This window comes from Lutjanus erythropterus, chromosome 16 (assembly GCF_056507025.1).
Source record: "Lutjanus erythropterus isolate fLutEry1 chromosome 16, fLutEry1.hap2, whole genome shotgun sequence".
Taxonomy (NCBI): domain Eukaryota; kingdom Metazoa; phylum Chordata; class Actinopteri; order Lutjaniformes; family Lutjanidae; genus Lutjanus; species Lutjanus erythropterus.
The window spans coordinates 12024464-12094964 of NC_139332.1; the positions used below are offsets into that span (position 1 = coordinate 12024464).

Consider the following 70501-nt stretch of genomic DNA (forward strand, 5'->3'; position numbering starts at 1 on the left):
TTATGATACAGTAACTACACATCATAACATGCATCATTATAATGAGTCTCACACCAGGTTTATAATAACCTCCCACTTGGTGAGCTGCAGTGACTTATGAAAAACTCCCTGACGCCACTTCTCCTCCGTTCTTCGGCCTCATCTGACACCCTTCTGGACACAAAGTCTCACCCCAGAATGTGTCAAATAAAAAACTACAGAAGGAAGTGTTTGCTTCTGTTTATTCTACCTTTCCCTTCATTGTCTTTTAGCTCCCTTTCATCTGTTCTCAGCTAACAGAAGGGTGTCAACCACCGCAGCACCGCTTCCATGTTTCTGTGCGTCGCTTCCTCTATGACGGACTACAAAGCGCACAGGTGCATTCTGGTATATGGAGTCTACTCAGACTTTATTTGAATGTGTGCCTGGAGACTCTGGAATGCTAAAATATGTATGCATGCAGTGGCTTAAAATATATTGTGCCTATATGTATTTGTCTCACTATTACATGTTTTAGGCCATATTTAATTCATTCCATTTCCTTTTACAACTTGAATTACAAATTTACAATCATATCAGTCGTGTTAATACTAATTCTAATTTTATCACAAAGGGGAAGTTGAGGTGGTTTTTTCATGTGATTACAAGCTGCCCATATGAATAGTGTTTAGCAATGTGGGCAATGTTTGGCGATGTGAAAGTAGCCGTCAGAAGAGTCACTTCTCAGACGCTACCACGGAAACAGGAAGAGCCGCATTTATTGTCAGACATTAAACTCTTTCTCTACTTTCATTTAGGTTTACGTAGAAGTATCAAGCCTGTGTGTAGCCAATGTTTCTGATGATCAACAGTGTAATTCTCTGTTACATCGGAAGTGAAATAACTGACAAATCAACTAAAATAAACAGGAATGTAAGAATATATTTAGTATTACAGTATTGCAATAAAAAACATCTGTGACAATATCTAGGGTGATATTACATGGTTAATTATTTTATTTTATGATTTTGATTTTACTTTATAACATGGCTGCTACTGACTGCTTCATTGGTTTTGTTTTACAATCATGCAGATTTAATTCATGCCATTTTTTGCACATCCTTAGCTAATGGCTGGAAACTTATTTGATTTCATTTAAGAAGGAAAGCAGAAGCACTTTAAGTTAAGAGGAACAACAAACTTTATATGACCAAAACTGCTGTACAAATCAGATTAATGAATAAAGAACATTTTTTGTTTTTTAATATCATGATGAATATCATATCGGGAACTTTTTGTTGTGGTATAATTAATAGCTTGACTTTTTGGTATTTCAAAAAAGGAATATGACATTAAAGTTGAAATAGACAACTTTTTTGCTTGAACTAATCAATATAAAGTAAATGTTGATTACACAGTGTAATGGCTTTAGAATAATGGCACCATCTGTGTTTAGCCAGGTTCCCCATAAGCCTCACTGTCAATATGCAGTTCTGTCTGCCACTGGTCATGATACTTCCTGTCCCCATTATAGACTACATGAATGAATCATTCAGCAGTAGCTTGTGATATTCAGGCGACATGTGTCTTCTTGTGCTCATTTGACCCAACAACCTGTTCAAATATTAATAATGGTCCCAGTGGGGAGAGTTTATCAACTGGACTCTTTTCACTGTCCCCAAATACACTGACAGTGGTTCTCAAACTGTGGGGCATAGAGCTACTGCGGGGGGTTGCCAGGGATTACCAGGGGGGAAATATGGAGTGAAACTAAGTTGAATGAATGTGCTATTATGCCTTTAATTCATAGGACAGAAAAGAGTGGGTGAGGAGTTGAACCCATGGCTGCTGCAGAGGACTCAGCCTCAATACACGGGGCAGACGCTCTGCCAACTGAGCCTGGAGCTACCTGGCCAAGCAAATGAATATGATTTATGTGGGGAAAATACACAAAAAAGAACATTACTAAACTGTTCAGCTTGGATCATTTTTTGTGGGTTGCTTCCCCTATCATTGTTGATTACTGATTTAAAAAAAAATGTGGCATGACATTGTTTCTGCTTCTGAATTGGGCCATGTCACAAAAAGTTTGGCGACCGCTTTGCTAGACTCACCTGATTCTGCCCTAAATGTGGCTGTTGTGGTTGAGTATTGCACGGCAGGATTTGGTCCTCAGGGCCTGTATTTCAGAAGCAACTTGTAGATCCTGTCTTAACTGTTTGGTAACCATGGTAATTAAAGTTAGTACCTGATTTAGGGAAAAGGCCATTACAGACGACCAGTTCAGTGTTCAGTTGGTAGAGCATACGCCCCACATACTGAGGCTGTGGCCCTTTGCTGCACGTCAGGCCACCACTCTCTCTCCCCCTTTCTGCAGCTGTCCCATAAATTAAAGGCACAAAAGCCCCCCAAACTTTTTTTTTTACATCAGGAATAAGTTTATTATACAACCATCCTAACTTCCTGAAATCTTAAATAAACTCTTCTAACTTTAGAATTACTATTAAGCTGTCCTAAATTTCCACTGGTAGTAGTAGTAGTAGTAGCTAACTTACTAAGTAGTTCATGGTAGTGTTTGCTAACACTAGCTAACAGTAGTGTTCGCTAACTGTAGTGTTTGCTAACATTAGCTAACAGTAGTTTTTGCTAACATTAGCAAATGGAAGTGTTTTTTAACAGCAGTTCACAGCAATGTTTGCCAACAGTAGCTAAAGGTAGAGTTAGCTAACAGTACCTAACGATAATGTTCAGTAACAATAGCTAATTGTTGTGTAAGGTCACAGCAGCTAGCAGTAATGTTCGCTAATGGAAATGTTTGCTATCAGTAGTGTTAGCTAGCAGTAGCTAATGGTAGTGTTAGCTAGCAACTTAATTGTTGCTTTTTAAATTGTTTTTACAGAATAAATGCCAGATACTGTGTCAGCTATCTTAGACCACTCTCTTTCTTCTATCTACCATGTTAGCATTGCTGTAAATTTCCCAAAGAGAATATCTTTGGATTTATCAACAGATGTTGCCAAAACCTCTGTCTTGAAGTTTACTCAGGTTTTTGTTTTATGTTTCAGTATGTTTCAATGACTGAAAAAAAGTTATAAAGTTGTTGTTTGGTGAGATGAGAAAAGTTGTGTTGGTTGGTAGGTAACAGACATAAATATTGAAAAGTGATATTGGATTTAATATTTAGGATTTTCTAACCTGAGATAAAATAAGATGACATGAAATAGGATTCCTAATGTTAGTTAGAATTTGTTTCTGTAATTCCAAATTGGGAGTTAGACTCTTCCTATCTTAACTTAAGACTTGTGATAGGATGTTTCTGCAATATGGCTGCAGCTCTTTTACTCTGTTCCAGTCCCAAGGGTGGGCTGCCATAGGCACTGGTCTGGGTACAAGATCACCACACAATAGACATTCTGTCCCCCCAGCACACACACAAACGTACAGAGTGACAATTTAGCCACGGCTCATTTAACAGAGGCCTTTTCGTCCGGGCTGCGGCCCTGAAGTAAGGGTCCTAACCGGAGTTTTCACCACACCAAACTCTCGCTAAATGACAAGGACACACACAAACAGATACTAACTCATAAATGTCAGCTCATACAGTAAAATATAAACAGCCTCACACTTGCGCTGCCTATAACCACAAATAATGAGAATAATTTCCTTCCCCTCTGCAGCAGCACGGTAGCAAACGATGCTCGGCAGTCACCCACACAGTTTGCAAAAATACCCTGCTGCACATCCTCGCTCACCATGATTCACTTTCACACCATGTGGACAGAAAAGTCACTGTGCTGCTGAAACAATGTCAAACACAATACAACTCTGCACCACACACACACCCAACACAACACAACACACACAACAAAACACACACACAGCAGTGCCCCCTCCTCTTATTGCCAGCAGGCTAGTGGGAGATGTTAGTCAAAGGGGGGGAGGGGGTGTTGTGAGGACATGCCGAATGCGTGTGTGTGTGTGTGTGTGTGTGTGTGTGTGTGTGAGTCTGTGTGGTGGGGGTCTTTGTGAGTGAGCGAGGTAGGAGGAGAAGGGGAGAAGGAGGGGGGACAGAGCGTTCTATTTCTCATAGACCAACAGCTGCTGTCTTTAGTGCGGAGACAGAGTGAAGAGAGGAAGAGGGAGGGCTGTGTGGCGTGAGGCAGTGCGTGTGCTCAGTGTTTAGGTGAATCCACAGCCCTCTGGCTCACAAGGATAAAGGAGGCTCTCCGAGGAAGACTGAGACGGGCAAGACAAGGACTTTTTCCCTCTTTTTTTAGGCTGTCCTCTGTCGTTTTTTCTTCTTTGGTGCCTGCCTTCAGTCTCTTTCTGCCCTTCTTCTTTTGTTCCCTGCATCCATCTGTGTGTTGGTCCAGAGAGAAGGAAGGAAGAGCAGAGTCAGAGGCATCATCCTCCCCTCCTGCACGCCCAGCCGGTAAGCTGAGCCCAACACTCCCCCGTTTTCATTTTCCGCTCCATCCGTTTTAGCTCCGATCGCACAGTCCCACCCTGCACCTAAAGGAGAGGCTGCGAGCTGGAGGAAGAGGCTGAAGCTTGAGGATGGATGTGGGTTAGACTGTAGATGGAGGCTGGTGGATGACTGGTGCTTTGGTGGAGGGATGGTGCTAGTGCTTGTGGGTAGACTGGACATATAGCGTAGGTGAGGATTCTGGGAGCTAGGGGAGGGAGCGTTGAATTTAGCCCCCGACCACATTGAACCCCGTGGGGCTGGTCATAACTGGGGCTTGTCCTCTTTCACTGCAGTGCTTAACCAGAGCAGCACGGTCACTGCCACAGCCACAGTCACTGTCACACACACACACACACACACACACACTCCAGCAAAGATCTCTGTGCATTGTAGCAGGAAAATGTGGAGTAATATGCTTGTGTGTGTGTGTTTTTGTGTGTATTTTCAGTGAAAGATGACAGTTTAGTCACAGGACAGACATTATGTGACCTAGAACCATCACACTACATGCATCATATATCACCTCGATGTGAACAATGTGGCTAAATTGCATGTCAAGCTCCATAATCACACATGCATTATAACATCAGGAATTGCTGGCATCACTACAAAAGGCAGTTTTACACAGCGGTGTTTGAGGTGTGTGTGTGCGCCTGCTAAAAACAATAGCCCCAGATTGCACTGCTGATCAGAAGGGGTGGGTGCATGCGACTGGAGTGGAAAACAGGGGAGGAGGGAATGAAGGAAGGAGGAAAAATCTGAATGGAGGGATGAATGAATGAGGGCGAAGGCTTTTCAGGAGTGTTTCGTTCTTTTAAATGTGACGGAATTCGGGTGGAGGGGTTTGGTGTTAAAGGGTGAAGCGACCCACGGTGCTACTGTGTGACTCTGCAGGTCTTCTTTGTGTGTGCAGGAGGAAGAGCGGTGGTGCTATGGATGGAGGGATGGATGGAGAAATAGTAAGGTAGAAAGAGAAAGCATGATGAAGTGCTGTGTGTGTTTGAGTGTGTATAGGCGGGTGGAGAGGAGAGGTGTGTAATTGAAAGATCTGGGCCCCGTCTATCCCTCTGTAATCTACTGACTCTGGTTATAATCCATATGAGTAGATTAAATGATGATTTACTGCCATGTTGACTTTCATGACACACACACACACACACACACACACACACACACACACACACACACACACACACACACACACACACACAATAATTTAGTGTCCAAGGAGGTCATGTTGCACTGTCAGTGTATTATGTTACAATATAAATCACACACGATATACAGGTATGTCTTATCGTCTCTTTTTGTACAACAAAGCTGTAGGCCTACTTGATAATACAGACACATAATCATAATAACTATATTATCACATATCTATATAAAAAAAATTTAAAAACGCTAATCAACAAATCCGTCTTTAATTTTGTTTATTGTGCGTTTTGTCTCTTTTTTGGCAGATGAATAACACTAAGAATACAAGTATGTGGAGGTTGAGGGAGAGTCAGCGACCATAACTGTACAAAAACGTACAAAAAGTGCACTTATACTTAATGGATACTAAAGAGGCAACCAGACGAATTAATGAACTGAACCAACAGAAAGAAATGTAAAATATTTAAGAGCATTCAGTATATTTAAGAGGCCCTGCAGTATTTACATAAAATGATCATATCTGTAATAAAAAACATGATGTCAATATTTTATTTTTTAAATCACAGTTATCGTGAATACCGGTACATCATGACACTCCTAATACATACATATATATTACATTTATCAATACACAATTGGCAAATTTTCAACATGTGTAAATATGTGTATATAAATATGTAGAAATATGTGTATATAAACCTACTGTATATACATATACTAATGTATATACATATACATGTACATATACAGGTAAATTCTGTGTACACAACCGTCTAAGATTATATATAGTACTGAATAGCACACGTCTGTATGCATATATACATCTATAAATAGAGGAAATGTATGTTTGATGCATATTACTGTAATTACAAACGTGCTTACGGTGAATGATATATTGATTTTCAACATATGTATTTAAATATTTGTGAATAAACATACTGTAAATATATTTTATGATCTGATGGATACTGGATTTTTGGGACTGATACCAATACTGATATTATGGAGTAAAAAATCCAGATATCAATCTGCCGATATTCTTTATATAGAATATAATATACAGAATATAGAATATATACATAAACAAAGAGTTGTAATGGCAGGATATTATATAGTTTAACAGTATACGTTATTATTGAAATGATATCAGGGCACTGAAACAGTAAACTTTCAGCAGTATTTTTAGTGATACTAAATTAAAAAGCACAAATATATGTATATATAAAACCCAAGTTAAGAAAAGGATAAAAAAAATATATAAAATGTTGTCTGTAAAGCTAACATGTAGAAACATTATATATAGCATTATGTTCTGTTTTTTAAAAAAGAGTTTAATATGGGATATATTTGTCCATCAGACATATCAGACAACATATGTGCCAGTACTAATTTAGACTGATATAGCTGCAATAGGCAAATATCGGACTGATAATATTAGTTGCCTGATTGTGATACTTCAAATACATCCATGTGTATATACATACATATATCCATACATTGTGTATATATGCATATATACAGTACATATATACATTCATCAATACACATGGGAAAATATGCTGTATTGCCACCATATGTATTGAAATATGTGTATATATATACATATACTAATGCATATTCAGAAATATGTTGTATATATACTGGTACTTTGTATGTGCAAAACCATCTAAAATTACACATAGTACTGAATATCACATAGCTTGTCATAATGTATTACTGCCATTTGAAACATACTTACAGTGAGTGATATATAGATTGATATACAGACCATATAGATAGATATACAGATGTTCAAAATGTGTATTGAAATATATGAACATAAACATACTGTATATACATTAACTTATTTATATACAGATGTTGCACATATATAATATATGTTTGATGCTTGTGATGATTTATTACTGTCATATGAAACAGGCAACATGCAATGAGTGATATATAGGTTTTGCTGTACAGTCATGAATCAAAATATGCAGATCATAACCCATTTACATGTATGAATAAACAGCGAACATGTGTGTGCTCTGAGAACACGAGTATGTTAATCAATGTGTGTTTTTGTGTGTGTGTGTGTGTGTGTGTGTGTGTGTGTGTGTGTGTGTGTGTGTGTGTGTGTGTGTGTGTGTTTCAGTCTAAGATGGAATGGTGGCTGCTATGGTATTTACTCCGCTGTTGCTAGGACACTCCCTTTGAACATTTTAACCGAGCCTTTTCATTGGCCTGCCACGATGATGCAAGATTCCCTCACCCCAAATCTTTCCTGAGCGCCCATAGAAACATGCCCGTCTGCATTTCCTTCTCTCTCCTCGCTCCTTCTGTCACTCTTTGTCTCGCACCCCCCCCCTTTTCTTCTCTTCTCTCTTTTTCTGTCTCTCTCCTCGTGCGTTCCCTCTATTCATCTCTCGCGCTCCGTCATTAACTCATTAATTCATCCCTTGTCTTAATATTTCTTTCCTCCTAAGCCCCTCCCATCAGTCTTCATCACCTCGGTACATTCTGTCACTTCACTCACTCTCATCTATTCAAAATGCTCACTGCAAAATGGTGTTGACAGCATGTGGCGGTGTCTTCCAGCGCTGCACAATCATTCTGTCCTGCTGTCTTGCAGGGGATTAGCGTATTCTGTGTGTCTCTCAATGTCCCATTTCCTCTGTCCATATGAGGTGCCGTATCTTACTGGGTTGCCTTAGCGTGTGTCAGGATTATCAGGTTTGACAAGGCAGAAGACAGGATTGGGGGTTGGGGCGTCACGGTGGAGGAGGCTGTCTTTGTATTTCTCTTAATGTACATCTCCTCATGTATTTCAACCTTTTCTCCTCAGTTGTTTGAGCTACACATTCATGCTATCACTGCAATTACCCCAAGTTCACAGCTTCGCAACATTTCCCATGATGACATGTATTTCACACTACAGACGTGTGTAATCTTAAGGCTCCAGCATGTCATTTATTACATGTTAAGGAACTGGGAATAGAGGAAGGGGGTATGTAAGGTTGCAATGTGTAAATAAAGGTGGAAAAAGGTAAGGTAATGTTTGTCTTTTTTTCCCCTTCTCTCATTATTTATCACCACTGAAGCACTGTCAACACAGCTCATCAGGTGTAATGGTGTGTAATGATCTCCTCCAGCTTTCACTGAACTAGACATGGCTGAGGTCGCAGCACAACCCCAGCTGACAGTCTATGAAGTAGGCAGATGAGTGACACGTACAATGACACGGAAATGTGTGCAGCTCCTCCAAAGTGTCATGGTTCACGCCTGAAAAAGTGCTTTGTCAAAACATTTTGACACTGAAGAGATGCTAATGGGACAGCCTGAAAGAGCATTTTAAAGGCTGCAATAAAGCATCAAAAAAAGTTAGAAAGCTGAAAGTTAAAGGAGAAATATGCAATGTATTTACTATATAAAATCATAAACTGACCATGATATGCTGACTGTAGCTTCTCTGATGATACTGGTACAGCCAGCACATACTCTTAAAATTTCCATTGCGGTCAGGAACGACCATTTTTGGTTTCCTGTTTCATGTTATTTAGAGTTACTATAATTAATGCTGAATGTTTGCCGAATGAGTAAGTGTCTGTTTATGAGTTGTTAGAAATCATTAATAACCTTGTAGAAGGAGTAGATGTTTATAACATTTAAACTGAGCATTTTGTTAATGGAGTTTGGCAGGCAGTAAGGCAGGCAGTCACTGAACTCCAACTGCAGTGTCTTTTTGGAGCAGTGGGAGAAATTAGCCATTATTATCGTTTATAACATTTCACAGCAATTACATTCTAATGCACAAATAAACATGCCGACACCTCCACAAAAAGGCTGCACTTTGTGTGAAAACAGCCAAAGTGATCATCAGTCCGCTCTGCCTGTGTGTGTGTGTGTGTGTGTGTGTCTGTGTGTGTCTTTATGTAGCTCTCACAGACAGAGAGCAGAGGAGGGAGATGGAGAGTGCAATGTAACCATTGGTCACCATATATTATAAAGTCCCAACCTTACAACCTGCAGTCTGCGCACTGTATTGGCTGGGGGCTGCACAATATAACAAGCTGCCCAGAAATTAAGCAAAATAATAAAAATACTGGCAGAGAGCAGGGTCTCAGCAGATACAATTCTAGTTATGTAGAGGGATTATTTTTTATAAGTCTATACGTTTTTGTTTTTTGTTTTTTTTTTTGGGGGGGGGGGGGAGATTCTCCATAGTATGCCTCTGAACCCAAACTATCCTTGAAAATCCAGCACTTGCCCTCATCAAAAGAGCAACAATGATCCAAAGGTGGATTATTGCTCTTTTCTTTACTTAGAAAAGCTTATCCAACAGACTTCCAGTGATAAATCATGATGCAAGAAACAAGTGGATGGACAACCATGTTGCATTCAATCCTTTGATTAAAATACAACATCATCCATATGTTTGTCCATGTGGTCCAACTGGATTCCACCAAAATGCCTGACAATCCATGTTTTATCTAAACGCTCCTAATCTTGTTGACTCGCCGACCCATCTGTCCTGCAGCAACATCTGCCATTCAAACATCTGTCACTTGAGCTTTCATGCTTTCCATTGATGTTCCTTTTGTTTTTGTTGAGAGTTCAGAGGTTGGATCAGATGGGTGTTGAAGCCAGGGCTGAGATAATTTCCGAATTTGAGATGTGAGCCGTCTCCACCTGGTAATCTTGCGGTTTTTAAGCCAGTGTTGCCAGGAGTCAGGGATTACTCCCGCAGATCAGGGATGATCCTGTTAAAGGGCGACAGGGTGGGGTAACGGATGGTGACGGAGGGTCCAGATATGGCATGCAGAAGGTTACGTCAATGCAAGAAGTATATTCAGTACAAACAGCTTTGGGTCAAAGAGCTTAGAACAAAAGAGAAACTGGAGACACTGCCCAGGCAGAAATTCAGTCTTACAATCTTAAATTTCTTATTCCAGTAGTGCAACATTTTTGAGAAATGTACTTATTTGCTTTGTTGTTTGGAGTTAGATGAAAAGATCATTTCTACTGTCGTGTCTATTTGTTAAATATAAGGCTACAGACTACAGAAAGTAAGCTTAGCTTTGCATAAAGACAGAAACGGGGAAACTGCTAGTCTGACTGTGTCCAAACATGACAGAACCCTCCTACCAACACCTCTAAGGGCCTGTGTCCATATACCATTTTTTTGGAGAGTAACGGCATTAGCCACAAAGCTAATTTAATGCTATACTAACAGAAAGTTGACTACATAGCTTTACAATGTGCAGATAAAGGCACAACACTCACCAGCAACATTCAGTATCTGAGTGATGAACCCCCACAAATGAGCTTTTCTGTTTCTGTTATGAGTTTCTGTCTGACATAAAACAGGACAAGCTCCGCCTCCATCCTTTTTGTTACCAGGGTGACGAGTTCCATCTAATATATGATTGGTCACCTGAAAAAAGTGAAGGTAATGACACCAGTATCTTTCTGAAAAGGTCAGAGATTTTCAACTAGAAGTAGTAGGGCTGCCACACAAAAAAGGTGAAGCACACAGGAAAAAGACACTGGGCGCCACAACTTTTCTCTACATAGCTACTTGCGGCGGCAGACACTCCTTCCTCATTTGGAGCGACAAAAAGGGATGCTGGCGCTCAGAAAAAAAACGGTATGTGGACACGAGCCGTAAGCCCACATTTAGACAGAATCAGGTGATGTGACGATTAGCTGCAGGGTTTATGGCGGTGTTAGGGGTTTTCTTTTGTCTGATTCTTCCTGAATGTGGCCTAAAGCTCACTAATTAACAACTTTAAACCTCATTTGTTTAATCTGTCCAAAAAAAGTAAATGTAAAAATAAAATAGTGTTTTCAGAGCAGACTTACGAGCCAAAGTATTTCTTGGCCCAGGAACAATAACTTCCTGAAGTCTTCACTGGTTGCCTGGCAACCTCATGGCGATGGCGAGACTTTTTACACTTTTTTTTTTTACACGGAAAAAACAAACAAGATATAAAGTGTTAATTAGTGAGCTTTTGAGGTGCCGGTTGACTGATTCATCCTCACAGTGCGGACATGAGAGTGGCATCAATCTTCTCACCTAACTCTCGGCAAGAAAGCAAATAAGTGTGTTCCCAAAAGCTATTCCTTTTAGACAAATTAAAAATTCTGATTCGTAAGGTTATGTCATTTCACAGCACGGTCACCGGTTTCAGGATTTCAAGTGTCAGTATCTTGAAACAGAGAGGAGCAGGGATCTTCTAAAGTTGAGAATGAAACACTTCAGTCAAGAAAAGGTGATTTAACAGAAACTGAAATTCTTGTTTTGAAAGAAATTAGACTTGGGAAGACTTGATTAAAAAAAACTTGCCGAACAAGCTTTGAATTGAGGGACCGTTTAATTGAGCACATATCTATGAAGTAATCCACTGAGTCAGTGGAAATAGTTTTAGGACACAGTGAGATTTAATTCACCGTGACAAGGGAGCCAAGATCTGATAACTCTTAGATCATATTACTTAACTCTTGATGCTGGATGACACTTGTGGAGACTTCTGAAAAGTCTTATTAAACTCTGTTATCGTCCTTGTTACGAGTGTCCTGTTGAAACTCTTTGAAATGTGTGATATTACATCCAGTAAGACATAGAGCGAATCCTCTCCAGCCTCTGCGAGTCTACTTCTAACCGGACATGACTTAATTGGCTTTTCTAACTCTCTATATGGCAATGAAAGAGGAGATGGTGAGTTTCTGGGTGTAATCTGATTACTTCAGATCTGCTCTCTGAGGACTTCCTATCATGGCCTGTTGTGCGTCGATCAGATCAATTTTTGTCCACTAATGTCAATGAACAGCCCAAATGCCCGCCCTCTGGTCATATTTAAGATCAATATCCCCAATTCAGTGGGAAGGTGAAGCCAATTCAGGCCGATGGAAGGCTAAAAAGAGCAGAGCTGGAGAAGAGGAAGCGAGACAGTATTGCAATTAGTGTAATAAGTGAGAGGCAAATTATCTACTTAGCGATGGTATCTCAATCGCAGCTCCAACTCTCTTAATAAGTTCTGCTGGATCATTTAACCAAGTGTTTGGTTACTGATGCTCTAGGTAAATACACCTCAATGGCAGAGGAACACTTTGGCTACCTGAGATGAACAGAGTGTGTTTAGCAGTCATAACCAGTGGGAAAATTGGTAAAAATTAGGGTAATTTGTGATGACTTCAGTGATGTCGTGAGGAGACAAGCCAAGTTTGGGCAGTTTTTGATTGTTATTGCTATAATAGCCTGCTGAATAACCTGCAGGTCTGGTGCACCTTGTTTTTTTTGTGTTTATTTTTTGATAGTCAAGCCTACCAAGAAAACAGAATGGTAATACTGGTATAACTGGGTCAGCGAGAAAGGCTCCAACTGAAATCTACCAGCAAACACTGACCCAGCAAATTCTCACCAGAAATGAAAATACAGTATGTATGTGGTACAGCATGTGGAAAGCAAACAGAACAGCTTGCTAACATAACAACCCCGAGTTGTCAACTGTGATGTGGATAGCCGAAAGAATCTTAAAGCTCATAAAGACAGAAAATCCTTGTCTGCACAGAGTGTAACTGTATTAGTAAAAGAAATTGATTAAGAAGTGGTCTGGTCAAGTCTGGAGTGCTGCTGATCATGGTCTCTGTTAAATCTCTATCTCCTCTCTGCAGTTCATCATTCATTTAGAGCCTGAACAACCTTAGTAACCCCAAACAGGCACAGCAGGTCTGTCAAGCTAGTAATGCTACTTAGTATCCAAAGAGTTTGGAGGATGGTTTCATTTTTCTAAATCTTCTACAGCCAAAAAACACAAGAGTAAAAGTGTAGGACATGGGTTTTTATCTATTCTAACAATAGCTGTAAACATTGGCATGTCTGGCTAACTAGCATATTCCAGCTTACTATGAACAGTTATAGTGCTAACGTAGCACTTCTTGCACAGCCAGTATCAGTAACAAAGATTATTTTGTGGGGTTCCAGGTTATGTTAGACCTCAGTTGTGTAGTACATTCAGTGGGAGTTTTTATCAGTTAAGCTCAAAACATCTTACCAAAGGACCGCAGCTGAAAATTATCCAGTTAGCTAAGAGTAAAGATACACTTGCTTTTAGCTACCTGTTTGCAAACTTGTCCATATGGCTACTACGCGTAGCTGCCTCCATTTTGAGTGATGGTTGTGTGCATTTAAACAGCGTGTTTAAACAGCAAACATCTCCAGCGTAACACTGGCACATTTAAATGTTGATTAATGTGTGTTTTTCTTATAAATAAAATGGATGAAAAAAGAGTCCTGAATGATGCTGGGAGTTTAGGCTAAAATTAGTGGCTCTGGCCTGCTCTTTATTTGATTTGGGGAAGCAACCCTAGCCAACATCACCAAAGATAACCAAGCGGTACATTTACCTAACACATCGATTAATCCTCAACCTCAAAGCCTTTGGTTTTAATGTTAAAAATGACACATTTAGCATTAATGTATCCACCATAACCTGTAACTCGTCCAAGTATAGGCACATTTTTATGCAAGCTAAACAAGGTTATGACAGAGCGAAATATATTCTTAAATATACTCTACTACGTTATGTAATACTAGGGTTAATTAACTCTACCTTGCAGTACAAAAGCAATGACAATGGATGAGTTTTTGGTGGAAACCTATAACTGATCTTTTAGCTTGACATCATGTAGACCTATGTGGCAATCAAGTGCACATTTACAACCTTTTTATTTCTAGTCACACTAAGTCTGAGTTTTCAATCAATCCATGACACCTACAGTAATTAGCAAGTCAGCTACGTTAAGATACGCTAACAGCAATTGTTCTTTAGCTCAATTTGAGAGGCTTGTTTTTGTCGAAGACTCATTATTTCAAAAATTACAAAAGATTTCAAGTGATAGGCAACCATTATGACTGTAAACCACAGAACGGAAAGCTTGACAGATGCAGCAGCAGCAGCAACCAATCCTAATTTCAGTATCATCATTGTATGTCTTTGTATGTTGCTATCTGTTTGTGTGTGTGTGTTTCTTCATATGTGTGTTTGCCAGATCTGCCGTGGGCACACTGTGATGCTGGCAAACATGCTTGTGTTCAGTGTTTGATCAGGCTTGTGAGAATATTCACATAGATTCTCTCCCTTTTTCCATTTCTGCGCACATGGACACACTCACATGCTCACTAATTAGTTCAGCTTGACTCAGTGAGGATTTAACTACTGTATATATCATTTGTTTTTTTCCATCGAACAGCAAAGAAAGAATATGAATGTGACTCAAAAATAAATCACTGGACAGAAATAAACCGCAACAACAGCCAAGATCTCAAACTTTCACACCAGGGATCCACCAACACGTCCCAAATCGCATCCTTTTTAGTCCCTTCTCATCCTGTTCCATCAATTATTTTTTTTTCTCTGCATCAGCTTGAGCCCATACCTGACATCGCAGCCAATTTCCCATATTTCAGAGCTGCTGCTGCTATCCTGCCCCTCCCAGTGGGACAGGGAATAGTGTAACACTGCATCCTCTGCCATGTGAGACACACTGCAGCACAGTGTGATGGAGCATCGCCTCCGTCAAGGACACGCCGGCTCTTCCCGGTATGTAGAGGGTGGATGACTTCGACATACACGGCTGAATATAGATTCTAGGTCACACTGGGTCAGAGGTCACCCCATTCATTCATTCTCTGTAGTCATGTGTTGCGGCCAAGGGATAGAGATTCATGCTGTGTCCCAGTTCCACGCTAGAATGATAGTATGCAGTATGTACCAGATACAAATTATGAAAGGAGAAATGAATGTAGTAGTGCTGTTAATATACAAACTGATAACAGTACGTTAGCTTACTGAAGTCCTGAGCAGTGAGTGACGTATCCATCATGAAAGCATTATTTTCAGTCATGGATGGGAGCCTGGAGCAGTTATCTAAATATGATGATCTGTAAACATCTTTTTCAAGAGTTGCTGTTCTTATAAGTTGACTTACCATAACCTGTCTGGCTGCACTGACCTCGTCCACGCACATTGCCATTTTGTGGCCATTTATCTGTCACCATTTTCACAGTGCATTCTCATTCCCAACTTGTCAAATGTCGCTGTTTTGTCTCAACCATTGTGGACTCATACAGACATCCACAGTGCCCATTAGCGTCTGAAAGAGACGCGCCATGCTTTTGACATAGTATAAAGATTGAGAAAGTCCATGTCTAGAGTAGGTGGGGTGGATGAATGGCTCAGACAAACAGGACTTTCACCCAGGAGACCAGGGTTTGTGCCCCATGTGAAAATGAAAAGTTATTTAAAGTTTTAAAGATCCAATGTGTCAGATTTAGGGGGATCTAGTGACAGAAAATGGCAGAACGTGAATATTAAGTTCATAAGTATGTTTTCATTGATGTATAATCACTTGAAAATAAGAATGTTTGTGTTTTCATTTCCTCACAATGAGGGAGTGGGTCCTTTTCCACACAGGGCACCATGTTGCACCACTGAGATTCTGCAGTAGTCCAAGAAAGACCAAACCAAACACTGCCTCTAAAAAGGGTCTTTCCTGTTTTCCAAGGCCATTGTAGGCTCTTCTACACATTTGGAAGGGGTGGGTGAGGCGCATTGGTTGCAGTTACACTAAATACAGATCCATTAAGGTACATAACATTACGTGCTTCATGTGACTTCCTTGCAAGTCGCTTCAGTGATTTCACAACACTGACCACATGTTAAGAGAGGCTTTCTAGCAGCACCTCACACAACCACTAAAGGAAACCTTGTGCATCAGTACGAAATGCCGGGGGGCGTTACATAGCAGTGTTGGTAGTTGACACGCTGGAATGAGAATTGTTTGGATGTTCACAGCATCCTATACCACTGCAAATGGGTTAATAGTGGAGTGAATGGACCGGCGCATCTCATACCGATGTTGAAGGGTACCTTGAGGGCCCATATGAGACATCGAGGGGCGTTGATATTACATTAGTATTTAGCAAGTTGGCATGAGAACGGGTTGATTTTTCTGGCTCTGGCACCATCTCTGATTGGCTCAGATGTTTTTCCAACCAGGGAAACAGCTGTTAATGAGCACAACACCAAACCTATTGGAACTGTTGAAATATCTGAGACAAGAAATTTTGTGAAAATGTTTTTTTTTTTTTTTTTTTTTTTTTTTAAAAGATTTGATATCACTCTGGGTTTGTTTTCATTTACTATTTTTCCTATTCTCTATTTCCACTTTATTGACAGGACAACATTAGATAGACAGGAAATGGGAGAGAAAGAGTGGGGGGAACGCATACAGCAAATGGCCACAGGCAGGAATCAAACCCATGGCCGCTGCTAAGGATGGATAGCTGCTGTACACCGGCTGAATGCTCTCTACCAACTGAGCTACCGGAACGCCCAATCTGTTGATTATTGTCAATGTCAGAAATAGGGGAAAAAGTTGATCCCTGTTCTCAGAGCTCAGGATGACATCATCAAATGTCTTGTTTTGAGAAATTGGACATTTTTTCTTAAAGACTCAAAACTCAGCGGTTGCTGATTACTTTAGTAGTTAATTAATGATGAATTAATTGATTAATTGTTGCAGCTCAAATTTCTATTTTTTGATAAAATAGTGTGCAACAGCACCACAAGCATTTAATTCAATTTGTCATTTTCCAGTGTCTACACACTACCATCTAAAACCCTGCTAAGAATTTAATGAAGGTTGGCCTGGTGCTTTAGACACATACCTCAACGTTACTGGCTCTGTCCTAGCTGAGCACCTCTGCTGCACGTCATACTCTCCTCTCTTTTGTCTGTACTATCAGCAACTGTCCAATAAGATGACACAACATATGATTGTGTTGAAGAGGAGAACAGTGGCTGATGTGCATGCAGACAAACAGACAGGCAGGGAAGTAGACAGACAAAAAGACAACCAGATGGATGGACAATGAATGGACTTAAAGAGTGAAGGAGAGTTGAAGGAGAGAGGACAATCACAAGACAGCGAGACGCCCGGGAGCTGAGTTTAAAATGCCTTTATGTACTGTTTTATAGTAGTCCTTGTCGCTCACCGTCTGTTTTACACACGCACACACACACACACACACACACAAAAACACACGTTTAGTTCAGTTTAAAGCAGCTCAATGCAAATCAGATTAATTCAGTTCAGTTTCAGGTGAATATCCACACACACAGGAACACACTGTACACACAGGCATCTGCATATCACACACAAACACAATAAAATTCAACTCCATTCAAATCAATTCAACCCAATTACATTTTATTTTCATTGCAATGAAATTAACTTCACATGTAAACACACACACTGCCCTGACTGATATAATGTGGGGTGCAAGCAGTCCGTCAGGCACAAAGAGTGGCTGGCTGTACAGGCGTATCGCTCCTCTCTTTGTTTACAGTTAGCAGGGGGTCAGACAAGGACAAGGAAAGAGGGGGGCACAACAACAGTCGCACAAAAACAGTAACACACACACATGCACATACACACACATCACGCGCCCCCATGCCAGTGCGTGGACCCCTAAAAGCCTACAGCGCTCTCTTTGATAGCAGCTAATTGGCGTCCCACATCACAAACAAAGATAACAAGAGCTTCCTTTAACTGTACACCCGTCCATCCTCTGACAGCCAGAGCTCAGAGAGGAAACAGCTCTTAAAATAAAAAATTCAAGGCTGTAATTTTTCCAACTCTGCTTTTTTAAGCCCCAAAACGCCCCTGAGCCAAATTATGGTGCTCAAATATTAATGGCTACATTAAATATAAGGAATATATTCATCTCTGTGGCGAAGAAAAGAAAGAAAACACAGCACCGAAACTGAATTATGTTACCAAGAATCTCTCATGTTAGACACTTCTGACAAATAGATACATACTGTGCACTGTGCAGAAATAATGGTTCAAACAAGGTTCTCCCTAAAGGGCTGAGGTTCTATCCAGAGTTCCCTCTAAAGAACCCTTTTTGAAGTAAGGGTTTGTTCTAAGTCCTTTGTAAGACTAAGATTCCATTAAGAACCATTTTCATCTAAAGAACTATTGAAATCCTTGAAGAACTCTTTCATCAAGGGTTCTTTGGAACATAATGTGAAAGGGTTCTTTGTAGAACCCCCTGTGTGTGTTCTAGGTAAAACCCTTGGAATATAAAAGGGTTCTCGGTGCAACCACCTGGGTAGGTTCTGGTTAAAAACTTTGGGATATAAAAGGGTTCTTGGTTGAACACCTTGGGTGGGTTCTTGTTAGCAACCTTAGAAAGAGGGTTCTGGGTGGAATCATTAGACCATACAAGGGTTCTCTGTAGAATAACTAACGGGTGAAACCTTTCACAGATGCTTTAGTAGCCCTAATGCTGGGTTCTAGATGGAACTCAACTCTTGTAAAAGCTTCTGCCAGGAACCAAAATGGGTTTTCCTATGGGAACAAGCCAAAGAACCATTTGGCCTGTTTCTAATTATCACCTTTATTTCTAAGAGCGTATAAGACAGATGCAGAGGCATTAAAAAGCTCCAGTAATGTCTCCACAATAGAGACATTAGAGCTCGGGTTTTATCCACCTCTGAGCAAATAAGCCATGAAATCCCTCAGTCGCTGCCCCAGTTCTTCATTTCAATCGACAAAATGATCACACTGAACATGTCACACAATGAAAATGGATTCAAGTGCAGCTTAAACATGATGCCATACGCCCTCTCTCTGTCATTTTTTCTGTCTCTCACTCTGTCCTCCCCTTTCCTTTGTCAGCCTCACACCACAGAATCACAATGCTCATTTGCAATCGCCCTTTCATGAGGCACCGTGCGCCGCGCTGGACTCACACTCAGCCAGTGTGTCTGTGTGTATTAGGAGGAGAAGGGGGAGGGGTGACGCTGAGGAATCGTAACCTCCTCCTTCCATTTCCATCTCTCTGTTTTGCTCTCTGGCGCTCCATCCTTCACCATTCTCACGCTCAGCTCTCCCCTTCCAATCTCCTTCCCTCCTCACCTCAGTGAGGGACGGCTGTATCTATAATTGTGTATGATTGTGTGTGTGTGTGTGTGTGTGTGTGTGTGTGTGTGTGTGTGTGTGTGTGTGTGTGTGTGTGTGTGTGTGTGCGTGTGTGTTGTGGGCCTGAGGCAAATTGGCTGTAGCATTCCATCGTCGGTCAATCTTTAGCGATGGTCTAGCTGGGTCTGACACTGCCACCTCCCATTACTCCTGGATCTAGGTCTTTGTCAATGCTCCTCTCCTCTCCTCTCCTCTCCTCTCCTCTCCTCTCCTCTCCTCTCCTCTCCCTTATCTTATTCCTTTCCTTTTCTCTCCTCTACTTTCTCATCCTTGTCTCTCCTGTCTTCCCTCAGCATCTCCTTTCCTTTCCTTTCCTTTCCTTTCCTTTCCTTGCACTTCTCATTCCCCTTCATTTCCTTTCCTATTTTCTTCTCCTCTCTATACCCTCTCCTTGTTTTCCCTCCTTTCATCTTCTTTTCTCTTCTAGCCTCTTCTTTCTTCTATAGCGTTTTCATTTCCTTTCCATTCCTCTTCTCTCCTTCTTTCTTCTCTTCTCTCCCCTCCTCTCCTAGCATCCTTTCTTTTACTTTCATCTACTTTCCCTCTGTCTCTCCTTTCCTAGCCTCTCATTCCCACTTTTTAAAACTTTTCTTTCCTCTTCTTCTCTTCTTCTCTCATCTCCTACAAAACTGATCTCCATATGTGATCATCAGCACACCAGCATCAGCACAATATGATTTACAGCAATGTACAGTCTATTAACAATGTACATTACATAAATTATGTCAGGCTTCAAAAAGTGGTTAAACACCTTTTCTCTGAACAAAACAGTGGATTAACTGAGTTTATGTGGGTGTTTAGTTCACTCTACATCCCCCTCTTTTCCCTTCTTTCTCTCAAAACGCACACATGAGCTGGTGTTTTAGCTGCAGCCTCCTGCACTCGTCTCTACCTTTAGGGAGAATACGCTGAGAACAAAGAAGGGAATGAGAGAGGGAGGATATAAAAGACACACAAACAGAGGAAGAGGTCAGAAGGGTGTGCGGTGAGAAGATGAGTGAATGAACAGCTGCATAAAAGAGGGTCTTGGAGTGAACAGGGAGTGGAGAGAGGGGTGTGGGAGAGCGGGCGAAAGGTTGAGAAAGAGTGGAAGAGAGGGAGCGAGAAGAGGAATGATCGCCATGATCTTTTTTAAAAAGAAGGACCTGTTCAGTGAGCAGAACTAACGTGAGCTAAGTAGCGCAGCCTCTCAACAAAACAGACAGATGTCTGAGTACAATGACTTTGTGATCGCCCTTTCCCCCCCTCAGCCTCTCTCACCAACTGGTTCTGAAATACTTATCGGCTCTGAAGTTGCTGAAAAAGCAACTATATTTAAAGACTGTCCCTCCCTCCCTCCCGATTGGCTAGACCTCTGTTTCAGTGTCTGCTCTCTGGAGACTGCAGAGTAGTCCAATATTTGATTACTGTGACACTGATTCATGATGGGGCTCCTTAAGTGGCACTGCCAATATCAAAGTGAAGTCTTCCTGGAATCTGAGTGATAAGTTTTGACTTTAAATTCTTCATCCACAAAATATTAACACTTTTCACACACAATTGTGAGAAATTCAAGGAAAAAACTGACTAAATTTGAAGAAAAACAACAAAAAAGTGTTTTTATTGCGTGTGTTATGCTACACATCATCACCTATACTTTTTAGTATACTATTAGTATCTGGCCCAGCAATGAGAAAAATATCGTATTGCAGGTATTCCTGGGTCTTTTAAAGGTGCTTCAGAGTTTGTCTTTTCCTGGAAAACAATTACAAATGCAGGGATGTTACTAAATTTGCAATTTCCAGTGAAACACTTTCTTGCTTATGATGCCAATGGAGCATGGAGGGAGAATACATCTGTCCTCTGCAGAGAACTGCAGTGTTTGCTGGGACTGAGCCTGACTTTACAAAAGCACAACTCTGTAACTTTATTCAGTGACTTGTGTGAAGCTGGAGCATATTTTACAAAAAACCTTCCTGATGGAGAGATGTCTTAAGCTTACTTGTTGCAAAAGTAGCAACCATAACTGTTAGCTGCTGTTAGCAGCAACAGAACTGGGCTCAGCAGCTGGGACAAACACAGCAAACGGAGATTACAATACTGGGGTTGTTTACTGAGTCTCCTGGTGGAAGGATGGCTTCATTTGCTGATAAAATAAGTTAGCTAACCACTAACTGCAGTTAGCTCAGTTAGCTATGACTCAGCCCCAGCTCTCCCATGGCAATACATCTATGGAACGCAATATCTTATGATTTTCCCCAGTGTGAGATTGAGTTTTTTTTTTTAAATTAATGTCAGGGGGCATAAGTCACAGCCCTATTGGCTACTGTAAACACTAGCTCTGCTAGCCATATCATGGGAACTTTAAAGGCAACCCCCCCACCCTGCTGAATCAGCACCATGGACAGGGCCAGAAGTCATTGAACTAACTGCAGAGAAAGTGTGTATTTTTGCAGCAATGGGCATTTATTTTCAGGATAATGGGCTGTTGGACAAGGCTTTCAGTCCAATTTGACATTTTTTTCCCCAACTATTATGGTTTCGCAATAATGGGCCATCAGAACAAAGCCTAATCCCCCTTAATCTGGACTTTGTGGCAGACTAGATGGGCAGTAGAGATGATGCACCAAGGTCCCGGGCTGAATTCAGCACCCCCTCACTGAGACTTTATTTTTTGTTTCCTTTCATTTGTCACTATAAAGAGCATTAAACCAACACATTTATCAAATAAAATTATTTTGCACCTACTATTTTATGAAGCAACTTGTTTTGATGGGACTGTATAAAGTTTAAATGTGACCAAGATGAAGTGAAGCTGATCAAAGTGTGTGCAGTTGCGTCACATGCTGTGCAGGAAGTAGAAAGATCGAAAATTAAGTTTGCGTATGGATCAGATGAAGCAGTGCTCAGAATGCAACCAGGTGGCATGGAGCTTAAAAGGCAAACTAAAGCACTCAACTAATTAGCAGAAGAGAAAACAGTAATCCATCAAAATGCGTAGTCAGGGCCCTGAAGCTGGAGTAAAATAATGTGTCTGCTCTCAATTTCTGATCAGATAAATCCATTAATAGTTGACAACAGCTGCACAGAGCTGGTTTTTCATTAATGATACACTGTGCCTCAAACAAAACACTTCTCTGTTATTCCAAACATGAAAAAAAGTCAGACTCAGATAGAAAAATAACTCTAACTACAAGTACTAACCTCAATGTCTTAGTTAAAGTTGTCACCTCTTTTGACCTCAGCATCCGGGGCAAGACTTGACCCTTTGACCTTTCACTGAGAGGAAAGATCAATAAGCGTTAGGCAATTTACTTGAAGGGAACACACAGTCAAAATAAAGTAGAGAACATGTAATTCCAGAAGTGGATGGTGTAGTTTACGACCCCCATAAGTAGGAAAGGCAGTGCTTTGGTGTCCCACACATTCTGGAGATTAAACAGAGAATAGTCTATCCATCCATTCAATCCACCTGATTGATAACGCCGAACAGCACCCGACTGTGTGTTGCCATGAGAATAAGAGGCTGTGTTTCCCTGGCAACTATTCTTCAAAGGCCCCCGCCTCTCTGCTGTCTGCACTCTCTTGATGAGATTCAATGATGCAAGGGCAGCAGCAGTAGTGTTAATAGTTACACCAGTCAGCGGGTAAGACAGCACTGGAGTTGTGACAGACGCACAATGAATGAGATTAGCTTAACATGCTAAGTCCTTTATCGAAATGTAAAGATGGGAAAGAAAGAATCGCCTGCAAGGCTCTCGGATTAGACTGGTTCAGGTTATGGAAGGGTAATATGGATAATTTTGGCTTGAAGCTATACCTACATCTTTTGTTTCTCACTGTGACTCATAGGCACTTTATAACTGTTGTGTAGAATCATTATAGTACACATGGTACCAAAAAGAGGGTTGGGCTGCCATTGTCCATTGCGATGGCTGACAGTCCTCAACTACTGAGTCGTCTGCCATTTTAACATCGTGGTTTAAAAAAGACGTCTGTATTTCAGGTAGTGTGTCCCCTTAGAGTTGCCATAAAATTGTTGCCTAAGTTCTGTTTTTGACATGTGGGCAACAAAAAAGATGATGTTCTTGTACTGCTGTTCATTGCACTACATCTCTATTATTTTATCATACTTTTTTAAACACAAATTACAGACGTGGTGCAGAGGCGAAGACCCTTTTAGATCCAGCAACAATGTCATTGTCCATTGTGATATTTCACTGTGGAAACCACGATATGGAAATTTAGTAGATATCGCCCAACCTAAAGAGCATCGTAGGACACTTAAAGGGGATAATTATTTTTTTAATAACAACAACATTGATTAAATGACTGTAACTTGAAAGGAACTCTCAGCGCTGTTAGCTTTTTAGCTTTTATCAGCTCACTGCTTTAGTTTTATGGCCACCAAAGAAAAAACTGCTGTTTAGGTTCATTTTTTTTTAACTCATTTGTTCACTCTTACCACTCTCTTAGTGTAGTTTACAGCAATAGATGGCAGTTATTTTCAATGCAAAAGCCTTAAAGTACCAGACAGACAAAGTTAACGGCTAGCTAGTCAACATAGTAGAGCATTTAGCAGCTGAAGAGCCAGATCCCCTTGACTCAACAATGTCTTTAAATAATAACAATAGATCAAATGACTTCATATAAGATGAGGTTAATCACTTGTAGTGACAAAAAAGAATTAGTACCACTCAGCACTGTTTACTTTATAGCTTGTTTCACATCAGTTTTAGTTTTGTGGCTACTAAAATGACTAAGCTGCTGTTGGTTTGGTTTTTACGGTTTTGTTCACTCTTACCACTCTCTGCAGCTGACAACACTTTAAAGAAATGTATGTCACCTACCCAGCTTTAAAAAGCAGATAGACAAAGTTAGCAGTTAGATAGTAAACAGAGTGGAGCATTTAGCTGCTGAAGAACCAAATCTTAAAGATCCCATCCATTCAAAAATGTGTTTTTGTTACATGTATGTTCCCTAAGACTGGTATCTGGTCAGGTTTTTCACTAGAGTGATGTTTTCACATTCCTCTGATGGGGAAATTCAAACATACCAAGGAAAGCTGGATTTGATACGTAACAAATTTGAAAGCCAGTCACTGTCTAATTTGCTTTATGTAGGAAAAAAAATCAGGAACTTCCAGCTCAGTACACTTGTCAGTTAGCAGGAGACAGAGTTAGCATTACCTGTCTCAGCCCCTGCTAATTACAAGCTAACAAACAGCTAAACAAATAAAAGATGGCAACTACACTTACTATTCTAAATAGTAGTAGTAGTAATAAGTTCGCTAGTTTGCAGACTCTTCATCTGAGTCTGAAACTGACCGAGGCACAAACATGAATCTCTCCGTGTTTCCTCAACACTAATGGTACCTATATGCACTGCTCTTTAAATGCTCAACTTAGCACAAGCAGCACCTGGTGGGCCCAGCAAAAACCATGCTAAATAAAGTATTAATCATAGCAGAGTATTTTTACAAAACGTTTCTGGAGGGGAATTTTAATCTCAGGAGTTGGTGGAGACCAAAACAGAGCTAAAAGGAGACAGAATGTTGGATTTACATTCTTTGGATGAACATTTCAAATAACTGTTAATGATATGCTAATGTTTAGCATAGCAGGTTTGAACTATGTACGAGTAACATGTTTAGACGTAGTAGCAGGATACATGTGGGTGTATCAAATTTCATTGTGAAGCTAGCTAGGTTAAATCATACCCTCATCTAAAAGGCTAATGAAAGCAAATTAGCACATCAGCCCCATTACTCAATTACTGTTTTATTTTTTTCTCATATGTGTATTTGCCCTTTACAGCTCTTTCTTTGTCCATGCTTTTATTTGCCCTTGTCGACTCAGTGCATGTTAAAGACAAAATCAAGGCTTCTACGTTCATCCTTTTCCCCGATGCTGTAGCTGCTGCATGTGATGTTGATTTTTATGCTAATTTCTCTTTCTCTCTGTCTGTCCGTCTGTCTCTTTGTCAGGTGGTGGGTGCTGATGCTGTAACCACTGTGTGGAGCTGACAAGCCCTGGTTGATGCAGTGAAGTGTTCCAGAGGGATAAACACAAGCGAAGGTAGGAATGAAAACTTGGGAGTGGAGAAAAAAAAGAAAGAAAGAAAGACAGAAAGAAAAAAGAACAGCAGCTGAAAAACAAGGAGATGGCAGAGAAACACCATATGGGCGAGTCGGAGAGGGGGGAGATGGATGGACACTTCAGGGATAAGGGAGCGGAGATGGGTAGAGCTGTGAGAGTACAGTCGCTGCATCCGTTGCATACAGTACAGCTGCTGAATGGGTTTGATTCACAGGCCACTGAATACCCAGTCAGCCAGCGTGCGACAGAAAGAGAGATCATTGTGGTTAGACAGAAAGAGACACAGATGGAGAAAGGGAGTTCAGATGGTATTATTGGTGAATTAATAGAGGTTAGACTTGGCAAAGACGAGCATCTCCGCTTCTGTGCTCAGTAAATCCACACTGACGAAGCTCCTGGTGTGTAACAGGAGGAATCTTTCAGTACAAGCTGAAAAGGAAGCCGGGAGGCCTCGCTCTGCTGCTTGGCTTCCAGTCTGGACCAGGTTTGCTTTTGAGACGCCATGTGGGAGCCGAGCCGTGTCTTTATTAAGACTCGAGGAGCCCCCTCGGTTTGGTTTCTCCTGCCGGACTACAGATGAGAGCAGTGTGTGCTGTGCAGTTGCATAAGAGAAGCACTTTGCTCCACTTTCACGCTGGCTGACTGCAAACACTGTGTTTATGTGTGTGTGTGTGTTTGCATGTAAGAGAAACTGCAACCAGTTGCAGTCAAACACACTTCCTAATTCATAGAATGCCATGTCTGAAAGGGATAGTTTGGATTATTTGTTGATTATAAGTGGGGCTGTATAAGGTCTGTAGTAGATGTGGCCAACATGGCCCCAGTTTGGAGAAGCAGAGAGGAGTACAAGCATGGAAGCTGTACAGAGTCAGCAACAAAATATATTTTAGCCACCAAAGAAAAGGCCCACCTAAAAAGAAACAATATAGATTGAAGTGTACACTATATTTAGATTTAGATATATTTGTTTGTGTGACTGTGTGACTTCTGTGAATCCACCAAACCTCTTAAAACAGAGTCACACAATCACAGAAACAAACTAATTGACCGAGTTAACGGTAGACCAGCAACTCTCATGTTCTGGGAGGTAAAATGAGTGATTTTGACAATAGAGCCTGTCTAGTTTGGAGAGAATGATGATTATTTGGCTTATTGACCCAGTGGCCAGTTGTGTTATTGCAGCAAAAAAAATCCCCTGCTGCCCAAATAATATGTCTCTATTATGATTTTTTGACCCACTGAATTTTTATATTTGAAAAACTTTCCTTGAGCCGAGAAAAGAGATTCAAAAACCAATGTCATGTCATCATCATGTCAATGTCACCATGTAAAGTTTATGTGCCATGGTTTATGCACCAGACAAGAAATTCTCATTGGACTGAATGGGCGCCGTCTTTTGGTACTGTAACTTATTCTTTACAATACATCTATAGTGGTGACACCATGTTTGCAGCAGTATATTGTTTAGCTTCCTTTACCAGTACTCCTGCTGCTTCTCCAAACCGGAGATATGACAATCACTGTCTATAATACAGATACAATTGGTAAGTATCTCATACATCCCCCTTCAAATAATCCAAACTATCCCTTTAGGCAGTGTGCCTGTGATTCATCCTGTGGCTTTTACGTAATGTACATTATGGAGTACCCAGTTTAAAAGGAGACGTGTGTTTGCGCAGCCTGATCGCCATTCCCATTCTGCCACTTAGATTTGTTTGCACCTAAGGGCCACCATTGAGACTGAATGGCACCCTGACAGAGATGTGCTGTGACAAGACAGGGCCAGAGGAGCCAGGAGAGTGCTGCTGAGTGGTGAAATAGAGAAGTGAGGCAGAGAGGAGCACTAGAAGGGGATATTTTTGAGGAACCCGTTCTGACGTCAGAAACGGAAGAGAGAGAAGGAGTTTTCTCTGTTTGCGTATGAATCGAAAAGATGAGTTCACAGGATGATAGAGAAGACAGAAATTTAAATCACATGGACATATCCTCTTTCTACCAACAACACGCAGCAGAAGAGTATCCTGTTCTACAAACGGCTTGAAAAAAAAAGAACACAAAGCAGCATCTAGCAGCACACAGACCAAATAGAGCAAACCACAGGCCTTTAAATAGATGGCAGAAAAAGAGAAGTGTGAAGTGGACAGAGATACTCAGAGGGAGAAAGAGCGAGAGCAGAAGTTTACATCAGTCTCTAAGAAAAGCAGAGTGGCAACCAGTGCCGCCGCCGTCGCCGCTGCGGGACTGCAGTCATTACTTTAACCTGGGATTTACTCACAGCAACGACTTCACAAAGCAGGGAGGACAAAGACAGGACGGGGGAGAAGAAACTGAGGGCTAGAGATAAAGGAAGAGGCGACTCAGTCATAGAATAAGAGGGTAAGAAGACAGAAATGTGAGAGGCTGCTTGATTTCCTGTTTTTTAAAAGCTTGGTGTGGCTGTTTGTGCTCTGCAATTAATACAAAGACTGATTGCTCTTCAGGTAGTAAAGATTGCTGCATCAGATCACTGTTGTAAGCAACTGACCCAGTGTGTGAGCAAACTGGATGCTTTTTTTTTTTTTCCTCCACATCTTCTGCTGAGACGAGCAGACGATATCACCAGGCCAACAGTATCCTGGCAACCATCAGCCGAGCTCTGCTCTCGGGATGGACCACATGCTGCTCCAGACTTGGTGTATGTGTGTTAATGTGTGTGTGTGTGAGTGAGTGAGTGTGTGTGCGTGTGGACGGTGTGCGGCTACCTCCACTACACACACTCACCTATTCACACGTCAAAAAAGCTTTCTTTGCTTTCTATGAGGCTCGATCTGAATCTCAGCTTGACTTCGCCTTTGCAATCACCTTGTCAGGCTGAAGATGTGAATCTGTTATTCATTTATTCATAGCGTCCTGCTATCTTGGAGCAGGTGGTCTAAAAGTCAGGAGGAAGAGACGGGGCGTTTTTACATGTTTGGCCTGATGCTCACAGGTTACAGCAGTGACTCAGCACATAGCTCTCTTTCTCTGCCTAGAAATTGATTTTGTAGATTAAGTAAATAAATAATAAGCAGGGATAAAAGTTTAACTTTTTAAAAATTCCCTCTTTGAGGAGGGATGCTTCAAGGACACGTAAAAGAAAAAAGTTGCTCCTTAGTACATCACCTCTTACAGAGAGCATACACATCTGGACTATTGAGACAGATGTTCTTCCTCACCCTAACTCTGGGCTTTTCCTGCAAATAAAATGAGCAAATAAATATATCTTCAATAACAGGAAGGTGAAAGTAACACCATGTCCCAGCTTTACCCCAGGCTAGCACTAAACTTAGGCTAGCATGATAAATTATACCTTCACCAGTAATTAGCCCACTGATAGTTCTAACAGACGATACACATTTCGGTCTTCAACAAATAAACATTACCTTAAAAACAGGAAACACTTCCCTGTTTTATTTTTTTACTTTTGAAGAGAGAAATCAGTTTTACTACAGTAACTCTGGCAAAAGGGAGCTGATGGGGCTGATGTTTTCATGTAGATTCAATGATTGAGTAGATGGTTGCATAGACTTCACGGCATGTTCATGCCTCCTATGTTGCAAGAGAGAATGCCTGTGTTGCAACCGTCCCTGGTATGTTTTTGTTCCAGCTCTCCCCTACAGTAGATGAAGTACTCACCTGAAAAGTTGCCACTTTGCAAGCTGTCTCAGCGACTGGACAGTGTAACTCCATCCTGTACCTCAGTGCTGCATTGCAACAGCCGTTCTTGCTGAGTAACGGAGAAAAGACGGGGCTTTTTTTGCACGTTGGTGGCATCTCATAAACATGCTAATGCTGGCCATAACTCAGTCTTGCAGGGGGGGAAACTGATAGGCCTCCGCTGTGTGCTAACATAGCACATAAACACAGAGGGTACAGCAGAGGAAGTGAAACTTGGCAGCTGCTTACCTTCTGCTCTATTGTCGAGAAGAGAGGCTTTCATACTCGCACAGCTGAGAGTCATTTCTGAATATTGGATTCCACTCGGTTTTGTGTTTATTGTGTGTTTTTTATGGAACATACACACAGGTCCACATGTGCCCTCACAATCCTGTCCCTCTCTGATCCCTTTACACCCATTTTCCTCAAATTTCATCTTTAAAGGGACAGTTCACCCCAAAATCAAAAATACATATATTTCCTCTGGTCTGTAGTGCTGGATAGTCATCTAGATAGTTTTGGTATGACTTGCCTCAGAGATGTCTGCCTTCTCTTGAACATAGTGGAACTAGTGGGCACTTGGCTTGTGGGAACTGTGCATCTATTCTATTTGTTCTATCTGCAACATTAATGACACCCTCCACGACTGAGCTGTAGCGTTAGCATCACTGAGCTAGCCAGCATGGTGAAACAGTTGGCAGGTGTAGTTTGGTAGAAAGCTGGGGTAGGCAGTTAACTTTTGGCATTACCGAGCAAAGAAATTCCCTAATAACCTTTAAGCACAATGTAATTGAAGTGGTCTGAGCGAAAACTAGACTTCTGCCCCATTCTTGGCTTTGCTTTTAAGCTCAAGATGCATTTCTTTGAGGTGCAGTTTGGATAGGGACAGATGTGTACACAAAGATTACAAGAAAACCTCAAACTCTCACACACGTGATGCAGTAACACATCAGAGTTTGCTTGTTTTAAGGTCTAACATGACCATGCCATGACACTAAAAGCATTTTAATTGTTTTAAAGGAGAGTGCCTTGGAGGTTTTTGTCTATTTTTTAGTAAAATTCATTGTTTGTTGAGTCTCATTCACCTTGGGTTGGCGCTTCAAACCCCAAAGCGTTAGCTTTTGACAACCCCGAGAATGAGACTCAACAATCAACTATCTTTCTCCAGAATTGTTTACTGCACATTTAAAATGCGTGTGATTAAGTAATAAGAGGACAGCAAAAAGAAAGAAATATTTGGCAATTTATTTGGTGGTAATAAAAATGTGTAAATCGTGACACATGGCTCTCCCACACATGACAAGCTGTTCTGGCCTTGGTGTAGTTCTTGGTATTGGATTGAAACCAGATTTTGAGGCATGTCCCACCTCTAATTTTGAACAATATTTTGCTCCGCAGCGTGAGTTTAAACTGGCCGGCCTGAGCGGGATTGAAGAGGTTGAAATCGGGGACAACTGTCATGGTCTTAAATCACCTGACATACGCTGTTTTGTCTGCTGTTGTATACGAATATACAAGCCTGTAGACTTGTATATCCTGCAAGCCTGACCTGCAGTATAATCTGATAAAGCTTGCATCATTGGTTTCATAAAGTGCCGGCATCTGGCCTTTGGGTATGAAGTATAAAGAGCCTGTCATAAAGTATCCATAGCCTGCTGTACATGAAGGGCATTAGGAGAGAGTAGCCCATACATAGCATGCTTTTATTAGGTTACTATAGTAATGTAAATGGATTTAAACCACTGCTCAGCTCTACTGACTCCCAATGAGTGAGCTAAATGATTCACTACTGGATTTCGCCTCCCCTCTAATTGAATATGTGTATGGGATGCAAACTGTGATCAGTGTCATTTCTGACTGGGATGTCTGACTTGGCTCTGGACATATTGCTTAGACAGAAGGATGGAGGAGGAGAGGAAGAGAAGGGATAATTAGAAAAGTGCAGATGGGTAAAAAAAATAAAATAAAATAAACCAGTCCCAACCTGCTGTGTTCTCCATGTGCATGTTGTGTATTTTCCTGCGCGTTGCCAGGTTCTGCGTACTGTATGCATTTTGTTGTTTCCTCCCGTCCAGGTCGCCAGCCATGGGGAACCTCATTAAGGTCCTTGGCAAGGATTTAGAGAACTGTCCACATTTTTTCCTGGACTTTGAAAGTAAGTGAGCGCCGGGGTGTGTGCACGTGTCTGTGTGCTTGAGATGCGAGAGCACATGTGTGCAGCGGAGGTGTGCAGTGGGAGGTCGCTGGGTGGGGTCAGGGGAGGTGCATTTGGATGCGAGCTGCTGAGTTGTTGATGGTGTGATGGAGTGGTGTTGTGGGTGTGGTTTGTCATTATCAGATGCTCTCTAGTCCCACTCTCACTGCTCTCTGTTGCTAAAAGCCCCTCTATCCAATGATAGTGTAAAGACATGATGTGTAGGTATAAATAAAATGGTGTGTAGGCAATTACTGTGAGGCAAACACGCATCAGCACAGATCAAATCCAGGTACATTTTCAGAGAAGAGTTTATTTATGCTGTTACCTTTTAAACAACACTATCCTCAAATAATTTTCCTGACTTATACATAAGTCAGTTGCTATAATAATAAACTTTTTTATGTTATAATGTGATACTGATTTTCCTTTTTCTGGTTTGGCAGCAATATGCTGTCATACACGGACGTGTGCTACTAGAATTGTGTTTTGTAAGCGATAACAGCATAAATAAATGTTATAAAGTGAAACGTGTATTATTATAACAAGATGTTTTTCACGTTATAACAGTTCTACATTTAGCAGTAAGATAGTTTCACATTATTATGTCATACAAACTTATCAAGTTATGACAAACTTTTTACTTGTTATACAGCAAAAAGTTTGATATGATAACTTAGTACTGTAACATAAAATATTTCATGTCATCATGTAATTGTCTAACTTACATTGTTATAACATTACAAAAAGAAACTTTCTTAATAATATACTGTTTATCTTGTTATAATGTGAAATGTTTCATGTTATAATGTGATTACTTATATTGTTATAATATGACATTATACAAATATAAGTTATTGTGTTATAACTATATAAGTTATCACGCAATGAAGACTTATAACAAGATAAATATAATATTTTTATGTCATAATAACATGAAAATATCTTGTTATAACATGAAAAATATGTTGTTATAATAAATAAATGTTTCATGTTGTAACATGATACTGATGTGTTTTTCCTCGTCTGGTGTGGCAGCAACATTCTGCTGTACAAGTGTTCCCTTTTCTAGAAAATAATATTATGGGGTTGAGTTCATTTCAGTATCATTCAACAAAATCTTCCAAGAATTCAAAAGAGATACATAAAATGGGAATGAAAAAAAAAGACCTTGCAATAAAATCATAAATGAGTGCTTTGTTTGCATTTGGCTGCAGGAATGTCATGAAAACCCCACTGTTCTTCACTTTCACTGCTCCAGTTACACTTCTGACAGAACAATCATTACAAGGTTAACATCTGCCTACAAATAAGGGCATTGTAGTTCTCTGAGAACTTTTAATGTAGTTTTTGCTCTTGAGGATTTTTGCTTAAAATTGTTTTTATTCTCTCTCGTGTTAATTTTTCTGTATTTGATCCTGGAGGGGTTTTTTTTTCTCACCTCCTACTGAAGAAGAAAGACTCCCTTACAGTAGTGTTTTTTGTTTGTTTGTTTGTTTTACATAGACTTATTTTTTTTAGTGTTTTTTTCTTCAATTGTTTTCTCTCTCAATTATTATTATGATTCTGTTAATATTAAAGATTTGTGCCAGAACATGAGAATTAGGTTAACTGTAACTGTAAGATTTGACCTTTGCTATCCTGAGTGACACCAAATGACTTTTTCTCTTTAAGTCAAGTTATACTTACTATCATACGAGTGGGATTAAAGAAGCTCTGTGTCCATGTTGCCATGCTTCACCCAGGACATACTTCCACTGCCATTCCAACAACCCCCCTCTCATCCAGTCCCCCACCCCGACACCTTCACCTCTCACACACCACACACACGTACAACTCACTCACACACACAGACACAAACACGCGCACAACCCCGACACCCATCCCCTCATCACCCACAGACTTCTCCCCTCTCTCTGTTCCAGGGGGCTCATGGGAAACCTCCTGAAAGTGCTGGCTTGCGCCGAACTTGAGCATGGCCCAATAGTTTTCCTTGACTTTGAACGTGAGACCATCCGCTTCTTATTTTTTTGAGTTCTCCCTTTCTCTTTGTTGCCTTTGCTTTGTTTTCCTCATTCCACTGATCTTAGCTGACCATTGTGTCATCTTTACGTCCTTATTTACTCCGTTCTCCCACCTCAGCTCTCCTCCTCCTCCTCCTCCTCACCCTCTCCTTTATCTTTTGATTTCTGCTCTAGGGACTGGCATTTGAAAGTCATTTGGCTTCTTTCTAAAGGGTCTTATTCACACACGCCACATCTTATTAGACGCAGACAGATGCACAATGGCATGGTGACGCTATTGCAAAATGACAACAATAATGCTTTGATCACAGCTCCTAAGCTACAAAAACTGAGGAGAAATGAAGCGAATGCCAGTCCTGTGTGGGTTTCTGTTGCTCGGGGATGATGATGGCTAAAAAAAAGTCTATCGTCATCCCTCCACCTCCTCATCTCCTCATCCCCTATTGTGTGACCTATTGTATGTCTGACCTATCTGTGTGTGTGTGTGTGAGTGCATTACACTGAATAATGTGTGTGTAAGAGAGTGAGACTGATAAAGAAAGCCTGAAAGCAAGATTGTGAAAGAGGTTGGTAAATAAAACCACCTCTAACCCTTGTTTTCTCATTTTCCCAGTCAGTGAATTCTAAACTTTGCAGTGTGAAAATGTCCATCTTAACAAGTCATTTCAGTTTGGTGCTCAGTGGGATACTTTGAATTATTTAAAGTGGGGCTATATGAGGTACTTATCAATGGTCAGTTCCACCAAACTCAGTTCACAAAATCAGTAATTTTACCTGGCAGAACATAGGAGTTGCTTGTCTACTGTTGTCTTGATCTGTTAGTTTGTTTGTGTCATTGTGTGACTTTGGTGATTTAAAGGGTTAGGTTGGATTCACTAAAGTTGCACAATAACACATGCAAACTAACAGACTGAGGCAGTGGTAGACCAGCAGTTCCTGTGGTCTGTGAGGTAAAATTCCTGATTTTGCAAATGGACTTTGGTTGGTTTGGAGAGAGGGGGATATTTGGCTTATAAAATGTCAGTTTCCCATCAGAAAAAACTGTCTGACGGAAAGGTAAAGCCATGAAAATATTTTAATTTAGCGTACAACATACCTTTGCTTCTTTTTTGTTGTTGACCCTGTCCACAGCAATACATTACTTAGCTTCCGTGCTGCCCCCCCCGCTTCTCCTAAGTGAGCACACTGACTGTTGATAAGTAACTCATACATCCCTGCTTCAAAAAAATCTAAACTATCCCTTTAACGAGTGTCTACATCAGTCAACATCAGCTAGCTAACAATGCTAAATGCTGATGTTTAGCAGCAAATGTTTACCTTCTTTCATATGCTTGCAAATTTTAGCAAGAATGTTAGCATATTTGCAACATTTGCTAATTAGCACTAAACACAAAGCCATGCTGCTAGCTAAAAATCCAGTCCAAAATGTTCAACGGTTTTCTCGAATCAATTAATATCCTCAAGACCAAAATGATTTTGCTTCTTTCGCACTATTTTTTACTGTGGGCTGTACCTGCCAACAATGCTGACTTCTGGGTAGATAACTGGCAGTTAATTTGAATTGCAGAGATATATAAATTCAGTATATTCAGGTGTACCTGTAACATATTGAGAAATACATTTAAACACAGTCTGACCTGTCTGACATTTCTGCTGTGCTTACTTTATGTGAGCTATTATGTTGCTTTGCTAACGTCTTTAAATCACCCAGCAGCAACATCTCACCATCGGTCAGACTAAATGCTCATCTTGGTTAAACTAAAGCTGTCATTTTCTTTAGTCTGCAGCCCAACAAGTAAATTAGGTCTTCAACCTAACATTGGTGAAAGCATAAAACATGCGTTTCAGATAACCAAGATGTGTACACTTTGAAAAAACATCATAAAAGAAGAAGAACAAGAAGAAGATTTAAGACTGGTTATGAGACTGAATGAATTGTTAAGATGAAAATACTTTGCAGTGTATCCCAACATATTCTGCCCCTCCTCAACCGCTTTCCCCCCTTTAACAGCTGACTTCCTCCTCCTCCTTCACTGACTGTATGTTACAGTGGGAGTGGGAGAGCTCACTGCTGGCAAGAGACGTCAGCTGTCAAAGAGGCTGAATTTACCCTTCATTTAATATGCCTGTGATTCACTTTACTTCAAAAGCAAGTGGAATGAGTCAGACTCAGGCATGGAAGCTTTAGACACGTCCCCCCTCCTCCCAGCCACCCCTGTGCCATCTGTGAGCTCTCCTTCTGAACCCGGAGACACAGTCACCTCTGTCACACAGCTCAAAGTTTGGTTTAAACTCGATACCGAGTTCTAGTGATGGCTGAATGCTAATCGCTGTACTGTGTTAAAGCCTTTCGAAGGATCAGGAGCAAATCTGATGACAAAAGAGAAACATTTCTCAAAAGGATAAGTCCCCATCTCACACATTAAATCAGAATGCTTGGTTATACAAATAACCCTTACTAATTCCCAACCCTTTTCGCTCTGTACTCCAGTGATAGTTAAGCAGGCTTGTTACCTCGGTCAACTTTTTGTATTTAAATAGGCCACTGCGTGATGACGTATGTTTGTAGGCCAACCTGGAAGCATTGCTCTGGTTACCTCCATTAAAACCAATGGGATGTTTCTGCTGCATGTGCGGAAAATAAGATCTGTGGTGAACAAAGGTTTATGATACTTAGACATTTTTGTTTAACAAGATAATCTTTACATCCCACATTCATGGTAAATGCAATTGGCAGAAGTAAGCTAACATTATGTGATAAACAAACTATACCATGGTCACATGACTCAGTGTCAACCCCACTAGTGCTTGGCGTGATGACGTTTAATGTCCATGACAACCACCATAGTTTAATTTAGCTACTTTTTAGTGATCACCTTTTGTAAGACACGTAAAAATTTTAAATTCACTAGTTGGGTATTTATGTGTTTTATGTCGTATAACAAAACTTGAAAACCTCTTAAGCTGACTGAGATGATGGAACCCGAATAGATGATATGTTAACTCACTCTAATGTTTTAGAACCAATTCCTTCACTCTACATGCTATATACAACGCTCATCTTTGTTATAATGAAAAACAAATTTTGAAGATGTTCAAAGATGTGGCTGGGGAACCTGTTAAAGTAACATGTGTTCACATCTAATATGATGTAATATTTAGCTAATTTTAGCAAAATGCAAGTTAACTGGATAGCTGATCTAAATCAACCAGTAGCTAGCTAACTAGTTTTGCTAACAGTAGCTCACTAGTTTGCCAGCATTTTGCTTATATTGGCTAACTTAAGATGTGGCCACTAATATATATCACTATTAGCATTAGCAGACAGCAAAAAGAGGCTTAGAAAGGGTCAATTTGGGAAGTGTGGTTATTTGCTTTATTTTATATTCTACTTTTTAAATTTTAAATTTTGAGGCTACAGGTAGGAGTCAGGATGATTAGCATAGTTTAAATTAGCTTAGCATAATGACTGGAAATTGCTAACCTGGCTCTGCCCAAAGGTAAAATATCCCACCTTGCGGTACCTGTAAAGCTCACTATACATGATATATCTCTTTTATTTAATTCATCCAAAAAACTCCCATTAAAACCTCTCAGGCATCCCGAGTAATGAAAAGTCTTTGCAAAGAGCCAGTCCAGCTCCTTCCCCCTGCTCCTTATCTTTATGCTATGCTAAGTGAACCATGCCTTAACTCCAAGTTCATATTTAGCATACAGGTATAAGAGTGGTATGGATCTTCTCTACTAACTTCTCCAAGTACTCTTTAAAGCTATGCTCATGTAATTATTAGCCTACTGTACCTAGTAAACAAAATGTGTTGCTGTTTACCAGAGAATTGCAGGAGCACATTAGTGAGAAGTCATCACTAAAATAGCAGTGCTTGCTGTGCTTATTACTGCAGCCTGTGTGCACGTAGGATAGCAAATATTCCATGATTACTATTTCTCTGCAGGGAGGCAATGCCTCAGGGTGCAAAAATAATCAGCGGTGCTGCCGCATGTAGAGAGCTGCCTGGGCAAACTCCCACTCTTACTTTATACCTGAGTCACACATTGAGACGGATAGCTTGAAGAAAAGAAAAACCAAACACAACAATGACTCAAGAGGACACGTCCTAAATTGTGTCCCTCAAACACTTAATCCCTCCTGTATGCGTGCAGCACGCCACATGGGCAAACAAAGCAGAACTGTGACTGGGAGGCGCCCTGCGGCAAAAACACTGAGTTTACAGTATGTGTGCTGCTGCTCGGTGCATATGTGTGAAACAGAGAAAGAGAAAGAGCAAGCATGCCCAGAGGTTGTCCTCCCTGCTGCTTGTTTGTTTTAACATTTCTCACAATTAAACCTCAAGGGCAGAAAAAAAAAATGTCTCGACCCATTCACAGACGTGGAGGAGGGAGAACAGAAAGTGAGAAAAAGATGGATAAGACTATTACATCAATCTGATGGCACAATTACACCTATCTAGGACTGTATAAATCTCTTCTGAATGGACAGTTCAGGTGATTACAGTTCAAGAGTCAGACACACTGTCCAAATGGTGCTTTTACGGCACCTGAAAACCATCAGAATGTTAAACTATTAGCTGTAACATCATCATCCTAATAGTTCCCTGAAGTGAAACTGACTTGTCATCGCCTGGTCCTTATTGGATGACCACGCAATGAAATCAAACCTCACTGTGTGACAGAGCGTGGCTCGCAGGTCTCCTCTTATAATTCTGTGGTGGGTAAATTGGATCATCCATTTACTGGCCAGATTTTGACCTTAGATGTGAACGACTGCAATGTCTGCTAACACGATGAAATGCAATAATTTTCACTTTCACTTTTATTGCAGTCATGTAGCAAGTAATTAGTTATCTCAGGCTTTTATCTGGCCTTCTAGATATCATCTTTTCAGCTCTTCCTTCATCGCTAACCTCCCTCTCTCCTTAAATCTCTCCCTTTTCCTCTCCTCCATCTTCCTTCTTTTCTGCCACCTCCTCTTGATATTTTCATCCCTTTACCCGTACCTTACGTCACGCTTTCACTTCCCGCTCTCTCTCTCTTCCTCTTTCCCTCCTTCCCTCTGTACTTTCCTTCCTTCCTCTCCTCCCAGATGCCCAGCCCACGGAGGCAGAGACAGCCGTGTGGAACCAGGTCAGCGCTGTGCTGGAGGAGGCTCATGGGATCCTAGCCGAGCTGCAGTCCTATAATGGCGCGGGCCAGGAGATACGAGAAGTGAGCACTGAGTAGTCGATAAGGGCTGAACATCCATAAACTGTTGGAAAAATAAAACTCTGGTGTCTGCCAGGGTGAAAGTCTGTCATGAGGTGTAGCACGCAGTAAATATAGGCAGAGACAGAAATGTGTGAAAGTACTTTTTCAAACATGCAATATGTTGTTTTTGGTAGAAATATTAAGGTATCATCTGTCAGAAAGCTGGACTGCTGGTCTTGATCAACACCAGCTTTAGTGTGTTCAGATTTTAGCTTTTGCTCAGCAACACATTACAGCAAACCGGTCCCCTCTGCAGCATGAATGATTGCTGCTGATTGCTCAGCTGCTGGCATTGCTCTACTTGTTAACAAATAGTGCTGAATCGTTTCCTCTCCTCACTTCCTCACCTTGAGGACTTGGAAATATTTCTTAAGAACAGACACATAGGTAGACTCTATTTCTATAAACAATCATTCACTAAGTTCAATCACCTTTTTTCTTTTAACCTGAGTGTGTGTGGCTGTAGGGCTGGGACACCACTGCTGACATTTAGGAATATTTTCTGTTTACCTAACTAATCTCACCAAGGAGAAAAAATAATTCTGTATCTTTCTTACGACAGATGCTATTAGCACCCATGTGTCACTAGCAAACGTTGCTATTTGCACTTTTTATTATTAACCTTTACTTAGCCAGGGAAACCCACTGAGACCAAGGTCTCATTTTCGATGGTGCCCTGGTTACAGACAATACATTTAAAATAATAAACAATATAAAACAATAAAACATCAAAACAAAAGTGGCCACCATCAATAGCAGCATATCAATCAATAATTCCAATTAAAAGATGTGTGCTAAAGGAGACTAGGGAGTCGAATAGCCAATGTGACTATTTACACTGTATTTATTTAGCCTGTCGTTTCAGAAAAAAGCACCCAGGTGACCACAGCCAGCAATGCTATTTGCACCTGGGGTGTACATAGTCTGTCATGGCAGAAAGAAGAACCCAGATGTGTGTAGCAAGCAGTGCTATTTGCACCCAGCTGTTAACAGCCAATGTGGCTACTTACATCTGGGTGTATATCACTGACCATGGCAGAGACAAGCACCCCGGTGTCCAAAGCCAGCAATGCTTTTTGCACTTGGGGTGTAAATCGCACAGGTGTACATAGCCTATCATACAGAAACAAGCACACAGGTGTCTGTAGCAGGCAAGTTAGCAATGCTAACCAAGTAGTTTTGTTGCCTAAACCTCACCAACCTGTGACTGGAAACTGAAAATAATAATAAAAAACTGATATAACAAGTGTAAAAAAAGTTCTCCCTGACCTCTAGTTTCTAGTTTCATACTGGACTCATATCCTGGTCTCCCAGGTTACAATCTTCTATTCTCTGCAGAGACGTTTTCAGTCTTTATAGCTAAATTATATTTAGCTTTACACTTTCCTGCTGCAAGTAAAAACCCACCAGCAAATGTGTATCAATCGATGGCTGAAAATAGTCCCCAGTTAATGTACTATTGAGTAACATTTGTTAAAACTGCAGTGCTCAGCTGTTTTAGGAAATTACTGAGCACTTTTTTTTTTTTTTTTTTAATGAAACTCTACATTTGTGACCCATTTTTTAGACTTTACATCTTCAATAGGAACAGATGGGCTTGGGGCTGAGTTCCACTGCATGGAAGAATTAATGTGTAGTTAATTCTGCTGAATAGAGAAATATAGAATAACAGCAGCCTTACCCTTTAAGGGAATCGTGTTCCTACTTAGTTGTATATGCCTGTCAGATAGTTTGGCTACAAATAATACAGTGACATGTTATTAAGTGGACAGGTGTCATTTCAATAAAACTAAATTAGGTTTTCCTGGTAAATAAGTCTGTGATACCTCAGTTTTGCTGAATTGAAATCACTACAGTATTGAAGGTGAAGCTGAAAGAGAAAATGTGGCTAAGATGAAACATAGCTTTAAGGAAGAGAGGATGGAGGAGATGGAGAGGCTTTTAAATCCATTTTGGAAAGTAACATCTGTGCTTCTGCCTGTGTTCCTTGCCCACAGGCCATCCAGAACCCAGGCGACCTCGCTCTTCAGGAGAAGGCCTGGAACGCAGTCTGCCCCCTGGTGGCCAAACTGAAGCGCTTCTACGAGTTCTCCCTCCGACTGGGTGAGCACGGTCATTACATACAGAAAATTAGCTATTTCAGGTGATGTAACACGCTCTCCGGTGACCATATTGGAAGTCCAATAGGGGCTGGAATTATAGCTGCGAGCTGCAATAACCTCAATCTGAATTTAGAAACCATTTTTGCTGTCAGTGAGGCAGTTATCAAACAAGGGACGCCTTGACTATGTCTACCAGAGGGCACATTACATCATCGCAGTAGGTGTAAGTGTTGTATGGCTATAGAAAGTGTTGGGGAAACAACTTTAAAACTGTAGTTTACCAAACTACTAGCTACTTAGCAATGACAAGCAGTTCAACTACATCCAAATTACATCACGGGAAATGATCACAGTCTAAATCTGTAATCTATGAGGCACAATTTATCTGACACTGAAAGAGCAGGTGCGTTTGATACGAGGATTAGAGCAGGCCAATCCTAAACCAGGCAGCCTGAGGATGTGTTTTAAGCAGAAGATTGGGAGCAATTGTTGAGGTGGAATCAGGAAAATTTTAATTTCTAGGTAAATTCATAGTATTCAACCACAGAGATTTGGCCACAAACCACAGGTAATTTTAATCAAATAGCAGCTGATTGTGATTAAATGACAACTGTGGCCAATGAGCTGTGGCACTGTGCCATATTGTGTTGCAAAAAATATCCTGAGACTACTATGAATATATAATTACTATCTACACTACATGACCTAAAGTGGTTAACTACTGGAAATGCTACTGAGATTTGAATGTAGTTTAGCTGCCATCCATCTACCAAGTTCAGATCACAGAGGTTAAAATAAACTGCTTCATTTTAAGAGTTCAACATTTTGAATGTTGAGGTGAGTTCACAGCTCAAAAAATGAACTATTCTACATGCATTTTAAATACTTGTAGAACCTCCTCCCACTAGGGACACTAGAGTCTATATATTTTCATGTCATACTAAACGGTGCGATATTCATGTCTTTACTTTTACATACTTTTGAAATTTCCAACTGGGAATTGCATGAGAACTGCAAGGAGAGAAAGAGGAAGATGAGACAGAGGAGACAGGCAGATATAAGGCAGATCTATCTGTTACTGTAACAGAGACTCCTGTCTGCAGCACTGGCCAGGTCGTACACTTCATGCTACAAAAATCAAAGTTTTGTTGTTTTTTTGGTCATGTTGACATTTCAGTCCATATACGCACACTCTCTCTCTCTGCTGTGAGTCTGCATCGTACCTTTTTTTATCAGCTGATTCACATTCATTTGTCGTGAACCTATCCGTTCAGTTCACCTTTCACCAAAAACATGAGCACATTCATATGTATATATCTATCTTTTTTTTTTACAAAACTGACAACTAATGCATATTGTATATGTAGTCAACTACACCCCAACACTGTGTATAGAGTCGGAGGAAGGGAGGAAGATGCAAGAAGAAATGAGGTGAAGTGTGCACACAGAAAGAGGTGTGTCACTCACGTTCATGTCTCTTTGCTCAGACTAAAATGAGCCTTTGTTGCATTCTGACGAAGCTGTAATGTCTTTGTAGTGCAGAGAAGTGTAGAGGATTGCAACACTGGTCTCACAGACTATTTTTGCATGGTAACACTAGTTGTTGCTTTGTCTTTTTGACAGCTATTGAAGTGTTACAGGATGTGAGACCTGTGACACGTATTGCAGGTGACACATCATACATATATTGTGACTGAAAAATACAGTAAAAAGGAAGATACTTTAACCACAACGCAGTCAACACATATCCACAAGAGGCAGATTAACTTCAAGGCAATGAACAGGGAGACTCTTATCATTACTTGCAATGGGGAGAAGCTCATCTAGTGCTGTCAGTGCTGCTTCACAGCTCCACTCCATGTTGCCATCTACCACCCGCATGATTTTACATGCAGTTTCAGTCCGACAGCATTCCTTAACACACACACACACACACACACACACACACACACACACACACACACACATTATGATGTCCTCTCAGCCATCTCTGCAGCATCCTGACCTAGCAGCCAGGCAGCCGTTGCTACGGAAACAGTGGTACATGGTCGTCCAGCACAGAGAGAGTGAGACGAGTAGAGTATGAGCAGAGGAATAGAGTTGGGCTGCCGCCTCTGCTCTGCCTTCCAATAATACTTCGATCTCATGGACACCGTGTTCTCAGCTTACCATAGACAGAGGGCTAACTAATAATTAATGATAATGTATCAGCACTAATGTATCTATGAGGTGCAGGACAACAGATATCTTGCAGACATCCTTTTCTTTCTAGAGAGAAATGGATCAAGTTTTTTGATACATGCATTTGATTAAAGGGGGCAATAAGAGGTTAAGAGGTTGCATATACACTAAACAAACAGCTGCAGTGTTTCTTCATCCAATCTGTCAGTGTATCCCCTCAGGAATCAGTGCTCAGGATAGGGACCTGTGCTAACAGCAGGAGGGAGAGTGGGGTTTGTGCTCGGGCCCTTTAGATGAAACATTTCAGTGCTGTATTTATAGAAGGCCCTTATACATATTTAATGCAGAGGAGAGGATGGAGCCTCAGGAGACTTTGCCTCAGCCTCTGAGGTCCAGCTCTGGTGTCGGATTTGTTAGAGGCAGCAAAGCAATGTAAAGGCTCAGGTATGTGACAGTGGATATGTATGGTTACTGATGCAGTGTCCACAAGGATGCTCAGGCCTCAGTGGAGTACCACTTATAGTATATATTCATTTAGTTTGTCTTGTAGAGTGAAATGTATTGTTATGTCTATGGTCATAGAGGGTAAACAAAGAGCTGTTGAACTGCTGAACCTTAGCAAAGGTCAGAATTACTCTCCAGGATCAGCCCAGTCATAACAAGACTACAGCCATGCTTGCTTCTCTATGAGGCTACGTAATGCACTAAATAATGTGCGAGGGAGTGAGACTGAGAAAGAGAAAGAAAGAAAAAGACTGTGAAATAAGCTGGTAAATGACACCACCTCTATTCCCACTTATCTCATTTTTCCAATCACTGAATTCTGCACTGTGAAAACCTCCCTATAATAAAGCCTTATACTCAGCATTAAAGTCTTCTCTAGTTTTAACAATTTAAGAATCTTCAGCCAAGCTAGTGGCTTCATGAGGCTGTACCTCAGCAAAGCAGTGCTTTGAGCTAAATGCCAATGTTAGCATGCTAACAACGACAAATCTAGCAATGCTTTCTGGGAGAAAAAGCTAACTGTCGGTGGTCAAGTTGCTTTGTGGTTAATGTAGGTGCCAAAAAAGAATGAATGGAATAGAAAAGACAAAATCTCTGCCTCTGCTGCATCTATTGTGATCAACTGTCCTCCGTGAATCTGCTAATTATAGGAGTGCAATACTAAATCAGTGGAGCACTTTTATGGGGATCTTTAAAGTCACTGGGATCAATCCTGAAGGGAATATGAATGACTGTAACAAATTTCATGGCAATCCATAAAATTGTAGACACTTCAAAGTGTTGGACTGAATATCGACAGACGTTGCCACCCCTAGCGCCATGCTGCTAGCCTGGCTACAAATGTCAAGAAGAAAAAGAACCTCCACATTAAGACATGTTGTTCCAAAGCCTGAAGACTCTAATGGTAAATTTCTGGTCACATTAAATGTGAAATCCCTGCCAGAAGGGCCCTGTTTGAGGACCTGAATCCTGCTCTCGGAGGGGATCCAAAAGGTCTGTCGTGCTGCCTGAGGCCAGATCGCACAGAACTTAAAAAGTGCAGGGTCCATTTCTAAAAGCAAGTCAGGTATCCAGTGATATCCAGCCAGGTGGTGACAGAACTAGAGTGAAGTGATTGCAGCTGTTCGAAACAGTTTAAAATCCTGCTGCTGCTGCATTTTGTTGTTTAAATCTGATGATATGAAAGAGACTTGAGATCCAGGCCAGATTACAGACTTACAGCGGTCTGAACATGACCAGATAAAAGCCTGTACAGCAGCAGCAGCAGCGGTATGACGTGCACATTCCAGCTTGTTTAGATACATTTCTGACATCTTCTTACGTTTGCAGAAAACGCCCTGCGCAGCCTGCTGGAGGCACTGACCAGCCCGCCCTACGCTCCCATGCAGCACCTGGAGAGGGAGCAGGCCCTGGCCAAACAGTTCGCTGAGATCCTTCATTTTACACTCAGCTTTGATGAGCTAAAGGTGAAGGGAATCATTCTTGGTCTAATTATCCCTCAGAGGCTGACCTTTACTGTCCTGAAGAATCAATATCTTCCTTGAATTGCCTTTTGAAAAGTTAAATCTGCTCTTGTCTCACCATGCAGATGACAAATCCAGCCATTCAGAATGATTTCAGCTACTACAGGAGGACTATAAGCAGGAACAGGCTGAACAACCAGCAGGTGAGGCCTCAGAGACATGATCTGGTTCAAGCTGTTTCTGTTGCATACATGATCAAACGTTCAGTTTAAGCAGCATGGTTTCACTTTCTCTCTTTACACATTAATGGCTGAAGAGGAGGTGTTCTTTTTCTCCAAACAGCACAAACAGATGCTAGACTTGATGATGATTTTCAATAACGCCAAAAATACAGATATTCCTCTTTCTATTAAACTGATACAGAGATTCTGTATTGTGGTGATGTATAGTAGTGCACAGCAGGTGCCACCAGAGGTCAGTCTCTCAACTGGTGGACAAGGCAGCACAACTGAGCCAACAGACATGGCATCTAGGGGATAAAGTTACAGGACTAACTAGTAAAAAAAAAAAATGCTTTTTCCTCTTTTTGGAAGTATTTTGAGTTTAGTCTCAATGATAAAGAAAAGCCAGCAAACACTGAAGCCTACTGATTGGTCAGAGTAGCATAGCATATTGTAGAATATGTAAGTGTAGTTGTGCGAACGTAAGACAGCAAGTGGCAGAAAGTGTCTGTGAAAGTGCACTGAGCAGAGGAAAGGTGAGCAGTGAAGCTGTCTGCCTGGCAGTAAATGTACAGTTTAGGTTTGACAATCAGCTCCACCTGCGCTGAGAGAGTACTATCCTCAGTGGAGCAGACTGAAGTTGAGCCTTTTTAGAAGAGTTTTATGCAAATAAGGTGTGAAATATATATATATATATGTGTACTGTCCAAGCCTAGGACAAGAATTTAATTTGCCATTCCAGTTCCACAAACTGGAACCAGGATTTGCTTCATCATAATTGGATCACATGATTATTGGACTGGGTGTGATCGATGGTTGATGCTTTTTAAAGATGTGATGCCTGTTTTGTATCGCCACGCAGCTGGAAGCGGAGAACGAGGTTAACAACGAAATGGCCAATCGGATGTCCCTCTTCTATGCTGAAGCAACACCAATGCTGAAGACTCTGAGTAACGCCACCACCAAGTTTGTTTCAGAGGTAGGTTTCTGATTCTTTCCAAGTCCAGATCCATAAATAGGTTTTCTACTGCAGTGGTTCTCAAAACTGGGGTCTGGGGACCAGCAGGAGTCCTTCAGTGGGTGTTAGGGGGTCCCCAGCAAAAGGAGGACTAGGATATTTTATCTTTTATCACATTTTTTGGATCTTGGAAAAACAAAAAAAGAAATAGGTTATCCATTTTAATTGATTGTAGTTTATAGTGATCATAGACTGATTGTAAAGACTTTAGTATCTTCAACTCAAAGAATAAAAAACTATTCCTACCAATATTAATTGTACCAATAATGAGATATAAGATGTGCTCTAGTGTGGATGTGACAGGTCAATGAATATGGTGTGACGTCTGTTAAACTTGGTCAGATAAGTGAAGAATAACACATGGCTTTGTTTTGTTAGCTACAATTACTTTTAAAAAAAATCATAACTAATTTAAGATCATTTCAAACTTAGAAAACTGAAACTTATAAAAGTTTTTTCAAATTTATTTTTAATGGTCTCTCAAGGCCTCAAATTTAGAGAATCACTGATCTACGTACTCTATAGAATAGTTTCACCATTGTGATCAAACTGAATAGCGAGAGGATTATAGAGACATCCTGCAACAATGTCCTTTGGGAAGAAGGGGATGCTTGCCCTGTTAAAATTAACTGACTGCTGTTAGTGTTACATTGTTGGATTTTTGTTAGTGATGCATTAATGTTAAGATTTTATTGTTGTGGCTGGTTATGGTGGAGCTACTTTGAACTATTTCACATGGTTAGGTAGCTTAATTCACAACAAAGCATCATATTTGTGATGTGCTACAGTGTGTAGATTTGTATTGTACTGTGTGTATTGTTCGTTCTTCTTTATATTATGTTAGTGCAGTGTTTCTTTGCTCTGACCTGCAAAGAGTTAGCTTTAAACTATACATATCTGGTACGGTGCATCAAATGGTGACATTTATGTTTTAAGCTGTATTCAGTCCATTAAAAATTGCATACACTAATAAAATTACATTTTATGTGCTCATCAAACCACAGTCTGTTCAGTCATCAGTCGGTTTAAGATTTAATGCACTCGGGAGTGCGGCAGTTTCTGCTTTAGACAGTTTTCTAAAGACAAAGGCACACTATGACTAAATGAAACATTGATCAGGGACATGGCTCCATCGATCACCTTGCCTACACTAATGTTTACTCTTCACACAGCTGTGGTCAGTGTCAGACGTCTTGTGCTGAATGAACAGAATACATGCAGAGTAGAGCAGAAACAGTCTCTTACTAAAGAGTTCACTGGTGAATTTACTGTGACAGGAGACTAAATCACCATGTAACTGTTTAAGATGAGTGATTTTACACTTTAAAAATATCTTTATGTATATATATATATAACTTATATAAGTGGTCTTGATAAGTGGTACTGATATGAGGCTTGCTTGTAATTGTGGAATTTAGTCCATGGATGTCCTTGTACACTGGAGTCTTCACTTCAGGTACCTGTGCTGGACTGTTGAGTGTTCTTCCTTTGTGATCAAAACAGTATTTTAGTGTCTCTTTCCAACTTTACACCACAATACTTCTGAGATTCATGCAAAATTTAGAGGACACTCTGTTCAGGATTGCCTTTTAGCAAAGTTGCTGTGCCGCCCTCATACTTTTAATAACCTCTGCAGATGTACTTTGTCTCCACCTTGTGGTAGAACATTTTGTTCCATCTCTAAATAAACTACCGAGGACATTGATCATGGATTTGTTAATGTGGGAACAATCAAATATTCTCCATGTTTATTTAATTTCCAAACATTCAAGTGTCACTTTTAGTCATAGAGGCCCCTTTTTTGTACTGATCTCTCTTTTTCTTCCCCCCCGTCCTTCAGAATAAGACCTTGCCCATCGAGGACACCACAGACTGCCTGAGCACCATGGCCTGTGTGTGCCGTGTCATGCTGGAGACTCCGTGAGTACTTTCCACACTTTCCCCTTTTCTCTGTCATCTCTTCCTCAATCCATCTCCTCCTCTCCTCGTCCTTCTCTCCAAAGGTCAGGAGCTTAGATTTTAATTAACAAGCCCATTCAAAGTGAACGCTAAAGAGGCAGAGCTCAAGTTTGAGCCACTAATTCAATCGACCGAATAACCCTCATTCATGGAGTAAATCATTCATAGAGTCCTTCATGCTAAATTTAAAATGTTTCATCTTTTTTTATTTGATGTCTTTACGTGAATAAGAACTCATCAGCAGCTTGTTGAGCCGATCACAAAGTGCTTCAAATAACAGCAGTAATATTCTCTCATTGTGTGCTCACCCTGACTCTGTGTCTTGTCGTGTCCTCTGGTCTTTATTTAACTTCTTGCTAAACTCCACTGGTTCTGTTTCTGTCTCTGTCGCAGGGAGTACCGCTGTCGGTTCACCAACACAGACACCATGCTGTTCTGCATGAGGGTGATGGTGGGAGTCATCATTCTCTACGACCACGTTCACCCTGTCGGGGCTTTTGCCAAGACCTCTAAAATCGATGTGAGGACAAACAAATGCACATTTCTGTAGTTTCTGCTTATTTGCAATACTGTTGAAGCTGTAATATGTAACATTTCTGCATTAAAACATCTAAAAATGCTCATACTAGCTAGTTGCTATAACTTAACGAGATATGTTAACACCTCAGCGAGTGAAGAGGGCAGTCGGTTCACATGACTACAGTAACTACTAATTGCAGGTCTATCCTTATAAAAATGTGTTTACTAATGCATGTTACATCTCTAACATTACCCTGGTAGAGGAGGGCTCTTACTGTTATAAATGTGTGTGTTTGAGTCAGTGTGTGGCAGCAGCAGCGGCAGGAGATGAGGTGGATCTGAGGCTGCTGACCTTTCTCTAACACCCTGTGTTGTCTTTGTCTCGGGCAGATGAAGGGCTGCATCAAGGTGCTGAAAGAGCAGCCGTCCAACAGTGTGGAGGGACTTCTGAACGCACTGAGGTGTGTGTGTGTGTGTGTGTGTGTGTGTGTGTGTGTGTGTGTGTGTGTGTGTGAACAAGTGTTTCAGTGGCAGAGAAAGAGATATATGTATAGATATTATTGTTCTTTTTATTTGTCAGTATAGTAACACATAAGACTGTCATTACACTGTCATAACCAAGTCACGAAACCTGTCATGAACATGAAGGAGTCTTTATGAATGTTTATAACTGGTGTTATTTTGTGTTATTTTTGAGGTGTCTCTTGTGTGGTTGGTTGTGACACTGGCTGTCATGAGACCATTATAAGTGTGTCATGAATATTTTCCTTGAATACAGTACGCATGTGGTTTTCTTGCTCCTGGCACTGCAAAGTCAGCTCATTAGGCTGTTAGCTAGGCAGCTAACCAAGCTAACTAGCTAATGACAGCTACACATTACAGCAGACAGCGGTTAGCCTTCTTTACCAACAAGTAAAGTAACTAAGCAACTGCTGCACTACTGTCATTTATCCATCAGGTAACTCTGTGAGCTAAATCCCCTTGGTACTGTACTCTGTTGTCAAACTGGTCTTATAACATGTAATAACATCTTTATGATGTGTCCAAATGGTAGAACTTTATTGGAGGTCAAGGAAAATCTTCATGACACACTTATAATGGTTTCATGACAGCCAATATCAAAACCACCCACATGACAGTTTAATGTGATGTTAAAACATAAAGCTGGAAAGTTCCTTAAGTTTGATAATGTCAAGTTGTCATAACAAAGACATTTCAAACAATGTCAACTTTGCATTAAAAAAACAACATAATAGACCAAATGACACTTAATTATGACTTGAGCATTTATAAAGACTCCTTCATGTTCATGACAGGTCTTATGACATTGTTATGACAGTGTAATGACAGTCTTATGCATACCCATTAACTAAACAGAAAGAATAATTTTTCACTCTTTATTGAATTGTATTGTGTCAGTGACTTTATTGTTCACCCGGCATTTGCTCCAATAAAGCATATTGGAATTGGAGGAAAAAAAAGAAATATGGAGGTATGAGGATTTCAGTATATCTCTCCCTGTCACCTCCTCCCTCAGGTATACGACACGGCATCTAAATGATGACAGCACCTCCAAACAAATCAGGGCCCTGCTGCAATGAGGAAGAGGAGAGTGGCGGAGAGAGAGGAGGAAAGAAGGAGTGCACTTGAAGTAGGAGAAGAAAGAAGACGAGGAGGAAACAAACGCCAGTGGCTGATAAACCTGTTTGTTTACAACGAACAAAGAAAAATCATCTCCAGGTTAAGACAAACCTGATGATAATAAGAAGAGGAAAATAATTATATATATTGTCAGCTGTCCATCATTCTGTCTCTCATTTTGTAAAGTAAGAAAAGAGAAAAAAAAAAAAGCCAGAAAAGAAAATATAGATATATATTAAAACAAGTGAAACACAAGTCGCAGATGAAAAATAAGTAGGATTAAAGAGGAAGCTATATTGCAAAATTTAAGGTCAGAACCGAAGCAAACTGAAAATGTACAAAAAAAAAAGAAGGGTTCATGTTCCAGCAGTAGTCTGACGAGTATTTTTGCACACACTTTGAAACAACGCCATCTCCTTTCCCCTGAAATCTGATCCCAAACTGACCCCGGACACACTCAGTTTATCCAGAGGGGTTTTAAGCTCTCGATGTGGTGGCATCGCCGTCTCCTTCAGCTGCTCTGATCTCCACCTGCAGGTGATTCATGAAGCAATGTGATGGATGCACTCCGGAGATTTGCTTCTGCCTGTTTAGTTTCTTTTCCACATCGGTTCAGCTGAAGGAAAAGAGGCAAGGATGTGAGTAGTCTTTTTTTTAATAGGAGGCCTCTATTTTCATCCTGATTTTCCCACCCACCCATCCATCCATCCATCCACCCAGTCATCCATGGGATATGTGGTTTTTCCTTGGCACAAATAGTTCCATCCATGTGGTGTGCCCTTAACGCTGTAAATGTTCCAGCACAAAAACATCTTGTGACTTGTCTGGCTTTACTTGAACAATGTCGTTCACTCTCTTTCTCTTTCTCCATGGTGCTAATGTGGTTTAGATATCACAGTGCTAGTTTGTCAGCAATCATTAAAGGGAAAATACGGCACTTTTCAAGTGGCTGTCCAGTCAGTGTTGATGGTAAATGTAGTGAACTGAAGCAATAAATTCCTCAGTGTGTGCTATATTGGCCAAAAAAAGTGAGTTCTTTTGTAGCAAAATCTGTTTCTCTTCCTGCATCCAGTGATGTCACAGTGATGTTGTTTGTGTTAAGGAAGAACTACAAGCCTTTTCAGCTCCGTCTCTGCCTCTGGGTAGCCAGGGACTGTACTAGATGAGTATTCTGGTCACCTAACACCATGTTTTGATCAACAAAATAATAGCAATTTTGTGTGCTTTTCTAAAAAGAAAATTGTGGTGCCGTGTTTTTAAGCTTTTTTGCAATTAAATTGCATTATTTTTTGTATAATTGCTTCAACTTCAGGATTACAAAAAATCTAACAAAATATGCTTCATTTGTAAATGAAGAAGTGCACCTTTTTGGAGCTTTTAAAACTCAGGACAGGACAAAATTCTAAAATATAAATGCATACAAGACATTGATAAATGTCAATAACACTGATAAACCTTGCGTTCCTTTCAGCACCCATGACAAAATTACAAAAAACAATTAATAATGCATTGAGTTGGTTTCATGACTACATGTATGACTGCTGTAATCGGTGGAACTTGCAGGCAGCTATGATGATTGGTCAAATTTGCAGAAAAGTTGTGGTGATTGAACAGAATTGCAGGGTTGTAACTCCCTGGAGCAACTGAGCTAGGGTGGCGATGTCACAGCAACATGGGTGTGGGCGTCAGAAGCTCGCCCACAATGCATCCTGGTACATGTAGGCACTGCGGGCACAGCTCTGTGAGCAGGAAAACTCACTTTTCTTCTCCAATTTAGCACATACTGAGAAATTTATTGCTTCAGTTGACTACATTCATCAATCATCAACACTGGCTGGACATCCACATGAAAAGTGCCGCATTTCCCCTTTAAAAAGGGTTTCTTCATTGCCTTTTTACACTAAAATGTTAAATCTCGGATTCTGGGGAAAAGCTGATCTGCTTCCAGCTATTCTGTGATTTTACATTAGTGCACAAACAGGGATGGATGACCTGTAAAGATCCAAGAAAGGCGTTCTTAGGAAACCACAGCACACTTACTTCTTCACCCAGTGCCAAAGCTGATTGGTTTTTGCTTTTATTACATCATCAAGCCAGGCTCGAGGAGGGAGGGGGTTTTGAGGTTTTTCTCTTGTAAAACAACACTGATCATCATTTTAAGTACATACGAGGATGAGAAACAACATGAAATGACACGCACAAGTGTGTGGGAGAGCTCTGAGTGTTCCAGTGTAAATACGTGAGGCTTTTCTCAGCAGGCATCTTCATGGTCAGCTTGGGTCCTCGAGGAAAAACACATCGATATCTGCATTCAACTAGAGTTCTTTCTTTTAGTATGAGGTTGTTGAAGAACTAAGTGATTGAATAAGTGGGAAATGAAAACTTTAAAAAAAAAAAGATTCAAAAGGAGATTAAAAAGAAGAAGAAGAAGTGCTGTACTTTGGATGTCTATAGCCCTTAGTCTAATTTAATTTGATCTTATAATATATTTTCTATACAGGGGTATGTGCACAAGCATATTCTGTATAAATATATAGATGGCATGTTGTAAAAGTTCTGACAGAAATGTGTAAATAAGGTGTTTTTATTCATTTTTAATTGTTCAGTGACGCTGAAATTGGGTATGTGTTGTCTCTCAGAATTACCATGCGTTTGGCTTGGACCATCGGACTTGCCGTAGTCATAGGTTTCAGAAATTCAGCTTCATTATGGCGAATGAACCAGCGGGAGGGGTGGGACGCTAAGGGGGGCGGGATTGGGGCTGTCCATTTGCTTGTTATTTTGTACATTTTGTGCAACAATAAACTTGTCATTTATTACATTCAACCACTGATGTTCTGTGTCTGTAGAGCTTTAGAGCTCCATCTGTGAATTTAAGTTAATTATTCATTCAGTTGATTATGATTCAACCTTTATGTTTACCATGAAATTAGCTGTTAACACCCACAGTAACACCGTTTCACTCAATCACATGACTAGTGCTGCAGCTTAAAGGTTTGTGCTGCCTTGCTAATGGGTATCATTGCAACAAATATAAAAAATATATTAGTATATTTACTCTTTAACTAAGACTTATTTTGGTGGCACATACACACAATGCAAGAAATCTTTTAAAGCAAAGGTTTACAGTTTTTTCAGTCTGTCTTAAAACAATAATCAGGTGCCCACCTGAACACTAAACAATATTTGTGGTCATTCCTCTTGTTCATATTGGACATTAAAAGTCCAGTATATAAGATTTACAAGATTTCTTTGGCAAAATATGACAGGAATGGAATATAATAATTATAAGCATGTTTTTATGAGTGTATAGTCACAAGAATTGATGTGTCGTCATTGTGTTAGAAAAAGCTGTTTCTATCTACAGAGGATGCATGTTTTCTTCAATGGAGAAGAAGTTAATGTGAAGCTTGAGAAGTTCTCCAAAGTTTTTTTTAAGTATCCTCTGCTGCAACTCAACAAGGAAGGTGGTGTCTGAAAAAGAAACTATACACTAAAAGGACCATAAATCCGGTACATCTCCACTAACTCAGATAAACCCTCATTACATCATAAGATCAACTTTGGGGTATATTTTAACACAAAAGGAGGACAGGATTTTGTCCCCCGTCACTTCCTGTGAGGAAGGGATCTTCTCTATGAACAGGACTTCATCAGGAGGCAAACACACACAACATTAACTAATATAAGAATTAACATGATAGTTAAGGTTAACAAAATTAGGAAAATTAACAAAATTAATGTCTTAGCTAACATCAGCTAATGTATGAGTTAATGCTGTAGTTAACTGCTAACTTCTTCTTTAACACTACATGGAATTGACTTTAAAATGGACTTGGAACAAATTAGCAGTATGCAGACAATTTTTTCATTCAGTATGAACTGGAGGAACAGTTACAGTAAAGCTACATCTGTTTCAATATTCAAATGAGCACCTGACTGTTGTTTTAAGATTGACTTAAAAAGTGTGAACCTATGTTTTATGTATTTATTATACTAAACATTAGGTTGTGACGTTTTATAAAAGAGGACATTAGTGCAGTGAGTTGTAAAGTGTAAAAACAACAAACGAAAACTAATTTCCACTAAACAAACTGACATTTTCTTTGACCATTTTTTTTCATCTTATTTTAATACTGAATAGTGTTACAGTGGTGGAAAGAGTAATGAAAATCTGTACTCAAGTACTAGTACTGTTACATTACTAAAACATTACTCAATTACCAGTAAAAGTACTGGTGCTAGAAAAATATTTTGGTAAAAGTCCAAAGCTCTCTCCTAAAAAACACTACTCAGAGTATTAGTTACTTTTTAACTGCTGATGTTTAATGCATTATCAATAATATACTCTGTTTGTCCAAATCTTATGTCCAAAATCTATTTTATTTCGGAGGTTTTTAAAATGCCTTATTCAACAAATGGCTCCACCAGACAAAACAATGTTAAATTACATAATATTGATTTATACTTTCTTAATTCTAAAGTTCTTAATGGCAGTTAACTGATTAAAATCCTAAACTGTGCTGCAGAGTTTTGTTTTCATTGGCCTGTTTGTGATCAGATCAACTTATTGGTTATGAAAATGCAGATGAATGGTTTGGACATTAATTCAACTTGTACTCAGTACTCTGTTATGATTTTAAAAGTAACTAAGTAGATTACATGGTGTAATGCATACATACATGCATTAAAAATCTACTCATAAAAGTCCAAGTACCCCAAACACCATTTAATTACTGTAATTTGATTTTTAATTAGTTACATCTGTTCCTGTTTAACACTGTATAGTTTCACTGACCTCTAAATATGATTCAGATGGAACAAGAGGGAAAAGTGCTCTTTGATTGAATACTAACTGATCATAGACGTGATGCAAAAAAAAAGATCAGGAACCACTGGAGCAGAAGATGATCATTATAAAACCAAAACATATCAAATATGTGCTTTGAAGAGAAATGAAATGGGTCAACAAATAAATCAAAGACTTCCAAAAAAAAAAGAAGAGATGTTTTCATCCCATTTTTTTCTTCCTGATACCGATGCCTGAAGTTTGTATATCAGCTGTTACTGAGTACTGATTCAATACCAGTGCATCAATATATGTATATAATTTATTTATGTATTTTTTATACAGCTGTATATTACTAATCCCTGGAAAGTAAAATATGTACATAGAAAGAATGACTGAGATAGAACATGGCTTCCCATGATTCACACACACACACACACACACACACACACACACACACACACACACACACACACACACACCGACAGACAGACTGAGCTTTAACAATCACGCCTTTTTTTTAAAAAAAAGTTCTGACCTGATGTCAATACTGAAACATGTGATATCATAAAGTATTAATCATATTACACACAATCACAGTTATACATTATTGAGCTGTTTGCAACTCTAATCCTGCCTAAAACTCTGAAACATGAACTACAATCATATAATCTGTTACAGTTTAGTTTTGGGCTCAAGGCTTCAGACAGAGCTGTTAGTGTCACTCATCTTCATCAGAGGGCACCACAGAGATTTTGATGATATTTGTCGGTCAGTCTTATAATTAACCGCCTCTCATGGTACAGTGTGTTCTCCTCTTTCAGGACAGGACGTACCTCAGGCACGTTCCCTCTCTCACCACAAGGGAGCAGCAAAAGATCAATTTATGAAAGACTCCAAAACCAACCAATTAAGATAAATACATGTGAGTAACCTGCTTTATTGGGATCAAAACACACTTCACCCCAGCTAAGAAGACCTTGTAACGCTTGGCACTCTAATGAAATACCAAGTAATTAATGATGGAACTGATCTATTGTGCCAAATGAGCAACAATGTTTGACAACTAAATAACGTTTAATACTTTAATACTGTTATAAAGAAGTTAATTTAACTGAAGATTCAGCTTCAGGCACACAGTCCAGTCAGCTGCGAGGTCCGTGTGGCTGCACTGTGCAGTGTGAGTGCTGGAAGGTGTAAAGTAGGGCAGGGGGGACACAGATGAGCCTGTCAGAAGTTATATATGGAAAAGAGAGCAGCAGGCAGATAGTGTAGACTCCCATCTTATAGGACAAAACGCAGCCACAGCTTACACACAGAGGAAGAAGCAGCTGTAAGCAGCCCCTGAATCAATCAGTGATTTGGATGTAAAATAAAAAAAAAAGATAGTAGGCAAATTTAGTATCTCGTAGTTTGGAAAAGGGAGTAAAATGAGTGTGTGTGTGTGTGTGTGTGTGTGTGTGTGTGTGTGTGTGTGTGTGTGTGTGTGTGTGTGTGTTATGGACCAGTATCCACGGGTCTGTCTTTGGCTTTGTGCCCTAACTGTCATGTAATAAACAAGGAACCAATGTCTCACTTTACTTCCTTAATAGAATGCATTCAAATTCAAAACTGTTTTACTGTAGACAGACGTCTGTTATTTTCTGCCTTTCAACAGACAATATGAAGCACAATGTAACAGAAAGTTACATCAGATAAGCAGGTGGCAACACTGTTACTTTATGTGAGTGACAGAAGCTGAAAATTAGAGCAGATTTTTAAACTAAATGAACTGTAAATGTTCACTTTGCTGCCAAAAACGACATGTTCTAAGTGTTCTCTGTGGAATTTATTCTTGTCAGGGTGGTTAAGTCTCCATCATGGGACATTGAAACTCATTAAAAACCAGATGAGTGGAATTATTTAAGGGTTAGCGCCTGACCCACACCTTTTCAACAGTCTGGGACACACTGGGCCTTTCAATGAAGAAGTCATTTACAACAAATTTTATAAAGAAATGAGGGAGTAAAATATGCAAATACAAAACGTCATTGTAGACTATTGTAATGTAGGTCTGATAAGACGATATTTATTAATTTATTTGTTTAGCTCAAGTTGAAGCAGGCAGGGGCATGAGTGGGGAAATTTCCTTTTCAGTTGAAGGTGTCTCAGATAATCCAAAAACTCCCACAAAATCCGGCACATGCAAATTTCCCTCCTGCATTGTTGCTTTCCCTCTCCCGCGGCCGCGGGAGGCCTCGACCCAAACTGATCAGCTGTTAACCGTTAACTGCCCCGAGGAAGGAACGCCTTATCAGCCAAACTGTGTGTGAGATCCAACAGTGGTTTCACTCTGCTGGCTTCCCTTCCCGCCTTTCACTGAACTCTGACTAATCCATCCCACACACACACACACACACACACACACACACACACACACCACAATAAACAGTGTCTGTTTTCCCTCTTTGTCTAACTGATGAACACACTACCTCTAACCTGCTTCATATCAGCAGGCAGTCATTGTCCTCGCAGGCCGCAATGTAAATCAGCCCGGGTGCCGTTAGGGCCGGTTACCAACTGTTGCTCTGCAAAACCTGAACTGTACAAAGGTGCAAACTGTGCTGTGTGACATTTTTGTGTGCATGTAACACAGCTATATGTGTCTGCGTGAGCTGCTATGTGAGGACAGGTGTTCCCTAATAATTCAAAATAAGGAATTCTGGGGGAATTTAAAGGTGCAGTAAGCGATTCGGGGGAAAAGAGCTGATTGATTGTCAAATTCTTGCGTTTTGGGACTTGAGCTGTCTTACTGACCTGTGACTGGCCAAAGTCTCCTGTCATGGGCTGCATCTGTCATTTTTCAAACCCAGTTTAGGTGGAACCACACCTACTTATGCATGATGAAAGCCCCCACAGCATATGACAACCAATCAGAGTCTACGGCTCTGAAGGCACCTAAAAATGGCCACTTTTGGCACCGAATTTCATGAGTAGTGACAAATGCTAATAAATGTTAATTATGAAGGACTATGAGTTTCAGTCAAACATAGAGGCTGTTCTACATTTAGCTCTGGTCGTATCTGTGTTTTTCTTGCAGTTGGTTTGTAAAATCAACAGCCAGCAGTGGTGCTCATACAGGGAGTTGTGAGATGTAGTTTGGCCGACCTGTTGCTGCTCCGCTTGACAAGCTGTCGATCAGTCGCCATCCTCCCTGTTGAGAAGATGACATATGCCGCTGACACTTTTGTCACGTGGAAGTGGGCGTGATTTCATATAATAGTTTTCTAAAACCTGAAAACACGGCCAACAGGACTAGCAGAGGTCTTTTTTTTCTTTTTCTCTTTTTCTTTACTTTTTCTCTGCTGTGGGTGTGCTCACTTAACTATTTCAGTGTCAAACACCACTATGACCTGAAAATGACCTGAATCATGGACGTCTAGCAGTTTTATTTGACATGTCCGGACATGTTTGAGCCATCAGAGCCAGAGGACGGTGGCAAGATGGTATCTTTTACTTCTATGTCGGGTTGTTGGAACTGAAGTGAGCTGAAGTGAACTCCTGGGCTGATTTGGACTAAGAGGGTCACTGACGGTACATTTGTAACTGACCGTTAGGAAAGAGGAGGGTGTGTGTCGGTTTGTGGGGCTTACATAGTGTTGGGGAACCGGGCAAATCCTGAAGACAGAAATGGTGAACAACAGTGTCCCGGTCTGTCTCCAGAATTCAATTCTACATACTTCTCAGTCTTTTCATGTGTTTTCAGCAACTATGTTCCAATATGTATAATGGGTTCAGAAGAAAAGCTCCCTTTCTTCTTTACACACACTTCAATAGAATGTTTTCATTCATTTCATTTCAGTCTAAAATCACAAGACCAGTAATGTATGTCTGCAGAGGAGGACAAAACTCCAGCAGCATTTGTAGTACAAGTATATACAATAGCTTTATTGTGAGAATGGTGTGTTTCAGATTGTGGTCATCACCACAATAAAGTTACTCTTTATACTACAAGTGTTGCTGGAGTTTGGATCTCTTCAGTTTTTGTTTTTTAAATGCAACTTGGAAGTAGGTGAAGTTGTGCCAGAAATCCCTACACAGTATGTATGCAGCTCAGCAACATGCCCACATATGAAACATGTCCAAAAACACAGTTACACTTTAAGGATTAAAGCAATTAAGTTTTACTATAAATGAATGATGTATAAAACACACCTGAGTTATGGATGTGACCACTTCAAAACTCATATCTTATGGCAAGAAGACAACACTGTATTATGTATTATTATTGCCTCTATCAGTGAATGTTACACATGAGTAAAGCTTTGAATGCAGCATGGCAAATGAGCTCAATTCATAAACTCATGCTTTTTGAATTTATACACAAGTCACACACACACAACTAGCGGTTCTAGGGAAAAAAAGCAAATCGTATGACGATGCCTGTTAAAGAATCACTAGAACACATTACATAACTTCAGTTCCTTGGATCAGATATCACATATGTTGCATGTCTGCTGTTGGCAGGGTGCTGCACAACTTTCTCATGTTCAGACTGTCATGATACTGCAGCGAGGTATGAGATATGCTACAGTGAGACAGTGTTTTAATAAAGAAATGCACAAATAGAGTGTGAATATCTGTAATATTTCACAGTGTATGAGGTGTGTGAGGCCATGTTGAGTGACTCCACCTGTAGCATGTTAAAGCACACAACTTCTTCATATAATAGGGCTCTTTGTTTGAAATGGGGTGAAGAGGATGTGTGTGCGAGCACATGTGTGTTCACAACAGCTGCTATTGGTCTACATGCCATCTAATGTTACCTTGGGTTGCATAACATTAAAAACAAGAGTGAGCTATGGGCCGTTACACACAAGTGGACACACACATACGCATCTGTTTTACAATGCCTGTAAAAAGCTGGTGGAGCTCCGGAGAGTTTGGTGAAGTATGACTAAGACAACGAAACTTAAGCAGTTTAAATTTAGAGCAAGTTCAGGCGAGCAGCCACATGTTCATCATCTGTGCAGGTACATAAATCTATAGTAACCAAACAAGATGTACCTGACACTTCAAACAAATGTGTAGCGGTACTTTGACAGCTCTTGTAAAATGTGGTGGCTGTAAAATGTGAGGCCGATGGATTAAATTGAGGACACTGCTTTCATCACTTAACAGGTAGAAGACCAGTGTGACACTGTCAATAAAACTGCAACTCTGCCACAATACCATACTACAAATTTGACTTTAATAATATTATCCCAAAATGCAGTGCACGATGGACAGCTTGAAAAAAGTTTAAGCATACTGAGGACAGTGGTGACAGTTTCAGAAACATCTGTATTGTTTTTTGTAATGTTTTTGAGAAGACTGGGGACACAGCAACAGGATGGAGGTTTGCGTCTGCTACATGCACACAAAATCCGGTGTAGGAACTCACTTAAGGCGCTCCCTAACTTCATTCACTCTCTACCTCCCTCCACCAATGCTGGTGTGTCTCTCTCATTCGTTGAGCTGGTGAGAAGGGGCCAACTGAATGGTGTGTTTACAAATGGCAGCCAACAAATCCTGCATTAAACACCAAATTTGAAAGTGACAGTAGCTCTCTAAAGTTGTAGCTTCGTCTAATGTAGTCAGTGCATGTCTTCAGTCATGGCTGGGGGAAACTGGAGAGCTGCCGCGGGGCCTCAACTTGTTTTAACAGCTTTAATGCGGTTCCTGCTTTATTTTCTAACCATTAGGTGCGATCCTGAAGGGAGTCTCTGATTTAAGAACTTCATTATTTCAATATTTGGCTCACATGGCACAAATTTCTTCTTTGTATAAAATTCCACACATCAAATCTGGGGTCATGTAATATTGCAGCATAGGAATACTACACACTGCAAAGAAACTGGTAAAAATGGAGTGTTAATCTGGACAAAGTATGGATTTTTGCATAACTCCCTAAATACTGTTTTGTACATAGTTTATACTTTAATGTGTAAAGACTGTAAATTGCAGTTGCCTAAACTTTCCTCATTGTTCTAAGTGCAGTTGGACAAGAACATCCTGCCTTCACTGCTCTGACTCTGACCTTGGCAGTGAAAGCGTTAAGCGCTGCAGTAGGGGAGTTTCCCTGCCCCGCCCACTCTCGGCCTATTTGCATATCGGGCGGGAAGCTCTGGCTCTTTGTTGCTGCTGAGCCCAGCCAAAGCCCCTCCCACAAAACACCGCACTGGCGGGAAAAAGCCGGCTCCAGCGCTTAAGCCACTGACAATGGAGAGACCCAGACACACACACACACACACACACCCTCTTTGTCTCACATACAGTACACTGCAGAGAGTACATTGCTCCCTGCACACACACTATGCTATAAAACGAACACACACATGCTTCCACAGGCTGCATTGTTGGTCCTTGATGTGCTGGCACACCCATTTCCTGCCTGAGAGCAAAGGTGAAAACAAGTGGACGGACAGACAAATGAGAGGAGAAATGAGGAGGAGGACAGAGGAGAGGATGTGTGATGATATTATGAGAGAGAGAGAGACACACACACACACAAACCCAAAGTGTGTGAGGAGTGAGACAATGACATTTATGTAGCCCACCAGACACAATACATCAATGGTAAGCAGCTTTGTCTAAAATAAGCACATTACTTAGAATACGTGCCAACAGTACAGTATGTGCTCTGTGTGTGTGTGTGTGTGTCTGTGTGCGTGCCCACCTAAGTGTTGCCCTGGGAAAAGAGTTCACTGGGTTGCTGGAAAAACAGGAAGGCATGTCATGCACTGGATTGGGAAGGGTAGAAGAAGAAGGAGGGGGAAAAAAAAGTAGCAAGCAGCCCCCGCATTACATAACCAGGCAGGAAATATGCAGCAGCAGAGGCAGAGAGGCAGGGAGCGACAGAGAGACTATAGGAAGCCATGCATACGCTGCACCTATGACACTTTCCTTAGAGGCTTTTCACATCTAATCACATCTCTTTCCTGTCCTCGTCCTTCTGTCGCTTTTTCGCACACGGCGGCCACTACAGGAGCCAGACAGTGTGGCAAAAAAGAGACAGAGGGAGCTGCATGAACTCACTGAACCTCGTTTGTCCCTATAGACAGAGAGAGAGTGAGAGAGAGCGAGAGAGAGAGAGAGATAGACACACACACACACACACACACACACACATCAATAAATGATGGTCTGCACTTGGCTCAGGATGCATACATCAGATCACACTGAAACGTTCTAAAACGTCGTCTCTGGGCTGGATTAGGCTGCATCCATCACTGTGCAGCTCTGGTCGTGCGTGTGTATGTGTGTAATCCATAGTGCAAATAGGTGCAGACTCACAACTATTACACTTATCCTGAGGGAACTACAAACGCTACAGCAGGTGGAGGGGTCTTATAACAAAAATATAAACTCAACACCTTTCATGAGTTGAAGTAAATGATCTGAGACATTCTCTGTGCACACAAAAGGTTTGTCTCTCAAATTTTGTTGACAAAACTGTTAAAATCTGTTATTGAGCATGATTATGGCACAGGTGTACCTTGGACTGGACAATCAAAGGACACTGTAGTTGTACTGCAGTTATATCTTCAAACTAGAATTACTGCATGGTTGTATGTCTCCAAAGGAATTTAATAAAAGGTCCTTAACTGGAGTTTGCAGCCACTTGAAGGTGTGTATCTAAGTGGTGAAGCTCTCGTCTTTAGTTGAGCGTCCGTAAAACCATCACTTAATCATTTCACCCTATAAATCGTTTGTGTGAAAGGGTTTCATAATTAACACATGAATTCTTATGGCCTGAGTTACTGATGTTTGACCCCCAAAATCAGTTCATCCTTGAGGCCAAGTGGCCAAATTTTGTCAAATCGCTCTTGAGATATTGCATTGATGAGAATGGGGTGGGTGGACTTTAGGTCACAGTGGCATCCAGGTGGAATTTTGTACCAAAATCTGAAGAAATTCCATTACGGCGTTCCAGAGATATCACGTTCACAAGATTGGAGCTGAAGAAATTCCGTGAAAGCAAGATATCGTGTTCAGGAGAACAGGACAGATGGACAGACAACCCGAAAACATGATGCCTCTGACCACGGCTGTCGCTGGTGTGGAGGCATTAAAAGTCATTTATTATGCACCGGACTATGGTTATGTCACATAGTACCACAGGTACCAAATTGTACCAAATCCCTAATCACGGGTATTTATTGGCCCAAGCTCTGATTGGCAGTGATGAGTGTAAACATGACATCCAGATAAACACAACAACGACAACAAATTTTCGCCCATTATCAGCAGAGGCAATGAATACTTCTCACCATTGTCGGTAACTGACTTTTTATCCTTTTTCATACACATACTGTTTGGCTTGACTAGAATTTTCACCTGCTTGAAGCAGTGCATTTAATTAATGACCACTCATCTTTAGTCAAGTAGTTGAATGGTGGACAAACATTTTATTTCCTATACATTCTTCACAGTAAAAGTACCCCGATATTTTGCTATCTAAAAGCTTTTATTATGAAGCCGCAAAATTAGGAAATGTTGGGTTTTCATCAGCAGTAACTTAACACAACTCCTATCCAGGTGAAAGTGAACATGAAACAGTAAAATAAAGCAGACATCTGAAAGTAAAACATAGGGCACAAACCTCATATCCATTCCATTTTTAAAAATAAATCAGTGCTATTGGTCACTGTTTACATCAGTCTGTTGTTTTGCACATATTTAACCGATGAAAAGTATTAAAAAGAGCTATTTGAATAAGCAACACTCAATTAGTTTGAAAGCAGGTTCATTTTTTTTTAATTTCTCAAAAAGTTATGGTTTTGGACATGCGGGGTTTGTGCCTGACAGTGACAACAAAGAGCGACACATGAGAGAAACTAAACTTTAAACCACAGAGATTCAATCAGAAGTTACCAAAGTACTGAGAGCTGAACACACAGAGACTTTTAAAAATGTCTTTCTCTCTGCTCTACTACACACATGAGTTGAGTCTCAGCTTTCCTGCACACATCAGTAAAAAAAAAGACAAAAAAAGAAAGGCAAACTTGTCTGGCAATTGGAAAACAGCCAGTCTTTTAGCAGGTTTAACTGTGTTTACACAAAAAAATGCATTATATGTGCTAACTGTGGTGTAACAATGGAAATAAATAGAATTGTATATAAGAATAAATTGAATAGAAAGAAATAAACCTCCGTGTGCAAAGAAGTCTAAGATCTTTTACTTCAACTTGTCAAAAATGGGAGCAATTTATGCATTTATATTTTTGTTGGGTGTGCATTGCTAATAATGAAACATGCAAAAAAGCAGAGCTCTCACATGTGCACACAGAAAAACACAATGCTGTCCTATCTGATTGAGTCACACCTGACAGTGTTGTGTTTCTCACTTGGTTATGCAACGCCTGAGCTTTGAATTGTCTTTGTCCTCTTCTTCCTGAAAGGCCGCAAAACACTGACCCTGAACAGAGGAAGCTCACACACACACGTCAATGCTCCGTAAATGAGAAAATAATTTTAGAGAAGGCACAACTGAGAGCACTCACCATACTCTGCGCTCAAATAAATTAACGCACACACAAGCTGGCAGACTGATATTTGTCCTTTCGCCACGCTTCACTGTCCTGCTCGCAGTGACAAAAGATGTTTCAAATTCCTAACTTCGTCCTTCACGTTCCAAAAACTTCTCTGAGATTATGAGGCTGTGTGGTGTCTAGTGTTCTGCCCCTGCCAAAAAATTTGGCCTTCTGTCTTATCAGTAAACACTCCACATTAACAGAACTGATATTTCTCCTAAATAAATAGGTCTTTCTTGGTAGTCAAGTCAACAGTGTCTTCGACTACAGCTGCCACTCTATCTGATTAGCTGCTTGCATGTCTGTCTGCGTGCGTGCAGGTGCGTGTGAGTTTGGGTTTTTTTTGTCTCGCCAGGGCCAGATGGCAGAGAATGTTTAGTCAAATGGGATTAGAGATTAGGATTAAGTGGACTTCAAATTACCTAGACGCACAGTCACTGGATGACACACTACTACAGCAGAGCTGTGAGGCAGAGAGGCCCTGGCAAGTTCAACAACACGGACTCTCGTCATTAGCATCATTAGCATACAAACTGGGAAAACAATTTCAATTCAGAGGGAAAAAAGTAAAAACAATCTGACTGATAATAAAAATGCTGGTTAGGTTTTTCTCATGGATAACCAGTGTTGTGAATTCCTTAAAGGAATAGTTTGACATTTTGTGAATCAACATGTTTGCTGAGAAGATTGATACTACTTTCATCTGTAAGCTAAATATTGAGCTAATTATCTTAACATAAACACTGACAATGGGGTAACAGCTAGCCTGGCTACAGTGTCCAAAGGTAACACAAAATCTACTACCAAAAGACTTAAAGACTTAAAATAAGATATAATGTTCTAATTAACAAAACTGGCAAGCTGCCCTCATAGGCTTAGTCTATGAACTAAGCTAACCTGCTAATCAGTAATGAGCTTGTCTAACTCTTTGTAACACAGCAAATAAGCTATTTCCCAAAATGTTACAATATTTGTTTAATTGATGTAACTAAATATCAATGTTAATATTAAGATGAATCTGTCGATTATGTTTCCAGTTAATTACTTAATCTATAAAATATTAAGACTATGAATCTAATGCCATGCTAGCGGCATTATGAGGCTGTAAACCCTGATGTAAGCATGCTCACAATGACAATGCTAATTTTTAGCAAGTATAATGTTTTCCATGTTAATATGTGTTAGCATGCTAACATTTCCTTGTTAGCACTAAGCACGAAGTATGTATTATGCACACTTTGGGTACAAAAATAGAAGTCTGTTTCAAGTGATATAACAGTCACTGCCCGCACACTACCATGTGTCCTTTGTGTTAGCATGGATGATAGGTAATATGTCCAGTAGAAGTCAAAGGTTACCTTGAAGAAGAAAACTCAACAGTTTCTGACAACAACAAACATGGCAACCCTACAGGAGGTTGTAATAATGTACCTCTTCCAAAAAAGTGGAAAGCAGCGTTGTAGATGGTGCAGTCTGCAGATATAGACCGAGATTGTTTTTCAGTAATATTACTAATGAGAGAAACTGATGATGCTAATGATTTCTTTATTGTTTCCTGCAGTCGTGTCTCTCTGTCTCTCTTACAACTATTAAACTGCTATACTGCCCGTACACGTAAGCTCTCCGAAAAAGTGAACAGATATGGACCAAATGAACAGAAGACTGAGCCCACATGGGTATCTAATGTTAAACATGATGAGCCGTATGGCTGAGGGGAATGTCATAATTTCCAAACATCAAAATACTGGACAAACTGGAATGTTATGACCTGATGATGGCGCAAGGAAAAGCCAGGGGATCGCCACTAATATCTGTACAAAATTTAATGACAAGCCATCTCATTAAGATATTTCAGTGTAGAACTTCTTCGTCTTCGTCTTCTTGTGGCAACTTTTGACTTTGAGTGGCGCCCTCTGGTGGAAGTATTGCTCAACATACATGCTAATATGAAGGACTTAAGTACTCCTCTTCAAGGAGCACAAACAAGCTAATATTTGGCAAATTTTCTAACTAAAACAATTTATTGATTATCAAACTCGACTAATTTCCTGTTATCCCCAAAACATTATTATACATCCATCATGATGCAGAACAGGTGACATGTCAATGTAAAAGTGATGCAGATCAAAACTGAATGTCTCATCAAATCTATATTCTGCAGCAAACACTGGATGCAGTAAAGTCAGTACCAGAGGACAAAATTCAACGGCAAACAGGCCAGACACAGACAACAAGCATCTATAGGCTGCAGCATGTGTTACATAAGTTTGCCTGCAGTTCCCCCACAGAGGGCCTCATGTATAGGACAGAGTGTGCTCTGTGAACATATAAAGCTAGCTGAGCCGCTACAGGGCAGGACAGGACAGAGAGGGAGAGACAGAAATGGAGCGCTCAAACTGGGTGAATTATTGTGCGGCTCGCTGACTGATGCAGCTATACATATTAAAAACACACACACACACACACACACACACACACACAGGAGAGCAGCAGTCACCAAGTCAAATACTAAAGAAAGCAGAAAACATCCACTTCAGAGCTTATTTGTGTGTTTGGGAGGTTATGGTTGCAGGTTTCAAAGCTGGTTTGGTGTGTTGATTCTTTGTGCTCACTGTCTGGAGCTAATGAGTTCACTCAGTGCATGCGTGCATGTGTGTGTGTGTGTGTGTGTCCATAGATGATCCTCTGCATCGCGGTGCACAAATCACTAATTAGCCTTGTGACCGTGGACGCTGCTCTACTTCTCCGCTTCTAAGACCGTGTGTGCGCGGTTCAAGGAGCTGAAGCCTTATGTCACTGAATTGCGCAAGCTTCCTTCTTTAAATGTGGAGTGATTCAGCAGTGCCTGGAGGTGCCAGGCCTGACTCGCTCGAGATAAGAACATACCACACAGAAAGTTGCCCAAGACAAAGTGATCAGATGACTGATGAAAATATTTTTTTCCCTGATTCAAATATTCCGCTCGTTGTTTCAGCACAATTCAGTGTTAATGTTCACTTGCCCAGTTGGGAAGTGGGTCAGAAATGTACTTGACCTAGTACATTGTTTCATTAATTAGCAGTTATCAAGTAAAAACACATCATGTTTAGTCTAGGGCTGCAATTAACAATGGGTTTCATTACTGATTAATCAATTATTATTTTCTTGATTAATTAATTAATTATTTGGGCTACACAATGTTGGAAAAAGGTAAAAAATATCCATCCCTGTTTTTCCACAGTGATATATCACATCTGTCTAAAACCCAAAGATATTCAGTTTAATATGATAATAGGGAGAGAACAGTATATATTTTTTATATGAAAAATAAACAATTAATCTATTATCAAATCATTAATGATTATTTTACTGTCAACTGACTAATCATTTCAGCTCCAATTTAATCTTTATGTAACAAATCAGAACAGACACACAGTGGGTCATAAACACAAAGGAACAAACATTCTTGCATATTAAAAATGGGATGATTACACCCCTCCTTCCCAGCAGACATGGGAAGTAAGTACAAAGTTTGTCAGGTATTTGTAGTTTACTTGAGTATTTATTTTTCAGACAACTTTTTACTTTCAGTCCCTACATTTTAACTCAAATATCTGTACTTTGTTCTCATTACATTGGAGTATGGAATATGTGTACTTTTTCCGCCTCTGTTCCCTAGAAATGGTCTCATTAATCTCTTAAACTCAAGAAAATCTGTGTTTAATTGTTTTTGCCTGATCAGGCAAGAGGGTTGTTAGAATAACTGGCCTGATGTGACACTTTACTTGCCGCGGGCAAGTTGGCAATCCTTATTTTTGAGCCCTGTAAAGGAAAAAAAAAAAATCACCCTAGGGAAAAGAAAAGTGTAGAAAACAATGTAGGACAGAAGGAAAGAAAAACAAGCCATCCACCCAGAGAGAGGGTTATAAAAAACAGACACCAGTTGCACAGTGACCTTTGCTATCAGTGTGACTCTCACACTGTATGGTAAGCCCCAAGTGAGCTGGAGGCCTGACCCAGTTTGGAAAGAGAGAATGTGGGACACACACACACACACACACACACACACACACACACACACACACACACACACACACACACATTTCCAGCTATTATATGGCTGGAAATATTTTTAGTCATGTGGACGAGGTCAAACAGTGGGAGCCTGTGAACTCGTACTGAAAGAATACATCTTAAGCTTGAAGAAGGAGATGATGGGAGTGTTAGCCGGGAATGCGGAACAATTGTGTGATTCTTACAAACGGGGGGGAGTTGTCCTGGCGAGAAGAAAAAATGGCAGGTGAGGAGAGGGAAAGGGAGCGCCAAATGAGGCCTTTGGAGCGACGCCAGGTATTGTGTAAGTGGTTTTACAGCAGGCGGGCACACCTTGGTTTGAAAGGTGACGACACACTGCTGGGTAAACAAAGACCTCAAATCACTGCTGTGAAAACACACTCTCTCCTCCTCGCAGCCAGAGCCAGTGGTTTACACCACAGTCAGGGCAGCAATGAGCTCAGGTATAAACTCCACTGAAAGACAACGGTGCAAATCAGGTGACTAGTCATTATCACACAAAGAGCTGGTAGAAAAACGTATTTAATGACAGTAAAACAAGGAGGCAGCAGGCAAACAGTGCACAATACTTGTGCTGTGTAAGCATGCCAATGAGATCTGACTGAGATAAAGCCAAAACTACCGCAGATGTCATGTGAAAAACTCGCTAATCCAATTTTACGGATTTTCCTTTTTCACTCACACAAAACACATCAACCTCCATTGGTTAAAAACTTTAAGATTCTCTGGTTTATTGAAAACAAATTCAAAACAAATTGGATGAAGTTAAAAGTGCATAGTGGTTAAAGGGATAGTTCAGATATGAGGTACTCATCCACAGTCAGTGTAGATGGTGGCCACTATGCTCCCAGTTTGGAGAAACAGCAGGAGTACAGGTGTAGGAAGCTAAGCAATGTACTGCTGTAGACAGGGTCAGCAGCAAAATGTATTTTAGACACCTAAACAAATTCATATCAGTTTAAGTGTACACTATATTAAGAAAAAATCCAATGCTTTACCTTGCCATCAGAATTTTTTGACAGGAAACTATTTTATAAGCGAAATATTGCTCTTTCCAAAGCAACCAGACTCCACTGGCAAAAACAGTAATTTTACTACATAGAATGTGGGAATTGTCAGTCTAACTCTGCCTCGATTGGTGTGTAACTTCAATCATTCTGAATCATCCTTTTAAAACACCAAAGTCCCACAATAACACAAACAAACTAACGGATCGAGGCAGCGGTAGACCGGCAACTCCCAGGTTCTGCGAGGTAAAAAAGTGTTTTTGCCGAAGGAGTTTGGATGCTTCAGAGAAATCCATATTTGGCTTATATAACAGTGATTTACTGTCAGAATAGGCTGTCTGCAGGCATGCTAAAGCACTGAAAATATTGTAAATGTAGTGCAAACTTATGTCTTAATTGCACTGGGCATGTTGCGTCTGTCCGATTGGGTTCTACCATGTGTATTAAGGCTACGTGGCTAAAAAGTTTCGTAATGTTTGTTTATATGACTACTGACTTTTAACTACTTTCATAATTAATAAATCGTTTTGAGTTATTTTTCAAATAGAAAAATCCAGATTCTCTATTTTCAGCTTCTTAAATGTGAATATTTTATGGTTTCTTTACTCCTCTATGACAGTAAACCAAATCAACAACTAAAATAGGA

At 40.4% G+C, this 70501-nt stretch overlaps 1 protein-coding gene across 4 annotated transcripts; it reads left to right on the forward strand.

Annotated features, from left to right (window-relative positions):
• The first annotated feature begins 4057 nt into the window (after nt 1-4057).
• Nucleotides 4058-50913, forward strand: fam49al (family with sequence similarity 49 member A, like). 4 transcript variants are annotated; one of them, XM_084738669.1, is made up of 13 exons: nt 4058-4390; nt 25578-25668; nt 31440-31519; nt 33484-33563; nt 38684-38805; nt 40842-40947; nt 44961-45097; nt 45220-45297; nt 46178-46294; nt 48174-48253; nt 48686-48812; nt 49202-49272; nt 50349-50913. In XM_084738669.1, the coding sequence occupies exons 4-13, from the start codon at nt 33491-33493 to the stop codon at nt 50410-50412; spliced, it is 975 nt and encodes a 324-aa protein (XP_084594795.1). In that variant the 5' UTR covers nt 4058-4390; nt 25578-25668; nt 31440-31519; nt 33484-33490; the 3' UTR covers nt 50413-50913. The 4 variants fall into 4 exon arrangements, with proteins under 4 accessions (XP_084594795.1, XP_084594797.1, XP_084594794.1 ...); XM_084738671.1 differs by lacking the exon at nt 33484-33563; XM_084738668.1 differs by lacking the exon at nt 31440-31519.
• The last annotated feature ends 19588 nt before the right edge of the window (nt 50914-70501 follow it).

Coding starts and splice junctions, on each gene's coding strand:
- fam49al (XM_084738669.1), top strand. CDS start 33,491: ATGGGAAACCTCCTGAAAGTGCTGGCTTGCGCCGAACTTGAGCATGGC. Junction 40,948..44,960: donor CGAGTTCTCCCTCCGACTGG/GTGAGCACGGTC, acceptor TTACGTTTGCAG/AAAACGCCCTGCGCAGCCTG. Junction 45,298..46,177: donor ACAGGCTGAACAACCAGCAG/GTGAGGCCTCAG, acceptor ATCGCCACGCAG/CTGGAAGCGGAGAACGAGGT.